At 47.4% G+C, this 70,114-nt stretch overlaps 3 protein-coding genes and 1 long non-coding RNA gene across 4 annotated transcripts; 2 read left to right on the forward strand and 2 right to left on the reverse strand.

Moving 5' to 3' along the window:
* Positions 1-4,839: 4,839 nt before the first annotated feature.
* On the reverse strand, positions 4,840-10,740 carry SPRTN (SprT-like N-terminal domain). Its single transcript, XM_068676790.1, has 5 exons — positions 10,427-10,740; positions 9,600-9,699; positions 8,714-8,842; positions 7,366-7,633; positions 4,840-7,096 (listed from the first exon to the last, which is right to left on the reverse strand). Exons 1-5 carry the CDS (start codon positions 10,696-10,698, stop codon positions 6,360-6,362), a joined length of 1,506 nt encoding a protein of 501 aa, XP_068532891.1. The 5' UTR covers positions 10,699-10,740; the 3' UTR covers positions 4,840-6,359.
* Positions 10,741-10,845: 105 nt separating this feature from the next.
* Positions 10,846-16,418, forward strand: EXOC8 (exocyst complex component 8). The gene is made up of 2 exons (XM_068676789.1): positions 10,846-12,409; positions 13,063-16,418. Exons 1-2 carry the CDS (start codon positions 10,898-10,900, stop codon positions 13,669-13,671), a joined length of 2,121 nt encoding a protein of 706 aa, XP_068532890.1. The 5' UTR covers positions 10,846-10,897; the 3' UTR covers positions 13,672-16,418.
* A 15,767-nt stretch (positions 16,419-32,185) lies between these two features.
* On the reverse strand, positions 32,186-34,070 carry LOC137853929 (uncharacterized). Its single transcript, XR_011094838.1, has 2 exons — positions 33,263-34,070; positions 32,186-32,642 (listed from the first exon to the last, which is right to left on the reverse strand). It is a non-coding gene; the product is annotated as an uncharacterized lncRNA (long non-coding RNA).
* Positions 34,071-34,129: 59 nt separating this feature from the next.
* Positions 34,130-40,696, forward strand: RHOU (ras homolog family member U). The gene is made up of 3 exons (XM_068676794.1): positions 34,130-34,679; positions 34,963-35,021; positions 37,695-40,696. Exons 1-3 carry the CDS (start codon positions 34,331-34,333, stop codon positions 38,148-38,150), a joined length of 864 nt encoding a protein of 287 aa, XP_068532895.1. The 5' UTR covers positions 34,130-34,330; the 3' UTR covers positions 38,151-40,696.
* The last annotated feature ends 29,418 nt before the right edge of the window (positions 40,697-70,114 follow it).

The raw sequence follows: 70,114 nt of genomic DNA on the forward strand, positions 1-70,114 counted from the left end.
CAACCCCCAGCCACGGGTTCCGAGCTCCTCTCCCCCCTTCTCCTGGAGCATCAGCCTCCCCAAACCCATGGCCAGCAGCACTCACTCGCCGCGCTCCCTTTCCTGTCACCGGTGCACGGGATGCACGCTCTAGATGAATTTGCGGAGGGGGCACACGAGGGCTGTTCTTTTCCCGTGCTTGTTTTGTGCCTTCTTCCTCCGACATGGCAGCCCAAGCTGTTGCAGGCGGAGCTGGTAGAGGTGCTTCAGGCACCTCACCATGATGGCAGCGTTGGCCTCCGTCCGTCCGAAAAAGGCGCCATCATCCAGAGCGTCCTTTCCCCGGCGGTCTGTCCAAAAGGAAGCTGAGGCCCGCCGGCCCGTGCCCTGGAAGCAACAAGAGAAGCAGCACAGTGAAGGGCAGGGACGAGGGCTCACGAGGTGGCGAATTGTCCTGCTGGGCTCGGCTTCCTCCAGAGCTTCCAGCCTCGTAGGACTGCTCCGGGCAGCCGTGGGGGCTCACAACAGCTGGCCCTTTCCTGCACGCGGCGTCTCCAGCACTCACCTGTCTGAGGCGTCTCTTTACTCTTCTCCAGAGGCTGTGGGCAAGCAGCCCCACGCCAAGGGAGCAGATGGTGTCCCAGTGAGTGCACAGCAGCCAGACTCTCCCGCCCAGGGCAAGGTATTCCCCGAAGTGGAGCAGGGGGTAGGGCAGGTCGGAGGGCTGGCGCTCGATGCCGACGGGACGTAGCTTTGGGCCCTCTGAAGGGTCCACGGAGTTCAGCCTGAGCCGGATTCGGCTGGGGCAGCTGGAAAGCCCGAGGCTGCAGGGCCAGTTGGAGACCTGGTGCTTGGCGCCTAGGCTCCGGCTGACCCTGACCCTTTCCCAGCAGTGGTGGCCGCAGAGGCCAAGGCCACATGCCTGGAACACAGCCACGGCCAGAGCCGTGACCAGGAGGAGAGCAAGGATGAACTTCATCCTGCTCTCTCCTGGTGAACACAAATCGACGCTGGGGTGGCTGTCACGCTGAGCAGAGCTCCAGCAGTGACCACCAGCGCTAGCGGCAGTGACCAACAGCACTAGCGGCAGTGACTACCAGCACTAGCGGCAGTGACCAACAGCACTAGCAGCGGTGCCCAGCCGCAGCCTGCTTTTATACCCAGGTCTGAGGTCACAGGGCCTGTTGCCAGGAGATGGGCAGGCAACAAAGGCGAGGCTGGGGAGGACGCGGGCAGCTGGGCTTCGAAGCCTGCTGCTGCCACTGCAGTCTGCAGAGGGGGTCTGTCTGACCAGCGGGGCGGTGGGCCTGAGCCCCCCGTGTTTGGGACTGTGCCCTGGATTTCGCAGTGAGAGGGAGCCGTGGCCAGAGCCACATCCAAGCAGGGCAGCCGTGGCATGGTTCTCCTCAAAACCCTCCTGGGGGCAGAGCAGAAGCCCCTATCAAGAGGAAAGACCCAAAATGGCTGTTGGTTGAATAAAATTGTGGAATCATTAAAGTCGGAAAATGTCTCCAAGATGATTTGCTCCAACGACCCCCTACTACCACTGTCACCCACTAAATCATGTCCTTAAGCACCACATCCAATTTTTCCTTAAAACCCCCCAGAGGGTTCGTGACACCACCACCTCTGTGGGCAACCTGTCCCAGTGCCTGACTGCTCTTTCTGAGCAGAAATGTCTCCTCACTTCCAACCTGAACCTCCCCTGGCACAGCTTGAGGCCATTCCCTCTAGTCCTGTCACTAGTTATCTGTGAGAAGAGGCCGGTCCCCAGCTCCTCACACCTTCCTTTCAGGCAGTTGCAGAGAGCAATGAGGTCTTCCCTGAGCCTCCTCTTCTCCAGACTAAACAACCCCAGTTCCCTCAGCTGCTCCTCACAGGCCTTGTGCTCCAGGCCCTTCACCAGCTTCGTAGCCCTTCTCTGGACATGCTCCAGGGCCTCAATGCCCTTCTTGTAGTGAGGGGCCCAAAGCTGAACAGAGCACTCGAGGTGCGGCCTCATCAGAGCAGAGCACAGGGGGACGATCACCTCCCTGCTCCTGCTGGCTACACCGTTCCTGATACAAGCCAGGATGCCATCTGCCTTCCTGGCCACCTGGGCACACAGCTGTCTTATGTTCAGGTGAGCTTTGACCAGCAGCTCAAGATCCTTTTCTTCTGCACATCTTTCCAGCACAAACACTCATTGCCTCGCAGTTTTTGAAATGACAGGTCTGAGACAAAAAAGAACGTGGATGAAATGATGCAAGCAATAGGGAATAGCTGGGACAGAGACAAGGCGAGATATTCAGGCCAAGCTGCTGCACCTTCTTAGAAACTTAATCTAGTCTTAAACGGGCTGGCAGAATCTAAAAGGGAAGTGAGGGATTAAGGGCATGACCTTCTTCCTTTTTTTTTTTTTTTTTTTTTAAAAGCTTTTACACACCTACAACACACTACCCTGTCCTGAGCCTGTCACACCCGTTTGGCTCCCAAGCTTAGCCAAGGAGCAGGAGGTAAGCTTTTTCATTTTGTGACCCTCTCTGGCTCCTTACAGCTCAGTCCCGCCTCTCTTGTAGAGCTGGATTGATACCAAATTCTGACAAAAAAAAAAAAAAAAAATCACAGCAAGAGGCATGGTGTACATGCTGCACAGAAGGATGCCTTTTGCATTATTCACTGAGCTGCTGAAAAGGAGCTCCTCTTTCATCTTCCAAGTCCCTCTCACAGAGAAGTTGAACGCTCAGAGGAAAGCCACATAGCTGTACACTTTGCTTCTCAGCTCCCAGCTGGCTGCAGACCTCCCTTCCCTTCCTCACCCTGCCTTTCCTTCTCCTCTACCTCAGCTGTGGTGCAGCCTGGGGCCCTGAGCCACCTTCAGCCTGGAGTGCCGGTATAGGTGGAACAAGAAGGTGCTAATTCCATACTTCCTGCTCTTCCTCTGTACAGGCTGGGAAGGAGAAATAGAGTCCGTAAGTGTAAGGAGTGCCATCTAATGGCCCACCGGAGAATCCCAAGGAGTCCTACACAGCCTGGCTTCTTGGTGTTTTTTAGTATATCAGAGTACACAACATACTGAAGTGCAAGACACTTCCACGGCTGTCTACCTGTAATTTACATTTTAACAGCAATTTAATGCAGAGTCTTCGAGTTCATATACAAACAAATTGTTTAATCAATCTTCAGACTTCAAAGCAGCTGTAATAGTTGAGACACAAGTCAGAACTTGAATATTTGAGAGCAAAAAATTAATAAGTGCTGGCTTGCATCCTCTGTGTGGATGGAAAAGTGCAACAGAACCAAGGTGCTTCAGAACACACAAGGAAAAAAATCCATGTAAGAATTTTACTCCAGAGTACATCTTGCTGCTGCGAGAAGAGAAGCTTGAAGTTTGAAAAGCCACTTTGCATTTCTGGGATTATTCACGAATTGCCCAGTTACAACTAAGCCCTCCCTGCCTCTTGTTTTTTTTAGATCACATCATCACACGGTACAGCAGCAGGTGGCACACGATAGCATAAGCCCTGCTGAAGGTTGTTCTACACAACCACTGAGCTCTCTTGAAAGGATTCCTAGAAGGAGGCTCAGGTACTTAATTCCTATGCAGGGCAAGCAGCAGTACCTCCCCTGAGAATCATAGTTCCACCTAAACATGAATAGCCTGCTCATCAGCTTACTCAGAGGAATTAGGGTTGAACTTGCTGTAAGATTATACTTCCTATAGCACCTAGATATCCCAAGTGAATACACACAGTGGCTGTACTATGGGATATAGTACAGAATGGCACATTATCACTTTTTAAACATGTTATAAAGCAGACTATTCCTGTTACACATCTGGCAAAACGCTCATCTATTAATCTGGAGAAAAATTCTACTTAGGTGGAAATAGGAGCTCCAACTTCCTAGATAATGTTTCCATTAAGATTAAAAAAAATATATATTTGAAAATACTTGACCTTCAGGATTTCTTGCTCAATAACCTATTTCAAGGCAACTTTAGAGCACAACGTGTTCAATATTCATTACTCTACCAGCCTGTTTTTATAGGCAGTTTCCAAACTCCTTCAGGACAAAGACAACTGATACACAAAGCAAAATTTCTTCCCTTTGACCCAAATTTACTAGCATATTCTAAAAAGCATGTGTGGTGCTCATTATGATAATGGTGGAATGGAAACTATTCAAGAACTACATCTTATTGAAATAGCATTCACAGTAACATACCCCAAAATGAGGCTATGAACTGTTAGCAACGGCTGAAAAAGCTGGGTGGATATGAAGACTGTTTTCTGACTCAAAATTGATTTATTTTTTTTTTTTTAAAGATATTTTAGGGCACCTTTAAGACATTTTGTATTTGAAATGGGACTTTACAATGGGTTAATACTATTTTTCCCCTTTATGGGCTATATTATTCACTGAGTACTACAGATCAATTCCCGCATTTGTTTTCTACTTGCTGTTTTTAAAAAAAAAAAAAAAAAAAAAACACAATAGTAATCCAAATACTTCTGAGTAATACTGTCCTTGTGAGTGTCAAGTTTCACTGGAAATATGAATAGACACTCTGGTTTTAAGAAGGATGTATGGAAAATGAACGTGCCAAATCAAGTTTTAGAAGCAGTTTGTGTAAAAATCAGCATTTTCCAATGAAATGCAACACAAGTTAAACTGGACTAAACATACAGGGGAGATGGCAGAGGTCAATCCAAATTAAAAATGGGTATTGGTGAATATACAGGGAAGTATAAAAAGGGAAAGTGTTGATATAGAAAGGATGTATTAAACCAGATAGCTACTGGATAGGCAATTGAGAGCACTGATGGGTAATGTAAGATGGCCAGGATTGTCATGTGAAGACCAGGATTAATGAAAATGTAAAATTAACAATTTATTCAGGATATGCAAGAACAAACTGATTCATATTAAACATCCATAGCATCAAAATTTTAAAATACACCACTATTTCAAAAGAGTAAAGATAATTTACCAAATTCTATTGCACATCAGTTTGTTTATTAGTCTATGAACTACAAGTATTGTATATAAAATCTGTATCTAAGGCTAATATAGCCATTTAAAGTTGTAGCAGCAATATCATATGAAACAGCATTTTTTTTTCTAACAAACATAATTATAACCAGTTTTACAAGTAAGGAATCGAGCTGTTAGTTATTTAACCAGTTAAGTACTTTCAGCAGCAAGAACGGTAAACATTTCAGCACGTTTATACAGAATACACATCTGCTCAGCATTCAGAACTTCACAGCACAATGGCTTTAGCATTCAACTGCCTGGCCTGATGAATACTAAACACCAAACTGGCTGACTTACTGAATCAGCAAAACAAAGACTGTCAGGTTATGTCGATTCAATGCCATTTTGGTCTGTAAAGCACTGAAAGCTTAACTGAAAAATGAGAAACTGTGAAGCCTGTTATGGCATGGCCAGAAACTGTCTTTACCAGTATTGCTACCAATATTCCTCACTTTCACTTACCAGAGCCAGCCCACGTGGGGCAGTTACTCATGTACATAATACCTGTGTGCTGAGAAGTAGTAAGGTTTCAAAAAGTTTGTGCAAAACATCAGAAAAAAAGTGGATGGAGAACCTAGCTGATCCTTGACCAAAAGATACACGGAAGATTGAAGTTCATTAGCTTGCATTTGACCACTGCAACTTCTAACAGAATAGCCAGCTTTCAAATCCTCTTGGAAACAAAGCCGCGTTATTTATTTAACTGAGCCCTTATAGCCTAGAGCCTCCTCCTAATCTACCAAGTATTCTGTGTTTGATTTCTTAGCATCTTTATTGCCCCTCTGGATTTCCTGTGAGTTTCTCATTCACATCTATCTTCTCTAAAAGGTCACAGGTGAGAAGGAGGTGAGAAAGACCACCTGAGAGTTTAGCAGTGGTTTAAGCAAAATACTTGCTGTTCTAAAACTATCTGGTGTTTAACTACGTTACAGTAAACATTATTATAAGTGGTTAACTTTAAGAACAGCCAAAAAGACATAAAAAAATGGTCCTAGGAACAAAGAAACTAGCAGGATTTAAAATGTCTTCATTTTAAAAACTGCCTTGAAAACTTGCAGTTCAGCAAGTATCCACCTCCTCTTGCAATACCCAGGCTGTGCAATACGAACGTTAGCACAAGCATCCACCTACTAAAATATGAGCATTAGTTTTTGGAGCACAGCTAGCAGCTAGTTTTCTAGTCACTGTTGATGTGCAGCTCCACAGAACTTACTCTTCAGCATGCTGACGGTAGTTCAAATTGCAGTTCAGGACAGGCACACAGAGAAACAACTACAGCTAAGCAAACCCTGAGTAAACTACTTTTCAAGCAGTGTTTTCAGCCTTGGTTTATTTTTTTCAAAGCAGCTGTCCGAGCAGCTTTATGCAAGACAAGAATCAAGGTGTTCATTTATTTTAGGCTCTAAAACCTCAGCCTGGCAAACTGGACAACTGACTGTTTTTTCCCTCCGTTCAGTAGCACTGGAACTTGCAGAGGAGGACACTGTAGATTCAGCTTTGGTTTTCATGGGTGTATTTATGCTTAAAGTAGTACCAGTACTCTCTTTTTTTATGAAATAGTTTTCAAAGGCAGTTTTGTCTTCCTTTTTTGGCCACTGCTGCACTCTGTTTTCCAAACCCTTCTTCTCAGATGCTACCTGACCCATTGTTGTCTGCTCAAAACAAGTTTGTTTTGGTGGCCTGTTATTATAGCATGGCAAAGCCCTCTTGCCTTTTGCAGAGCCTTGCTTTGATTGCTCTTCCACAACACGAGAAATTTTAACAGGTGACCCGCCAACATTCTTGTACGCTTTTGTATCAGCAACAGAGAGTTTAGGGAAATCACGCTTCGAAGCCAAGTTCACCTTCTTACTGGTATCATCAGTACAGAAAGGAAAAGAGATACCGTTACGGGGTGATTTTTCAAATTTTATCTCATTTTTAGGGATTGGTATTGTGCTTCCTGCTGGTCGATGCTGCCAATCGGATTTTTCACTGTTTTTAATACTGCTGATGAAATTTATGGTTTTTTCTGAGAGTCCACCTTCTCTTCCTCCAAGCCGATAGCCATTTCCACTAAAAGGAACCAGATCTTTCTTAGCATCCACGCGTTTCTTGTCTGCAAAAAAGAAAAGCTAGTAACTTTTTCATATACAAACCACGAGCTTAGAATTTTGTGCTTCACGTGAAACGTTCGCTGCTTGAAAACAGTGCAGCAAAATAAATCTTCTGCAAACACTTGAGAAAGAGCCTAGAAATACACATATAAAATAGGCTCTGTTCTTTGCTATGTAATAGTAACATAAAGCTCACTTAAGGGTGGACCTGTATGTATTCAAGGAACTTAGGACAGAAACAGTTTGGAAAAGAAAAGAGTATTTCAAATACCTTTGTTAGTTGACTTGGAATTTGGAGGTTCTGCTGGCTCGTTTTTTTCCTTGGATTTCTTAGAGAAGTTCTCTGGCTCCTTCACTTTTATGAATGTACCTCCACACTTCTCTTGATGCTCTGCCCACCAGAAGTCTCGCGCAGAGGGTGCTCTATTCATTGAACGTTTCACATACCCAAAATAAGGTTTTCTGTTTTGACAGGGGCCATTGCATCGCCACCAGTGCTGGCGGTATAAATCTACCTCATCATGAAAATTGTGATAGATCTAGGTTTAGAAAAACAAAAAGGAGCACCAGTCACACAAAAGTTTCTAATTTTATCAGTCATTATCTCTACAAACCTCACATATACACACACAAGCATTCCATTATTTCATAATACAGATCAAGGATAAAGTACTTCTGCACGTCAGTAATGTGTCCAGAAGGAAAAAGAGTTTATCTGCTAATGGAATAGACACAGTAGGAAGTCCTTCTCCAAGTGCCTTCTTTGCAAAATAAACATGATTTATTCTCCTAGGGGACCTGAACACTGACAAGTTCTCTGTGATTTGAAAAGCCCTTGCATTGTATCACTGAAGTTTACTGCCCCACTCTGAAAAAAAATTATTCTACCCACTACTGTGAGAAACAACTTTTCCCTGCTCCCCACATCTTGGTTTTACATTTTAATCCCCAAGATATATTACTGCCATGATTTTCACATTGCTGGTTAAAACAGCAGAACCTGGCTGGATCTTTAGATAATAAACAGTTTTAAAAACGACAAGACATGTAGAAATATGTCCTGGCTATCGAGCTTGAACTGCAATAAAACCACTTTAAAAGCATGTCTAGTATTACAACCTAAACAACATATTGTTTAGAATGGATTGTAAACAATACTAGCTTTGCATTCTCGCTCCAGCTATTATCTGAATTGATCTTACCAGGGACACAAATGTTAAGTATCATCCACTCATCAGCCTCTACTGATATAAATCCCAACTAAAACAGACTGCTTTTCCACAGATACTGTCCTGAACGTGGAGCTACTCTGTCTCTGAACTTCTAAGTTGTTTCAAGGTTAAAACAAACTTTAAAGGGAAATTTGTACAAAGGGCACGTATGGTAATTACATGACTCAAAACTCACTGCATCTTCCTCAACTTGTTCTCTCCATCACGCAACAACAAACAACAAAATAACCATGAAATTTTCAGACTTGAATGCAAATTTGTCATGGTGTCAACCGCAGAGTGTGAAGGAAAAACAACTAGATTACTCAAACCACATCCGGAATATCGAAAAATTTGTTACCAAATTCAGAAAAAAAAACTGTATTATATCAAGTGGGTTAGGCTTACTGTGACATTGGCTCCAGTCAAGCGATTAATGCGACGCATGTGTTTGCAGAACTCCGGCCCATGAGATTCACGGTCTCTGTCATTATTAGTTACAAAAAGCAGGGCGTGGATCATTTCATGTAACAGCGTCTGAAACGATGAAAATTATTAGTTGTTAACTGAAAAGCATTACATATAGCTTCAGAATTAAGCTGAAGTATTTTACTCTTTTATGTTTATATCAGTACTGATCTAATTTTCACGCATTTGTGTGTTAAGTTTGGGTCATAAAAACACAGTACGTAATATGATGGGCAGAAGAACTCAATTTCCATACAATACTTAATAAAAGACATTCCAAAAAGGAGAAGTAATCCTCAAGACCCAGTTAGATCATTGAAGGGGTCATCCCCTCCACAACCAAAGAAAGAGATGCTTGTAAAAAGGTTGAAATTCTATTTAATTTGGCAAATCTAAACGTCAAGCCAACTCAAATGAGCAGTCTGACAGATGCATAACAAGCAGCACAGAATTATACTTACAGTCATATTCTATATCTTTGCTTTCTGCTACTGGCCTAAAAGATGAAGCTACAGCCATTTTCCTCCTTGCACTTTCAGACTATTCTGCTTTCAATATTAGAGAATAATTTAGAAGCAAAGAAGTGTTTTTTTTTTTTCCCCATCAGTTTAAAAAAAGTGACTTTAGACTCCTACTCGGAGCTGCTGATTTAGGAGCATGCAACTAAAGTGATGTTGCCCACACAAGCAACACAATCACAGCAATAGTGACCACTGTTCTATGATCTGTAAGTCTTTGTATATAAAAATTACATTACAAAATGTAAAATGTGGGGCATGACGCGCACTACATTCTATGTGCATATTCATTAGCAATTTTCAAATACCTCAACAAGATCCTTCCTTGGTCTTAGCTTAAGGAGTGGCTCACTTAAACGAATAGAACACATTCCACCTTTTCCTTCATATCTGCACACTCCAGCACATCTGAAAAAGACACAGAAACAAGATATTGAAAGCCACGTGCTTTTCTACGATTTCTTTATTAATAAGGATTTTCTATGTGAAGCAAGTTGAGAACTGGGAGTTAAAATGATGGTCCTTTCCAACACATGCTAAGTAACTTTTAATATGAAACACACTTGTGGTAGTTACTCAAAGAACTTGACGTCATTAATCAAGGAATAAGGGCTCACAAGTTGTTCTTAATAAACTGTGATGGAACTACCAAGACAAAGTATAATTTATTAGATCTCTTGCAAACCCTTAATTAAAAGCTGGCAATCCTGAAAAAAATATACATATACACAAAGAATACTCCAAGCTAACATGTTGAGGAAGTAAAGCACTGCTTTCATTAAAACTCCAGATGGAGAGAAACATCTGAAGCAGGGGTTGTGGATTCGAACTCGGGGCTGCCGCGATTTCACCCTCCCTCTCCTTTTGACTCTCCCTGAACCTTTGCGTGGTGGATTGATCGCTCAGAAACCATTTCAAATTTTGGCGTCGGCACCGATTTATGCTCCTAGCAGCCCAACGCCCCAATTTAATGCGCAGAGGGGGCAGCACTCCGGCACCCTGCGCCGCACACCTGCTGCCCGCACCCGGGACCCCCCAAACCCTGCGGCAGGGACCGAGGGGTGCCCGGCACGGCCCCTGCCAGCAGGACACGGGTCTGCCCGCGGCTCCCACCCCACCCCCTCCCCGGCCGTACAGCGTCATGCGGGGGCTCCACGCCACCTCCACGGCGGCCAGGCGCCCCCAGAAGAGCGCCTCGTTCAGCTGCACGAACAGGCCGCGCACGTCGGGGCTGGGGTCCAGCAGCTCCCACGCCTCATCCACCACCGACAGCGGCCGCAGCGGCTCGGGGACGGCCGGGGGCTGAGCGGAGGCCACCCTCTCCCCGTCCTCAGCCTCCCACAGCTCCTGCAGCTGCAGCGCCAGCGCCAGGTCCCCGTCCTCCCCCTCCGCCACAGCCGCCGCCATCTTGGCGGCTCCCCCGCCCGCTGCGGCGCAGGCGGCGTGCGTGCGCAAAGAGCGTGCGCAAACAGCGTCCGCAGCGCTGCGCGCGTAGGCGGGGCTACGTAGGGGCTAGGGGCGGCCGCGGCGCTGCGCTGCGCAGGTGGCGTACGCGGCGCTGGTTGCGCAGGCGCAGCGGCGGAGGGGAGCGGAGGGGAGCGGGGCCATGGCGCTGGGGGAAGGCGGCGGCGGGGGGGGGGGCAGCCGGCTGAGGCGGCAGCTGGAGTCGGGCGGCTTCGTGGCGGGCGAGTACGTGAAGCAGCTGTCGCAGCAGTCGGACGGCGACCGGGACCTGCAGGAGCACCGGCAGCGCATCCAGGCGCTGAGCGAGGAGACGGCGCAGAGCCTGAAGCGCAACGTCTACCAGAACTACCGGCAGTTCATCGAGACGGCGCGGGAGATCAGCTACCTGGAGAGCGAGATGTACCAGCTCAGCCACATCCTCACCGAGCAGAAGGGCATCATGGAGGCCGTCACGCAGGCCCTGCTCCTCCAGGCAGACCGCGACGACCCCGCCCTGGCGCCCTCCGACCCGTTCCTGCCGCTGTCGGGCAAGGAGGCGGCGGGGGGCGGCGAGGAGGGGCGGCAGCGGACGCTCACCACCCTCCTGGAGAAGGTGGAGGGCTGCCGCGACCTGCTGCCCGAGAGCCCCGGCAAGTTCCTGGTGTACAACGGCGAGCTGCTGGAGTACGACGCCGACCACATGGCGCAGATCCAGCGGGTGCACGCCTTCCTGATGAACGACTGCTTGCTGGTGGCCACCGCCCTGCCCAACCGCCGCGGCGCCTACCGCTACGATGCCCTCTACCCGCTGGACGGGCTGGCGGTGGTCAACGTCAAGGACAACCCGCCCATGAAGGACATGTTCAAGCTGCTCATGTTCCCCGAGAGCCGCATCTTCCAGGCCGAGAACGCCAAGATCAAGAAGGAGTGGCTGGAGGTGCTGGAGGAGACCAAGCGCAACCGGGCCCTCAGCGAGAAGCGGCGGCTGGAGCAGGAGGCCATGCCCCGGCCCGCCCCGACGCCCCCCGAATCCACCAACCCCTTCGAGGAGGAGGATGAGGAAGAGGAGGAAGAGCCCTCTGCCGAGGAAGAGGCAGTCGACCTCTCGCTCGAGTGGATCCAGGAGCTGCCGGAGGACCTGGACGTCTGCATCGCTCAGCGGGACTTCGAGGGGGCGGTGGACCTGCTAGATAAACTCAACGAGTACCTGGCGGACAAGCCCGTGAGCCAGCCCGTGAAGGAGCTGCGGGCCAAGGTGGACGAGCGTGTCCGGCAGCTGACGGACGTGCTGGTGTTCGAGCTGTCCCCAGACCGCTCGCTGCGAGGAGGGCCGCGGGCCACCCGCCGAGCCGTGTCCCAGCTCATCCGCTTGGGCCAGTCCACCAAGGCGTGCGAGCTCTTCCTGAAGAACCGGGCGGCTGCGGTGCACACAGCCATCCGGCAGCTGCGCATCGAGGGCGCCACGCTGCTCTACATCCACAAACTCTGCCACGTCTTCTTCACCAGCCTTCTGGAGACGGCGAGGGAGTTCGAGACGGACTTCGCCGGCAACAACGGCTGCTACTCTGCCTTCGTTGTGTGGGCCCGCTCCTCCATGAGGATGTTCGTGGATGCCTTCAGTAAGCAGGTGTTTGACAGCAAAGAGAGCTTGTCGACTGCAGCAGAGTGCGTGAAGGTAGGTGTGACCACCGAGGGTGGTGTGACGAGCTGGCCTGAACGCAAGCTATAAGGTTTGCAAGCCTTCGTTTCTAACCCTAGAAATTGTTGACAGAGCGTTGCTGGAGAGTTTTCCTGCATTGAATAATCCGTAGGCATGTGGGGTTGGTTTGTGCCTTTTTCAGTTTATCAGAAGAAAATGTTACAATGAGAATGCACAGCAAGAAAACCCCTGCCCTTATCAGAAACACAGAACATGTTCTTTCTTAATTTGCCTTTGACCAGTAGGAGATCCTAAAATTTGTAAAAACACATCTGAATGATGAGTATTTTGAAGACTTTTTGTTTGTTTTCCTAAGCCTGCTCTGGACTATGCTTCCTTACTCTTACTGTGGGACCAGCTCTCTCAGGTTATGGCATCTTTACTTATAGTAGCTACTGATGGGGGAGGGAAGGAGTTGTAAAGTAATTGTCCAGAGTATTTTTGACATGCATGGCTTGTCTTTCATTTATCAATTTCTTTATTAATAAGGATGTTCGTAAGGCACAATAAGTAAATTAAAGATGACAAATGCTTCCCTGTTTTCTGAGAACAATAAAAAAGAAGTAAATGTTTAAAGTGTAAAGGGGGCATGCAAACTACTAATGCTTTGCTTTTCATTAATACCCAAGGTTGCCAAAGAGCACTGCAAGCAGCTCAGCGAGATTGGACTGGATCTCACCTTCATCATTCACGCCCTCCTGGTAAAGGATATCAAAGGTGCTTTACAGAGCTACAAGGATATCATCATCGAGGCCACGAAGCACCGCAACTCTGAGGAGATGTGGAGAAGGATGAACCTCATGACCCCGGAGGCTCTGGGGAAGCTCAGAGAGGAGATGAGGAGCTGCGGGGTGGGGAATTTCGACCAGTACACTGGTGATGACTGCTGGGTCAACCTTAGCTATACTGTGGTGGCTTTCACTAAGCAGACTATGGCCTTCTTGGAGGAAGCGTTAAAGCTTTACTTTCCAGAGCTACACATGGTTCTTTTGGAGAGTCTTGTGGAAATCATCCTCGTGGCTGTGCAGCACGTTGATTACAGTTTACGGTGTGAACAGGACCCTGAGAAGAAAGCATTCATTAGGCAGAATGCGTCCTTCCTTTATGAAACTGTCCTTCCTGTTGTGGAAAAAAGATTTGAGGAAGGAGTTGGAAAGCCAGCCAAGCAGCTCCAGGATCTGAGAAATGCTTCAAGGTTGATGCGTGTGAACCCAGAAAGTACCACCTCTGTGGTGTGAAGCGAACTAACTCTTCTTATTAACAGGGTGTGAAGGCACTTACTGAAAATGTTGTACAGTGAATAGATGAACTAAATGGTTTTTTGAGTCCCTGAGAAATGAAGAAGGCTAGCTGCAACTTCACAGAGGCGGCAAAATTACAGTCAAAGCCTTCAAGGGCTCAACACTTCTTTTGGGAGGGTGTGTGGGAGTGAGAGGTAGCACTGGGGTTGCTTGGACTGCATATCCTGTAAGAATGGTTGGTGTAGTGTTTGTGACTTGGGAAATACTATGGTGTACAATTTTTGGCCAAATGTTTGTGAAAGTCTTAAACGTATGTAAACTGTGCAGCAGGAAAAGATCACTTCTCGTCACATTGTCTGAGTTCTTTTTTTAATGCAGTGTTCTGGTGGAAGGGGAAGTGTTGAAACACTCCCAGGGTGTGGTATTTGGTAAGGCACATCCACCATCTAGATGTGACTCAGCACTACAGATAACGTGGATTTGCACATTGTGATTCCTTTGGTAGCAATGCAGACTCCAGTTCTCCCACATGCAAAACCTCTTCATTCATTCCAGAGACAGATCTAAATTAAAAATCTCATTTGGATAGATTTTTGTGTTTGGGTGAAGGGGTTTTTTCCTCTAATAAGCTTGCCTGTCAACTTAAATTACAGCTCTTTGAAAACAAACCCACTGTTGTCAGAAACATATGACCCATGCAGAGAACAAATGAGGATAGTTGTTTTCATTTCCCCTTTGTGTTCCCCTTGTTTTTCTTGTTTTTTTTCCATGGACCTCCTTGGTCCTCCCAGCTCCATGTGTTGAGGTAGGCACTCTTGCTCAAGGTGCTGTCATAAATGAATTTATGGGCCATTACCTGCTGATAGAAACCACAGCAAAGAGGCATAAATGCTCTTGATACGCTCAAAGCAAGGAGAGGATCATAAGGTACTGCTCTGTTTGGACGAAACAGGATTCTAGTTTTGCTGTACAGAAGCAGCAGAGGATAAAAAAAAAAAAAGGGGGTAAAAAAAACTGGGTTTAGGACTTTCTGTAAACCACATCGTCTTCAAAACACACACCCTAACTCTCCTGAAAATATTCCTGTTTCCTGTAATACAGCAATAACCAAGAACAATCCTTTTTACAGAAAACACAAGGACTATATCTGGCTGAGAGCTCAAGTGTAGGTGGAGGAAGTTTATGCGAATGCTTTCTTGTTGGGATTGAGTGGTGATGCCTGTCTTGTTCAGTATGTTGCAAATTATGAAATAAAATAAGCCAAGTCTTACGTAAAGCCTGCCTTTAGGAAGCTGTCAGCATCACCTTCTAAACTGCATAAACTTCTTCCCTTTTAATGCAGACCTTAACTGCAAGAAAATCACAGCAGTTTAACGTTGTATTAGACTCAATAAGCGATCTTAACTTGAATAATTGAGTACCCTATTCCTCTTGTTTTCAAATGAACACTTTTGCAATTTGTATCATGATAATGAATGCCTCATGACTGTGTGAGCAAACAAAAGAAACCACTAGTAAAACATTCTGCCTCCGTTATTGCTTATACTGGAGGTGTGTCATTTCGCCATGTCTTCACACTTCTGCTTTAATGCAGCATTTGCTTTGGTGACTAGTTTTAATTCTCTTGATCTTTGGATGCCTTTTGAGCTGTCAGATTTTGCGAAGTGTCTGCTTGCTTGCTCTACAGAGTTTTGAGTATTTTGATAGAAAATCAGAAAACAGTGTTTTTTAAAGTGTATCTCACTGCTCTGAGCTAAAACTGTTTGAAAACCACTGTAATAACTATAGTTTTGATTTAAAGTACAGGGCTGGGGAGAGCTAGCACTCGTGTGAATGTGAGCTTCAAGAGAGCACCAAACAGGTGTTTTTTTCTACTAGTGGACTCTGATACCAGAACCTAGTGAATTGTATTAAAGTAATACATTTTCCATCAACTGCTTCAAATAGGCAAAGGTAGCAATCTGGATTCACTTAATTTGAGAAATATTTTCAAGTGGATTTTGAGTGAGAGCTCTGCATGATGATGGGCATTTTGGAAGACAGGGAGAAGGGAGGGCATTAATCTATTTAAGGCATGCAGGTCTTCCTGATCTTGTATCTGCTGTTATCCATGGGGCAGTAGGCTTATGTGGATGTTGGCTTTAATGGATCAGGGGATCTGACCTTTCACTTTAGTGATCAAATGTCATTTTCACGTGCCTGTTAGAAATCCACACGTTTGAATTGTGTAAGCTGCTGTAAGGAGCACTGATAATTTTTAACTTGCAAATCTATTCAAGTCATGTGGAAAGAAAAACAATGGCTTAAGGAAAATGGTGTGTAAATTACATTAGCCCCACTCTGTGTGTTAATTCAGTTAACAGATAAAGCCAACACATGCTGAAAGTCATTGTTTAATAAATGCATTTCAGATTTGCAGACAATAATTTGGAATGGCACTTTTATTTTCCTGAGCTGCTCGCTTGTGGAGGTAGTGTGGCTCAAATTGGGATTTGCAGTAACTACTGAACAATACAATAGCAGTTCTGTTGATTTGGGGAAGAGCTAGCTGTAATTTTGCTAGTTACTGCTTCTTTTGAGAGAATTGCATATAAAATCTGGTTTCCTTTAGCTGCTGTGACAAAATTGTGATGTGTAATATGATTTATTTCTTTTTTAATTCAGATGAATTTATGTATTAGAATTTAATGCAATAACTTTTCTGAACAGTGAGGACCATATATTAAAACCTTTTGGACATACAACACCGGTGGTGTATTTCCGTTATTACTACATCATCATCAGAAGGAGAATGTTGATGGCCTTTTTCAAAGTCCAAGTCCATTAATAAATCTCCAGTGATGTTGAAGAGCTTCAGGTCAGTTAATATTTGTGAGGTGGATACATGAGGCAGCAAGGTGCTAAAAAGCCAAGAGGTGCTAGTTACACTGTCAGTTATGTTCTTACAAAGCCAGCACATAGCATAATAAAGTGAAATTTAAAAATAATGTTTCTCAAAATAGTATCTGATTAAAATTTGAGAAGGGGCTGCAGTCTACTATGATCTGGGCTCAATATATGAGGCCTTACCAACAACAGGACAGCGTAATGTCATAAAGTTTATTACCTTCCAGAGCTGACTTTGCCCTTAGATACATTCATACTTAACTGAATGTTCAATGTGCAGTGTGCCCCATCCTCTCGCTAGGTGGAGTTTTGTCAGTTGAATCCTCAGCAAGCCGGGGCAGGTATGGGCGTTAAATCTGTACTGCCTTGCAGCTTGCTTGGGGACGTTTTTGTAGTACCATTGGGAATGAAGGTGCTGCAACAAATGATTTGAATTTTAGCGTCAACATGTCACAACTCCTTGCTTGGTACTGCTTTTCTTATGTGCTTTCTGATCTTTGTACCATCAGTCTCATAATTCTTCATGTTTTCTTTTCCTGCAGTGTTTCTCCACCATCAGTAGGCATCCTGCGGAGGATCTTGGTTTCTCATCTGTCTACTTTTTTTAGAAGTGTGTACCAGGATGTGACTACTGCTCTGCCTCAGACTTTCTGCTAGACTGCAACCCCCTGCAGGGGTGTGGAAAGTTGCTTGTGCTAGCTTCAGCTATCTCATGGTTGATAATTCTTTACAGCTAAGTGAATGGTGTTCATTTTAGTGACTTCTCATCACCAAGCCTGCACGGCCTTTTGTCATTTTACTATAATATTGGACTGAAATTCCTAATGAGAGCTTAACCAGTCTCGTTCATAATGCAGCTTTGTACTCTTAACACAGTCATGCAGGACCCTAACACCAATCTTCATAACGTACACACTCCTTAAACTTCTCTTGCACAACTCGTATTTTAACTGGACTACCTTTTACTTAAAAATATTAGTAGTTCTGCAAGCTCATTCTATGAAGAAAGTCAAATCCAGCATGTAGCCTATCTGTCAAAAAGTTTTGTGAGCATAGCCTGCAGAAAAATCCTTTTCCTCGGAGATTCAAGTGTGGTGGTGTATGTTCAGTGCTTATAAACTCCGAAAGCCATTGGAGAGAAACACCACAAACTGTGGAAAGATTGTTTCCCAATCACGTGTAGTATACTGTTTTTATGAAAATAGATGTATGCCCTTTATTACTACAATGGACACTAACTAGTGTAATAGATCAGTTTTTGCTTGAGCCACCACAGGCACAGACAGAGTAATTACTTCCTGAGTATTTAGGAAACTTTGCTAAAGCAACTTTAATGACCTCAGTGTGCCCCATAATACAGACCTGGACTTCAGGGTTACAGGCTCTTCTCTGCTGCAGATGTCCTTGGTCTGACACAGCACAGACCAAGTACTAGCAACTCCCGTTCCCAGAGGTTTACATGACTGACAGGACAGCTTTAGGGCAATTTTAGATCACCCTTCTGTGACCCCGTGTTGTTTATGCTCTCTCCCTCCCCATGCTGTAGCTGGATCATGGTTGCATTTCTTTCGATGGGCTGAGCATCCCACTTCTCACCCAAGCAGATTATATGGGAGGATGGAGAGAGCCTGCTTCCCGAATTACTTGAAGGAGCTGTGATAGCACGCAGTTACCAGTGGGTGTCCCACAAGAGCTCTGCACTGGCGAGCTCTACCTCTGAAGGGAAAACAGACACCTCACCATAAATGCAAGCAGGTAGGATTGCGTTCAGCTTGCTCTCACAGGCCAGGACAAGAGCTAAAAGCGCATATGAAAGCTGAGATATGAATCCCTTTATGTAATGGCAGGAGCTGGATTCTGAGATTAGATTACCCAAAAGATAATTTGGCCCTGCATCTCTTTGGAACCTTGTTCCAAGGTGCTGATATGTTGCATGTGATTATTGGACCTACTGTGCTAGGAAACTGGACCAGGGAGGCAAGAGGGCAAATTAATTTCACTGGTGTTAGGGAAGTCCTTGAAGGTGCTTCAATTAATGATGATTTCCAATCATTAAAAAATTAAATAAATCACACAGCTGTTCCCCAGATGAGTCAAAATCAAAGTTCTCCTGAAGGTGAAAGCAAGTTAGCCAAATCCTTTGTTATATATAAGGTGTGCAGATCTAAACACCTGCACACTTGTGCAAAAGTGAGATCTGAACTTCAGGTGGCCCCCGGTCTGACTGTGGGCTGAGAGAAAACCTCGCCTCAGACTCTTCCAAACTTCGGTTCTCTGGTCTCGGAGTCATTCCTCCCCTTTCTAAAATGACAGTTCATACACAGCGCTCTGTGCCAGTCAGATTTGTTAAGCCCAAGTCTGTTTAATTACAGCTTCAAAGTCCTGCTGCAGTCCGGGGACCCCTGTTACGTCCACTTGCAGCTCTCCAGGCCCAGTTTTCACAAGAGGAAGGGGCCCAGCACCCTACCACAGCTCCTGCAGGACAGGGCTGTCAGATGGGTACTTGAAGCTCTGCAGGGCATCCTTCCTTCCTTCCTCAGGATTCAGGGAATTTTCCTCTCAAAATGTGGGTCTCTGATAAGCAGGTCCCATTCTCCTCTTTATTCTTTTTTCCACTAACAATTGGCAGGATTGTTTGTTTTCCCTCCCTACCACCTAACCTCTGTAGAGGCGAGAGATTGGTTTCGTGGAGGAGGCAGGCCTAATGGCATGTTAAATTGTGATCTGTGCATTAGCCTTCCATAATTCAGGCCATACACCTCCCTGCCTGCACTTACTGATGTCAATGTATGTGGGGAGGAGAAGGGCTAGGGGCTTACAAAGATCTGTCTGTAGTCTTTGTCCCCTCAGCAAGGTGCTTAAGCACATGCTTAAAGACCCATATTATGTTCCCCTGAGTCTGACAGGCCCACTCCTACACTCAGAGTTAATTAGATGATAAAATGCTTTTCTTGCCTGGAATATCAGCATATTTCTGTTGAATTTCACAAAACCAACTGGCGAAGAAGTGATAATGGGGCAATACTGGGGCAACAGCACCACACACTAGCAAACAAAGTGTGCGTTTCTGTGACACCCCCCCTGCAGCGTGACAATTTGTGGTGCTAAACAAAGCCCTTCTCCAGCAGGACCAGTACTGCCCATAAATCACCAGCACTGTGGCTTCCCAGGAGGCAGCGAGAACAGGGCTCTGTGTGCTCAAATACCCTTGTTTTGCCCTTCGTTCTTCCCCTGCTGGCTTCCCCGCAGAGCAGCAGGCCTCCAAGCCCAACAGCTCGGATCCCAAGCGCTGTCCCCCCTTCCCAAAGCGGGTCTCTGCTCTCCCCACGGGGCCAGGCCCCATCTTGTTTGCGTGGACCCGCGCAGGGTGTGCAGCGGGCAGCAGGCCTCCCCGCCGCCTGCGTCCTCACACAAAATAGCCCCTCTCCCGCTGTGCCTGCAATCAGTGGCCATTTTTTGTTTTGCCCTGAAGTTTATTACCATTTAAATAGCCTCCCAGCCTCCTGGGGGGTTTCTGCCTCTTCTGCTTCACAGCCCGGGAAATTAATTCCAGTAGGATCTTGGCCCTGCAGGAAAACTGTTCTGGTTTAACCAAACCGGCTTAGGAAATGCTTTAGTTAAACACACGCAAAACCTTTTGTTGGCCTTTAGTTTTGACTTTTTGCAGACTTGGCTTGGGGTATAATATGCTTAGACAGGGAAGTGTTTATTCACAATCAAAATTACAGCACCAAACTCTGCTGTCTGGGGCAATGTTTTCTGACTACTGTGGGCAAATTCCAGATTTACCTCAGCGTGTGATTTTAGGCCTTGAAGATGCAAGGGCCAGACTGCAAACGCCTTTAATCAGGAAGCAATTAATTGCACAAATTTCCTCCTTGCAGCCTGTGTAGCACTCATCCAGGTAATACTCCCTGGGAGGCAATGGCTCATGCCTGCACACTACTTTTATTACTGTATATCTCTGCTAATTAGTTCCTGTCGGATGGGAGGCCAGATTGCTACAGGGGGTTCAGATAAAAGGTACAACCAGTTAAGAGAATCTAAAGATAGCTTTAAGAAGAAGAAGAAGGAGGAAAAAAAAAAAAGGCAAAAAAAAGCTTTGTTTTCCTACTTAACTCTTTTTTATAGTATTATATCTGACAAAAGCTCCTAGCACAGCTCATACTTTTGCTGGAAGTCAGGACAGGGTTTGTGAAGGTTGTTCCTGTGTGTCAATGTCGATCATGCTCAACTTCTTTTCCAGAGCACCCTGGTGCTTGCCCAAAACCGATCCCAAGTAGGAAACACCTTATTTGTCTCTTTTGCAATTGGTCTTCCATGCAAAGTGATCCCAGTCCTGGCTCTCCCTCAAAAAAAGATGCTCAGCTTCGATATGAGCATGGTGCATATGCACCAGTAAAGGGATGGCTGGAGGAGGTGGAGCTCCTCGCTGACAGTCCCTGGGACAGCACGTATGCCATGTCCCACCAAACGTGATGGAGGGGATTTGGTTGCCCTTCTGCCCTGCACTCGGGTCAGGGACACTTCCAGCCCTGCTAGCACTGACGCCAACCTTGCTCACTGTTTCAAACGCAAGCCCCACATCCTTCCTGTCCTGCATGCTAGCTATAAACAGCAAACTCACTCGTTATGCTATTATTATAATTTACTAGCAGAAACCTTCCTCTCTGTACACCAAACACACAGCTCTTCATGCCTGACTATTATAATTGTATTTCCAATGTTATAAATAACACATTAGCCTGGTTTATGTGTTCATGCAAGTCAAGCTATAAACTGGCAGATGAGGGAAATTAACTGTCTCCAGAATTCACATTCCTGTCACTTATTCAATTATTTGATCAACATAATTGCTCAGAGCAAGAGCTAATTGGAAAATGACATGCATTTACCCTCTGTAGAGGAGGAGAGGCTTATCGGGTATTTTACTGCGGGCAGTTTCATTACTTCCAATATTCTGGAAGAAACAAGGTTTATAATAGAGCCAGGCCCAAGCACACAAAGCTTGTTTGCTAGCCAGACACTTTCTCATCCTTAAAATAGGCCCAGTATTTTGTGGTGCAAGGGTTTGAACACGTCTATACTTCAAGTACCTTGGCACATAGGTGTGGGAGCTATAAGCCAAGTTTGCCTCCAGGATCCTACAGCACTAGATGTGTCCCTGCTTCTGTACTTCTGTATTCATGCTGGTGCTGCAACTATACGTGCCTGGTTCTGTCCAAGGCCAGATCCCATTCCTGAGAGCTGATACGGATGGGAGAGTATTGGTCAGCTGAAGTAAAAGAGTCTGCCAATTGTAGGAATGGCATACAGTGATTATTTGTTGTTGTTACTGTAGTGGAAAAGACTGTAATTCCCCACCTTGCCAGCTCAAATCCTGCATCAACACCACAGATTGAAACAGTAGTACCTTTGGAATGATGTTTTTATTCCTCACTACACATGCACAGACACTTTACTATTAAATGAAATGCAATCTAAGAAGCTGGTGCCAGAGCAGAGGGTGGGGATGGAAAGGACCAGGAGTCAGGAGACTCAAACCCTAAATCAGTCCCTGTTTCCATTATTAGCTCTAGCATTGTTTGGGGTTGGAACATTTGATTTGTTTAAGCAACAGACGAGCAAGCACTTTTCCAGGCTGAGCAGAGGGGGAGGAAGCCCATCTATCAATGCCAACAGTTTGCAACCTATTGTCTGCAGGCCCTGAGGGGACCTCCGGGTTATCTGTAGGGGAAAGGGAGCTAAGAAAATCAACCCTGTTGTCAGTTGCCTTAAATTCATGACAGATGGTCTGCATGTCCAGTGGAAAATATCAGGCAAATTAAAACTGGATAAAAACTAAAGATCTGTGGAACAATATATATATATTTCTCAATTTGATGCCTGAACAGTCTGCCAGCGCAGGCAGGACTGCAGGGGCAGCTTCCCCACCTCTGCCCTGCCCTGGGATGGGCACTGCCATGCTTTCCTCCTGCTCTTTGCTAGCAGTTCAAGCACCAGTTTTTGGGTACATGAAGAGCCCTCAGAAGTGGTTCACAGAGTGACATGAAGGCTTTGAGACACGCTGTCCTGGATCTCGTCCCCTGAGCATCAGCTGTGCTGCTAGCACAGCCTAAGTGGCACAGAACAGTCCTGGGAAACAAACTGTACTGCATGCAGTGTCCTAGAGCGTGGTGCTGCCTATATTTGATGAAAACTAATTAACTACGTGAGTAATTTTTTAGTTCATCTGAGAGGAGATAAAGAAATGCATGCAGCACAGCCTGTTTGTACTTACACCAGGACATTTCTGATAATAGTGGAAGAGCGGTGTTCCTTATTATTATTACTATTATATTGAAAGAGAATGCAAAAGTAGAAAATAACAGCCTAAAAAAGTAGCCCCACCATGGGTAGCTAGGGTATGTGCAGTGCCTGTGCAGGTGTCCCACCGGTCCCTGGGGAAAGGAAAGCTGGAGCCATTGAACTACCTGGAAGCACAGGTTTGTTGTGCTGCTCTACGCGGATGCTCTGAGGTTTTGAAAATTCCTGCTCACAGCCCAGGTTCACACACAGCCACGGTGAGCTAAAAATGAGGCTGATGCCAGGGTTTTGTATCCTGCGAGTGACTCTGGCTAGCGGACAAATAGCCCCTGAATGTGCTACTGTGACCTCCAAGCTGTGACTAATGGGATAAATCAGTAACCTGATGGCACCGCAGGACATCTTGCATGGAAAATGCAGGGCCCTTTGCCGCCAACACCAGGCACAAAGGGAAAAAATAAAGAAAGAAAAACCGCAACGATCCTTCAGGATCTTGTAAAATCGGGGGTGGGCACCCTGCTACGGCTAGAGCAGGTAGAAGGGGGGGAGTCCCCACAGATGCGGGACCCCGGCCCCGAAGCACCGCGGCGGCACCGACAGCAGGGGGCGGCCGCCGCCGCCGCAACCCGCATCCTGCAGCCCCGCAGCCCCACATCCCGACATCCCGGCATCGCGACATCCCTGCATCCTGCATCCCGACATCCCGGCATCGCGACATCCCTGCATCCTGCATCCCGACATCCCGGCATCGCGATATCCCTGCATCCTGCACCCTGCAGCCCCCCAGCCCTGCAGCAGCCTGGAAGAATTGTGTGCATCCCTACGGCTCAGCATCCCTATGGCTCAGCATCCCAGCAGCTTGCAGCCCAAATTTATCCACGTCCCAGCACAGGGCATGGGGCAGGCGCTGCTGGCACAGTGCTGCTGCTGCTCAGGGGTCCGGGTTTTGTTGTGGTGTCTGCCCTGACAGGCAAGGACAACTCTGGGACCACCGAGGTGGTTGGAGTTATACTGGGGCTTCTTGCCTGAGGCCCTGTTATAAAACATACTGGCAGAGGTGTTATTTCCTTGCTGGGAGCTGGAAAAATCTTTCTAGTGTGGGCTTGGTGCAGCCTGAGGAGACAGCTCTACAAATGTGCATGATGCAGCAGGAGTTACTGGTGTGCTCCCGGTCCCATCACTGCACAGGGCTGAGACAGGGAGGGTCAACAGCAGCTGCCTCTGCACCTTTTTGGTGCTGCAGCCTGGCACTTCACTGTGAGCTTTGTCCCTGTCAGGAACTGTCCCTCCCTATGCATGGTAACAGATTTTTCTGCAGGATTTTAGCACTAGAAATGACCACGGGAAAGCCGGTGCTTTTGTTACAGCGGGACATTCTTCTTGCCGACTGTGAATTGACTTGATTGCATTTCCGCAACCGGAAAATTCAATAAACACAGGCAGAAAAAAATGTTTGTCCCTCCAGTTTTTGGCCTGTTGCTATCCACTTTCTTGTCCTGCTGAGCCTCGTGCTGGCAACTGCTTGCAGGAGGCCGGTGGGGTGCTTGGTCTGACAGATCCCCTCCTGCCTGGCTCACAGCAGAGCCCTGCTGCACACCTGAAGCCATGGCACAGGTGTGCTGCTCCACTGCAAATATATTCCCAGTGCTCCTGTGGACTGCCTTAGCTGGAACTTCATCCATTTTTCTACTCAGGCACAACTCTCTGCTTATTATTTGCTGTGGACAGTAGGTACTTGAAATGGAAAAAAAAAAAAAAAAAAAAAGTCACAAAACGGAACAGAAAATCAAACCATGGAAAATATTTGCAGGCAAATAACAAAAATGCAGTTTGAGTCAATTGAAACATTTCATTTCAATAATTTCAAGCTTTTGTTGTTGTTGTTGTTCACTTGAAAGTAAAATTATTTAAATGATAGAAGGCATTCGAATAAAGCAAACACTATTATAAATGCCAACAACATAAAAACATGATGCTTTGACATTCATAATTTTTTCTTCATTGCTTTGAGAAATTCAGCAGGCATGTTTTCTTCTGCAACTCTCACAAGAAAAACAATAGTTTTAAGGAATCAGTAATCCTCAATTAAAAAAATATTTTGCTGAGAATGCTTATCCAGAAAAAGCTGGAAGCACTTAGCATTTAAAGTCTATCAGGAAGCTTTTAGTTCCAGATCGTGTTATACTTCCACTGGCATGACAGAGGTGCTTACAAATTAAGTTCAAAGATGCAGCAGTGGTGGAACTAAATGCATATTTCCTGATGCCTGTGCCTATCAGCACAGGGGTGTTTAGACTGATATTTCCAAATACAAGCTTAATTCTTTCTCATACCAAAGGGAGCAATCAAAACCCCAGTGATTCCCAAAGAGAAATCAGAGCCAGTATACTGGAGGCTTTTTCCCATCTCACTTCTGCCTGTGTTGTGTGCGGAAGAAAGATGCTTGTTGTGGATACAGCCCAGTCCCTGCCCTCCTTCAGTGAGTCAGAGTCAGCTTCTTAGGTTTTACAGATCTTAAGTCAGAATGGAAGGATGGTCTTGTGGCTTAGTATGAGGACTGTGAGTCAGAAGAGTTTATTTATAGGGAAAAAAAATTGCTCCTTCTATTTATTAGTAGATCTCTCTTACCGTCCTAAACAAGTTGCCACTAGAAAATTTAAGTTGTCAGCATTTTAAAGCTGGAGAGGGCAAGAAAAACAACCAAACAAAAAGAAGTCCAACTGACATTTGATCATTTCTGCAGCAACATTACATTCATAACCAGTTGTATGATATAAAAAAATAAAACACCAAGGTAAATACCAGCAAAATCCTGATTTGGGTTTCAGGCCAACCCAACTCCTGCTGATTTAACAGGGAATGTTGATTAAAGACCTCAAGCTGTGACCCACAACAATTCAGCCAGGTTACTCCCGCCACTTAGGAAGGCTTGAGTTAAATTGGAAAGTGGGATACAGCCCCAGTGAGTTTATCAGCTCTGAGCAGTATGTTTGTAGGCAGATAACCTGCAAGTACCTCCCTGCTTAGCCTCAGACTCATACAGGGGATTCAATAGGTCATGTGTGTGCTGGTGGGAGATATTAAAGTCATTCAGCAAAAAATGAAAAAAAAACACAACCCAGCGTTGGAACAATTATTTGGAAATCAGTCATTCATTACATGCAGTTAATGATCAGTTCGAGGGTTAACAGCCAAACATGAAGTTAAGGATGATTAAAGCTTAAAACAAATTAACTGTTGGGTGACTGCAGCCGAGACAATATTCTGTTAATTTTTGATGGTTTTTCTGGATAGCCTCCCATGGAGGCTGAAGAGGGATATTTTAACTTGTCAAGGCAATAGCACCATAGCAACAAATCCTCAAGAAGCCTGTCAATTTGGTGCACAAAATCTGTTTTGCATAACACAGCTTTGATCTTTAAGTGTATTTAGCACTGCCTTTTTTTTTTTTTTTTTTTTTTTTTTTTTAATGAGTGTAGTGAAGAGGTGAAATAGGTTCCTTGTACAAGTAGGAAAACTCATTACTGTCCTTTAATTTTTGAAGGACAAGCTAGGAAGAAGCATACCTCTTTTAATGTGGAGGTCCGGTCAGGGGAAATAGGCCTTGAGCATGAGGTCATTTACCCTTGGGTTAACAGTGAAGCAAGCCGCATGAGGGTTTGCAGAATCCAGCCCTTATTTTATTAAAACAAAACAAAACATATTTTTATTTGTTTATTTTCAATTCCTGTTTCCCCAGGTGGGTTCCCAGGAGGACACCTCGTCCTCTTGTTTTCAAGCTGTGCTTCAGGGGCACGCTGGTGATTTTCATGGGGAGAAGTAGTCAGGGAAGTGGCTGGAGAAAATGCAGGTCACGCAGGCACACCTACTTCCATGCAAACAAATACCACAGTGAGGGAGCAGGAGTACTGAAATGTGTTGTAGGCACATCCAGTTTCCTTTCTGGTGTCTGCGAAAATTGCCATGGTGCCATTGCACTTGATGGGCCTTGGATTGTTTTCCGAAAGTGTAGTTGGAAGAGAAACTGTCAGGAAACACCAGCACATCCACACTGCCTAGAAATACAAGCAGCTGTACCTAACCATCCCTGACAGCCCCATGCCTCTCACCTTGGTGGAGATGCCATGGCCCCAGTAGGCAACTGCAAAGTGCAGCTGTCCTTCCCACTAGGCAGTTTCTCCTGACATCTGTATTGAGCCTCCCTTGCTGCAATTTAAGCTCGTTATTTCTTGCCTTATTTGCCTCCATATGCTGTGGAAAATGGATTATCTTCCTTCTCTTCAGCTTGGCAAAGCCAAATTGTATTCAGCCCCCTGTTGCTCACACAGCCCCCGGGAGGGGCAACCCATCCTTCCTTCCTTCCCCGTGCTGCCTGAAAGTGAGTCACTGACAGCCAGTCTGCCCCGAGCAGCACAGAACAGCACCCTCCACATCTGTCCTTCCCTGCTGCATATCTTTTATTCAGTACTGTCTTTCCGTCCTTAACCACTTGCTGGAGTTGTTTCTAGCTTTGAGTCCTTCTCAAGCTCTCAGCCCTATCCCTTAGACGTATCTCACGGGATCAGCCAAAGCACATTCCTCTTTGCACTGCACCCACTTTGCTCTTTTGCTTCCCTTCAGACTGCTGGGGGTGCAGGCTTCACAAAAGCCAGCTCCCAGAGCTGCAAACCTCCACCATGCACATGTAAACATTCTCCGGCTCCACATTAACTGGGAAATAAGATAACCCAAAGCACGAAAGGAGAAAGAGCTCTGTGAATAGTCAGTACCTGGAGCTAAACAGAGGGATTTTATCCTTCATGTTTTTGTGGGGATTTGTTTTGTAGAGTTGTTTTCTTTTTTCTTTCTTTCTTCTTCTTTTCTTTTTTGTTAATTGTTGCTCTGGACATTTTTGTTTTATCAGATGGAGAATGACACTTAAGACCTAACTAATTTGTCCCTCTTGTCAATGGCTCTTTGTTTTCTTTTAGTTTTCTTTTCCTTATTTTTTTCCCCAAACCTATAATCATTTCTTTGTTCCCTCTGGCAAGCTGGCTACTAGGATCATTATATTCTTGCAAGGCAGCCTGCCTTAGACCTGGTCACCCCATTATTTGTGGCAGCAGCAGCAGCCAGGCTGGCAGCAAGGCACGCAGCCTGGGCTATCCGCATGAGGCCCTGCACAGAAAACAGCCATGCTCTGCAAATTCAACCCCCCAAAAGCAGCAGGAAGATGCCAAGGACAGGCTGGGCAGGCTGGGGGGAGCAAGGAGATGACCCTGGTCAGGAAAAGGAGGTGGCAGCCAGAGCTCAGCAGCTCTGCGTGGAACAATTTCACAGGGGGAGGCAAGGGAGGCCTGCGTGGCTGCGAGGCCTCGGTGGCAGAGATGTGCTAATTAACAACGCAGAGCAGCCCTGCCTGTGCTGCTAAATGTCTGGCATGGTCCCTGGGGGAGTTTGTCCCAGAGCAAAGCAGTGCTCATGCAGCCAGCACCCGGGCACGTTTTGGGAGCTGGGGTGGCACAGGATGGTTCACGGTGGTTTGGGTGCAGCTCCTGCTCTGTGGGGACGAGAGCTCGTCCCTGTGGTGGTGGCAGGTCACAGGGAGGGGTTCGGGGGCAGAAAACCTTCCCTGGGCTGTCTGGCGTGATGATCAGTCTTTTAGCTGCTGGTTCATCGTCCGCCTCTGCTCTTGTATCATGCTCATCACCATGGGGTCAGGGACAGTGAGTACGGAACATCTGCGTTCATACATTGAGGCTTGAGCCAAGAGTTTCATGTGAAAATGCACCCTTTTATCTACAACCCTATTTTGAGATTTTCATAAGCAATACCATTATTTTGTTAATTGAAAAGTCACAATGGGACCTTTTTCCAGAGCTCCTTAGCATTGCCCAGGGCAAGCTCCTAGGCACGTTTGGAAGAGCCCCCTGCGCACCTCGGGTGTGGGTTTGCCGCTGCCTTGCCCCAAGCAGCGCAGCTGCAGAGAGCTGGTGGCTGGATTAGGGCTGAGCCCACCCTGGGCTATAACCCAGGGGTAAGGGCTGGGCCATATGGATGCAGGCTGTAAGCCTTCAGCTGCGTTTACACCAGCCTTTTGTTCTCCCCGTCTCACCTCTGGCTGACACCTGCACGCCTCCTACGTGGAAGCAATATCCGCGCCTTGCAGCCAGGGCCCACTGCACACACAGGGTGGGGAGGCAAAATTGGATCCCACCGAGGAGGTGAAACCTGCTTGTGGCCTTTCCCTAATTGCTGTTATCCTTGCTGAGTCTTCTCCTTGCTCGGCACCGCCTCTGGTAGCAAAGATGTTTTTCAGCCATTATCAAAACAGTTTAAAAGCAGAAAGGAAACTTGGCAAAATGAAAATTACTGACAACAACAACAACAAAAAATCCTCCCAAGAAATCTGGGCCTCATCCACTCTTCTGTTAATTAGCCTTAATGAAAACAGTAAAGCCAGAAAGCAAAGCAAAAGTCAATGGAGGTAATTGGGACAGGCTGCTGGAAAAGCAGGAGCTCTGGGAAATGGGGAGATGGCTGCAGCATCACCTTGCAGACAGCCCCAGATTCCTGGGTTCTGCCTCTCCCCGAGTCCTATTTCACACCAGATCAGACCAGGTGGGGTAATTGTCGCAGCTGTGTTTTGTGCTGTTTAATAGGTTGCTCTTCCTCAGCTGCTTTTGGGACGTGGCAGTACTGGCAGGGAGTGTTCCTGCAGGCACGATGGGGTTAAACTCACCCAAGGAAGCAAACAGCCTTGTGGAAGAACTTGCTCAGTGCTTCTGCCTGTTCATTTTCATTGAAAAATTTCTGAGGACAACAGTAGCATTTTATAAATCACAAGTACAGATAAAAAGGCTTTGGGACTTCTTCCTCCTCCTCTCTACTAAATACTTTGCTGCCTCTTTTGCGTTGCCATTCCTATTGACGTAAGCTAAAGATAAGAAACATTTGCCCATGGTGCCTCGCTCAGCTTTCCGTGTGTGGCTTCTGTGCTGATTTGCCCTGTGTCTCTGCTGAGGTTTCAACCCACTTTCAACCAAAAGCATCGGGGTCCTTGCCTGGCTTATCATACCGACACAGCTGGCAACCTATTAATCTCCCACTCCCAGTGCCTTCACTGCAGTGGGAAAGCTCCGGTGCACGTTAGTGGTTTGCATTTATAGCTAACAGAATCGGGCACTCAACGCTCCCCTCCTTCACTCTTAGAGCAGGGGAGCTGCAGCCTTTCTGTCCCTCTTGCTCTGATACTCTCTTTCAAAAGCATGGAGAGCCTTAAAGCTGAAGGAGAAGTAGCCTTGCATTGTAGTGGCCTACTGGTCGCACCGTCCTGGCAACCCTTTTGAAGCCCAGCTGAATGCTGAGGCATGGGGAGGTCTGTTGGCTCTGCACAGAGTGAATCCTGCCTGGCCTTTACTTTCCTGTCTTAGTTTTGCCATGCAGCACAGAGGAGCCGTGGCTCTCTTCTCCTCTGCTTGGCTGTGGAAGCTGTCCCGCAGTGCACCTCTGGGCTGTAAGTAGGGCAGCAATCGGGGAAGCACAGTCTGCTCACTTTCAATAAAACTGACGCTTGTGCTGGATTGTTCCGAGTCTTTTAATCCCCACCAACAAGATCCTAGCAACTGCTTTCGGGAAAGATCATTAAAAGTGGAAAGGGAGAGGTTTTTCAGCAGTTGGCATGGGATTCGTCCAAGTCTGACACTGAGAGGAAGCAGCCAGCTCCAAAGGAGATAGCACAAGGAGCAACCATTGTTTTTCAGACTCAGTAAAGTCTGAAAAAGTAAAGTAGAAGGAACCAACTAAAAATGCCTGGGCCAAATCACCCGTACAGGCATGGCCACACGGCCCTGCTGGCTGGGGCAAGCTTCATGTGGGAGGGTGGGCGCAGAGGTGAGAGCAGGAGCATCCCTCAGAGCGCAGGGGTCTCTGTGCCCCCTCACCTCCCAGCACTGGTGGCAGAGGTCAAGCCAGCTAGGAAGCTGGTGTCACCCCCTGTGAGATGTGGGCACCCGCAAGGACGTGTATGGCCCACCCAAATTTGCCCTCAGAGGTACCCCATGGTGGTGAGCAGGGGAAGAGCTCTCCAGGGAGCACTGATCTCTGTTCACACTGGCTGGTGACTATTTCAGCCTCACCCGGGCATATTTTATAAGCACCCTAAGATGGCAGTCAGCTTTATATTATTATTATTAGGGGACAGGAGCATGGTGGGCTAGGAGCTGTTTTGGGAGTCCACATAGGGAACTAGTAAGGTTGTGGCAGCTAAAAAAAAAACACTAGTAAAGGGCTTCACATACAGGCCCATGGGCAGTGTGGCAAAAAGCATCTGTGCTGCAGATACAGTGCCTGCTTTCAGTGCTAGCTGCTCTGCCACAGCTCCTCAGGGATGTGTGTCCAACCCGGGTGTCATTTCCCCCTCAGCTCTCTCCTCTGCCACTCTCGCCATCCCCAGCGATGTGCAGCACACTGCCAAAGTATGCTTTCTTCTCTGCTTCTCTCTCATCTGAACTGTCTGGCTTGGTGCTGGGATTTACCTCCCTCTCTCCAGATTGTGTCTGCAACCTGGGGCTCCTGGGGCAGAAATAGCACGGCGTGTTATAAGTCCTCGTGAGTCGAAGCACAGCAAAATGTCACAGGGCAGTCAGAAGCAAGGCAGGCTCAGTTCCTGCATTCAGATGTGTGGCAAAAGTGAAATCTTACGTTATTTTCTTACCAGGACATTTCTCTGCCACTGCCAAGATCTTACCCAGCCTGTCCCCATCAGTGCCCAGATGCTCAGGGGCCACTGCTCTGTCCCTGCTCAGCCCATGGCCAGCGTGCCCAGAGGGGTGTGGGACAGCCCTGGGGTGACGAGGGGCTTCAGGACAAGCAAACTAAAGGGTGACCATCACACCACATACAGGACATGGAGCACCTTCTCTCAGCAGTGGTCTGAGATGGGCTGGAAAGGACGTCAAAAGTGAGATAAAGGGATCACCTCCCACGGCGATGCCCCTGCAGAGGCACTGCAGATAGGAGGCTAGGGTTAATTTGTTTTCTGAATTAATTAGGAATTTGGGAGGCTCGAAGCAATTGTGCTTTGTTTTGTTTTGTATTATTTTGTTTTCAGGTTTATCTCAACAAGCCTTTTTGCCTTTGAGCTTGCGTTAGCGTCTCCTCAGTCAGAGTTTAGCTTGAGGGGTGGGGAGAGATTATTGTGTTAATAATGTCTGCTGCTTACTGATCCCTTTCCCCAGGTAGTGAAAACTTGCCTGAGATCGATATCTTGGGTGATGAAAATGTTCTTTAAAAAAGCCCTGGCAAAAAAAAAAAATATATATGTATATATATATATATATATATTTACAGTTTTTAATTACAAATGAAATACATAATGAAAACAGTAACATCTTGTACTTCCCTAGCCCTGTTCACTCCTAGTTTTCAAAAGGCAGCCTCAAAAGCACTTCTCTGGAGTCAGAGCAGGTCAGACCCGTCCTTTATACAAGCTCCTTTTTCTTTCCCAGCTGGTTGCCCTCTCTTTGCTCCCTCGTGCTTCCCCTTTCTCTCCTTCCCATCTCCCCAGCCACCGGCCAGCTCAGCAACGTCACCACGATCCCACTCTTTGGAAAAAGAAGGGGTGCGTTGCAGATGGCTTTTTTCCAGGTTGCTCCTCTCACAAAGAACAGGATCTCGGTGACGGCCCCGCCGAGCAGGCTGTACCCTTCCCTTGCACAAGCAGCAGTGCATCACGTCATGCTTGGAGCGCGCCGCCTCACTCCCGCGCCTCTCTCCGTGTCAGGCTTTTCAAGTTTCTACAGAAAAAAAAAAAGAAAAAAAAAAAGCAAGCTTTCATTCTACAAGGCCAGCACCCAGTTTGTATTTTATGTATCGCAGGGAAAATGATAAGCCGGGATATAACAATGACCTACTTCACGTCTTGATAACATAATTTCCTCTGTCTGTCATTTTTCTCGAAGAATAATATTTGACTAACACGAGCACGGAAGATAGGGCAGGAGCTTTTCTGTGAACTGATAATGGACCAGATTCAGCCCCGAGACAGACAGCGGCCCCCCTGTTGACCTACGTGGAGCTAAGCCTGTTTATCCCGCGGCTCAGAGCTCGGAAAACAACCGCGTTAAAACCTGCGAGATGTGCGCGTGCGATAGGGCCGTGGCCGAAGGCTTCGGCGACAGCGGCTATCGGCGGCAGCATCCCTTCGGGACCAGCCCTCAGCCCACCGCCAGCACCGGGGGCTGCTCCGACCCGACCCGCTGCACCCCCCTGCCAAACAATGGGTTAGATCATCCTCTTGCACAAAAGCCTTCTGTGCTCCGGAGGGCACATTACGGTATGGCACAACCATGCAGCTCCGAGCCCGCTCCCGCCCCCCGGCCCCGAAACAAAGCGGACAGTTGTAGTCATCTCCCACCTACGGGAGTCCTCCTCGTCTTCGCGCATCTTTGCGCTGAACAAGGGCTCGTTGCAGGGCTGATACGGGGTGGGGACGTGCTGCTTGCTGCTGCAGGTAAGGGGTGGTAAGGTAGGGGAGGCTCAGCCAGCCTCGTGCCCGCAGCTGGGGTGTGTTTGATGCCGGTGTTGGGGGTGGCAGCGCGTCTGCTCACCATCGGCTGGCACATCGGGCAGGACGGACAGAAACCTGTCGTGGCTTCAGCGTGCCCGGACACACTGGTGGCTGAAGCTGGGATATTTGCTGTGTGCCAGCTTCCAGCACCAGTGCATTAGGAAGGCACACGGAACATTGCCCTTGTTAGCCTGGCCTCGCCTCGTGCAGCACCGTGCCCCAGCCGACGCTCAGACCCACAAAAACCAAACCGCACAGAGCGGGGCCCCCGGGCTGCAAATGGGGGCTCAGCCCAGCCCCGCGACCACCACCACGCCCTGCCCGCTCGGTGCTGCCACCAGCACACCCCAGCCGGGGCGTTACGGGCACACGGTGCCCGCAGCACCCGGGCCCCTCCCGCCACACGTGCCCCGCGCAGCCCCCGCCCCGCGACCCCCTCCCCACGGCGAGCGGGGCTGGGCGGGGCTGGGCGGGGCCTCCCCACCGCGCCCCCCGCGCCTTAACCAATAGCAGCGCGCGGCGGGCGCGGGCTGACCAATGAGCGCGCGGCGGCGGCGAGCCGGGCAGGTTGCGCGGCAGCGCCCCCTAGGGCTCCGCGCCGCGCCGCGCCGCGCTGCGCCGCGCCGGGCGGTGCCGGTGGCGGCGGCCCCTCCCCGCCCCGGCCATGTCACGCGGCGCCGCGGGGCCGCCGGCCGCGACTCGGTAGCGCGGGGCGAGGCGGGCGCAGCGCAGCGCAGCCGGGCTCGCTGCTCCCTCCCTGCTCCGGGGCTGGCTTCGCGGCGGCAGCGCCGCTCCTGCCGCCCCGCCGGGGCTGCGCACCGCCTGCCCGCCGCCGCCGCCTCCTCCTCCTTCTCTTCGTCCTCGTCCTCGTCCCGCCGCTCCCCCGGTGGCGGGGCCGGGCCGGCCGCCCCCCGGATGCCGCCGCAGCAGGAGGGCGATGCGGGCTACATCGGCAAGCCGGGGGCACAAGCAGGCTGCGAGGTGCCGCCGGTGCCCCCCCGCAGGGTGCGCAGCGGCCGGGCGGCGGCGGCGCTGGGGGCGGCGCTGGGCGGCCGCTGCCGGGGGGCGGCGGGGAGCGGGGCCGGCGGCGGGGCCGGGGGCGGCGGCGGCGGAGCCGGGGCCGGGGGCGGCAGCGAGCCGAGGCGCAGCATCAAGTGCGTGCTGGTGGGGGACGGCGCCGTGGGCAAGACCAGCCTGGTGGTGAGCTACACCACCAACGGGTACCCCACCGAGTACATCCCCACCGCCTTCGACAACTTCTCCGGTAAGGGCATGGGGCGCCGGGGGGGGTTGGGAGCCGGGAGGAAAGTTGGAGCCTGCCCCGGGGTTGTGTCCCTGCCAACCTGTGAGGCTTTGCTGCTGCTTCTGCCCCGCAGCCGCTCCGGTTTTGGGGTTGGGGGCGTCCCGAGGACAGATAAGGGGATAAGGAGCTCAGTCCCGGGCAGCGGGGTCCTTCCCCTCTCTTATTTTTTTTCTTCATTAATGGAAAATTGGACTCACCACGAAGTTGGACTCACCACGCTTTCCCCTCTCCTCTCTCCCCCAAGCTGTTGTGTCTGTGGACGGCAAGCCGGTGAGACTGCAGCTCTGCGACACGGCCGGCCAGGTCAGTGCAGCCGCCTCCTCGGGGCAGGTGGCAGCGGGAGGGGACGGCCGGGGAGTCCTGCCAGGGGCTTGGTGGCTTTGAGCACCCCGTGAAGCCGCTGCCCTTCTCCCTCGTTCCCTGCCCGCTGCTTTGCCTGGGGTCTGCTGCGGGGTGGGGGACGCGCGTGCTGCGACTCCGCACCGGGACGGGGCACGGCTGCCGCTCTGCTTTGCCTGGCAGGAGAGCTGAAAGCTCTGGGGTTTCAGGGCTGTCAGCCTCTGAATAGGCTGAAAACCTCAAGGTTTTCTCCTCGAGAGGTTGTCACTGGGTTTGTTTTTAGCCAAATAGCTACAGATTTTAAAATGAAGGTGTTTGGGACAAAGCGTTCACCGCTGTAGGTGTGCACAGACGGACACTGCACTTTGAAAGGGACAGAAGCTTAAGGGAGAAAAAAATCCCATTTGGTGTTATCTGTACAGACTTCACATTTGCCGTTTCCCCCCCGTAAGACGTGCTGCTGCCCCTAACCTGACTAACTCCTGTGGGTCTGGGGGTGGCTAGTGCCTCTCAGCTCCTAGTTTGCCTGCTGGGAGAACCCATTTCTTGTATTTCTGCACCCCGCTGGCTCGTAACACCCTAAGCCGTGTGCAGCACAGCTTGGGAGGGGCTGAGCCTGGACAGCTAAAAATGTTTTGCTGCCGATCTCACATTTGAAGGTGATGGGAGCTGGGTTCGTGAACAGCTTTGTGGGTCCAGGTCTATGCCTTCACCGAAACCCCATGGAGAAATCTCAGTGGCTTTAATGTACAAACTTATATATATGGGTTTTGACTGGGTGCCCCGCTTAGTAAAGGAGCTTGAAGGGCTGCGCAGCCCTGGCAGCGCTGTGGGACTGTTTGATCTGCCCTGCACACCACAGTTAAAAGCCTGCGAGCAGCCTTCTGCAGGTGATGATACGAAATGAGATAACAGAAGCGAGCAATGACGCGGTGGCTGGGTGTGCTCACCGCGGGAATGAGGCAGCTGAAGGCACGGTGGTGGCAGGGTGACAGCCCCTGGGAGGGCAGTGCCCAGGGCAGGGCAGCCCCTGGTGGCAGGAGGGAGCGACAGGGCTGGTGGCCTCTTGCCTTTGCTGCCCTAAGCAGTTGAGGTGTTTGCTCTGTCCCAGAGCAGCCGGAACAGGGGAGTTGCCCCCTTAGAAATGGGGTTACTACAGCAATCGAAGTTGTCTTGAATAAAACGTACCTGGCTGGCTGCTTTGCAAGACCGTACTGCAATGAGATTGGTGCTGAAATCTGCACCTGAAAAATTGTAGATATTTCGGTGTCAGCAGCCTAAAAAGGTGTAGAGTCCCTGCAGTTCGTGCACTACCATCGAAACCGTAGGAGTGCACTTGGAATATAAAGGGTATTATTTCATCTGGGTTAGAAGCCCTTAAGATCTGGGTTTGGCTTTCCAGCCTATTGAATCGAGCCTCGTTGAGGTTTCTCATGTTGTGAGGAGAGGCAATTCCGTGGCGAGGTGCCTTTCCGCAAATGGTCCTGTCCTTCAGTGCTGCAGCTCACTAAACGCCGAGTTTCTCTCAAGCCAAATGGTGACAGCCCGGTTTCCTGTGAGGCTTAATCTGGGAATCAAGAGAGCTAATGAAGCTTGCTTTCTTGACTCGTGTTTTATAAATTGCTGTCTCTCCGAGAGTTACTGCTGGAAGAAATTCATTCGAGTGGAACGAGACTTCAGAGGCTTCCAGTGGGCTTTAAACTGCATATCCTGGGCCTTCAGAGGCTGTAGAGCAAAATTTCACATCTTGAAAATTAACATGTGACTCACAATTCAGCAGTAAAACGCCGGTACCGGAGAGATGTTTTCAGCTGTGTTTGTTCTTTGCGCTTTAAATTCAGAGCTTTTGAGAACACGGTCCGTTTTAATTAAAATGTCACCGCCGCTGAGGCAAATCCTACCTGTTCAGGCTGCTAGTGTTACCCTGCTTTTATCCTGCTGTCAGCATAAAGGCAGGCTGCGTGGAGTTAACCCTTGCTTGTTGCTGCATTCTTCGCTAGCTGCTGCCTGTGGCAGAGTCCTTTGTTACCTTTAGGCTTCCTTGTGGCTACCTCCTGAAGCTGAAAAAGGGCTTTGCTTTGCTGGAGTTTGCTCTGAAAGGAGGAGGGAAGGAGGGGAAAAAAAAAAAAAAAAGAACAGGTAGCACTGGGAGGCCTGTTTGCAGTTTGTTTGATGTGGCATGGTTGGGAGGGAAAGGTAAAGCTCTTATTCCATGCCATTGGCATGTTAAGCCTGCGCATTGTGATTCCCTATTGCTGCCATCAGATTTAAATCCCTGGGCACAATGGCAGGGAAATTATTCCCATCTCCTGGAGGATGTTGTTAAGTAGGCACCGGGTTTAAAAATGTTTCCGGCTGGGAAATCTCAGCCAGGTGGGGAAACCAGCACCTTCCTTCCATGTGCCTGATAGTGGCAGGGTGTCCACATGCTGGCAGCAGTGCAGAGCCAGACCTCAGGCTTAGCACACGTGGCTGCTGCTACCGATGCACCTTGTCCTGTGGCCTGGGTGCTAAGGTCTCTTAGGCTGCAGGAGGTGACCCTCAGCTTCTCCAAGCATCAGCAGCAGGCTTGATGCTTCTCAGGGTATCCTCCAGCGCTGTTTCTGCCGGGTGCTAACACGATGTTGTTCTGTGCAGGATGAATTCGACAAGCTCAGGCCCCTGTGCTACACCAACACGGACATCTTCCTGCTGTGCTTCAGCGTCGTCAGCCCCTCGTCCTTCCAGAACGTGAGTGAGAAGTGGGTTCCCGAAATCCGGTGCCACTGCCCCAAGGCGCCCATCATCCTGGTGGGGACGCAGTCGGACCTGCGGGAGGACGTCAAAGTTCTCATCGAGCTGGACAAGTGCAAAGAGAAGCCCGTCTCAGAGGAGGCTGCGAAGCTCTGTGCCGAGGAAATAAAAGCCGCGTCCTACATCGAGTGCTCGGCTTTGACTCAGAAAAACCTCAAGGAGGTCTTTGATGCGGCCATCGTGGCTGGGATTCAGTACTCGGATACCCAGCAGCAACCAAAGAAATCCAAGTGTAGGACTCCAGACAAAATGAAAAACCTCTCCAAATCCTGGTGGAAAAAATACTGCTGTTTTGTATAGGAATCGCGAGGACCCGAGTGCTGCTCTGAGGACATCAAATAGAGGCTATATTAGCTCAACTCTCATTCTGTGTCGTCCCGGGTGTATAGTGTAGATCTGTATGTATGTGTATATGTTGCTACTGGGTATCTCGGTTGCCCTTGCGAGGGCAGCAGAAGGATTTGTAGTTAAATGATCGCTATGAACCAGGTCCGGCGTCGAGTTTCATGACTAAATAATCTTTCATTACGGAAGAAGCACACACCGTGTGTCTGTGAGGCTGGAAGGATTTGCCCGAAGGATCTGACTCGTGTCACCATCTGTACGTTACGGGGAGGAGCGAACCGGAGCCCTCTGCTGCAAGGGCTGTGCAGCAGAAACGTGTGAGTGACTGTGGAAGCGTGGAGCCCAGACGGTCGAAGGGAAAAATAACACTGTGCCTCCTAATGGATGTTTTCTAGCTTTAAAAACCCACTCCTCTCTTCTCCGTGTCTTCCCAAACCAACGCTCTTAGGGATCGCTTTAAAAAGGGTATGCAAGAGGTGTCATCTACACGCAAATGCCACGGCTGGAAAGGTCACGAATACACCTTCAGCGTGCTGCGAGGGAACCCGATACGTTACGGCACTGACATCTCATTTGTCACCTCCTGACTCGAAAGTCATTTCTGTCCTTGTCCCCCTCTCCTTCCCAGGAAGTCAGGCGGGAGCGTTACCGAGCCTCAGCCACCGCTCTGGGTAGTAGCAGGCTCCTCTATTTCTGCAGACATGGTGGCAGTTCATCTGTTTCAGCTGAAAGGAATGTAAATGCTGTTGTGTTGTGCTTTCATTTTTATTTTATTTTAAAGAGAAGTAACAAATACCCGTGCAGCACCACCGCCAACTGCGTCTGTTTTCAAGTCTACAGCCAAGAATTTCCTAGTGCCCCTCCTTACCTTTAAGGCTGATAAACAAATAACAGATCAGGCAAATCGAGATGATAACAAACTGGAATCTAGAAACTGAGGCTGCTGTGTCCTCTTCACCATGCTGCTTTCAACCCGGTTAATGTTTCCCTTCTAAAGGCAACAGTTGCTTGTGGTTGAATTTTGTCCAAGCTCACGCTGGGGAAATTGGCTGAGGCCACCCTGGAAATTTAGCTGATAACGTTTTCCCACATCGGTCCAACAAGTTAAAGTGAAACTTGCCTAAAATGTAGCTGGGTGATCAACGTAATGGAGAACTGAGTATGATCTGCCCTCTGACTAGATCCGATTCCTACTAGACTAAGCCTAATTCCAGCTCCTGTGGGTTTGAGAGACTGGAGGAGTAACGTGACTCTCTGCAAGAATTGGTATTTTAACTTATTCTGCAGAGGACATTTAGTCTGTGCTGTCTGTCTGTCTTTTTATGGCCCTGGCTACTTTTTTTTTTTCTTTCCTAGGTATTTCAAGATCAGATTATATTCTAGTTTTTTTTTTTTTTTTCCTTTGGCCGTAGCCTTAAAGTGACCTTTTCATAGTCTTAAACTAAACTGCAGTTGCAGAAGGCCGGAACCTTTTTTCATTGTAAATGAATCAATGCACGATATAAAGGGGAGCTGTGGAAGCCATCTGAATTGATAAAGCTGACCACAGTTTACCTCCTGGCCCATTAAATAAAATGACACTATGTAAATGGATTCTGGGGTGTATTGGCATAAGCTCCACAGACAGTATTTTTTTCCTGCACTACAGCAAAACGAGAGCAGAATGAAACGTTCCATGGCTGAAAACTTGAAAATGGAATGGAAATCTTTACATAGGGCCTGATTCAATAAAAACGTGTTGGCTTCTGCACTGGAACAGCCTGCAAAAGCAGTTTCCATAGCACAGAAGCTGGATGCATTTAACTTTGTTGCATCTGGTTCGTAATGGTTTAATGTTTACTGGTCATGAAGTTAACATCTGAGCCTTTATATTTCTTATTCTAATGCATTGACAGGATTTCAGATACACAGTCATACCGTCATCCTGGAGAAAAATGCAAAGCCAGACTTCTCTTGGGTGCTTTACTTCTCTGTAAAATGGTCTCAGTTGATCAAAAATGTGGGGTTTGGAAGGAGACAGGCTAAAATCTGAACAACTCCCATTTGCAAAAATAACACAATCTCTTCTGCAAGGTCATACTGCTTTGTATCATGCCGTACTGGAAGCAGTAGGTTATATTTTATAAGCAGCCTGTTTCATAGTCTGGAGTAGCATTACTTTTAAATGTAGCCAGCTGTGACTGTTTCTGAAAATGTGATGTATATACAACTTGTTATAGCCCTTTACTAGGTGTATGTAAACTGAGGTCTAATAACTTTACGAATACTGCTCTACACGGGGCTACACAGGGTCTAGGTTTTAGAAATATTCCTTTTAAAATTGCCTGTGTTTTACAAGCGCAAGTGAGGGGGAGATGTCTCTATGTAGTCTATAATCTGATGTGCCTTATAAAAAAAAAAATCTGTCTTCTGTTTTCTATATGTAGGCTATATTCTGAAAGAAATATTTCATGTGAGAGTGATATAAATGAGGTATTTGGAAATAAATGCTCATCTGTGTATGCGTCTGCCTCTGGTGCGCACTGCGATGAGGCTGGGAGGGTGCGGGCGGGTTCCTTGCTCCTGGACCCCAAAACTTGGGGTGCGGAGCAGGAGGAGCAGCGTGATGTACACCCTGGGGAGCTGGAGAGGGCATTTTGGAAGAGCCTGTTCCCTCTTCTTGGCACCAAGTATCCTCTCTGCCCCTATCCCACCAAGCACCCGGGGCCCACCCCTGCCACATCCCCATGCCAAACCACCTTTGCAACCTGTGCCACATTGCTCTTCTGCTACGTGGGCTGCTGTCCTACCTGTCCCTGCGTCTGGACGAGGCTAAGCCAGCTCAGCTCATCCTTGCCGCCAGGGTAACGTTGTACATGTGCAGGCTGCTGTGATCAAAAGGCTGCTTTGGCTGCCTGGCTTGAGCTACTGGATGCGGTGGCAGCTGTGGCTGATAAGAGCGCACTGAAGTAAGCCCGCTGTACGAGAGCTTTTCCAGAAATACCGAAATCGCTGCCACTTTCTGATGGATGGAAGCTCCCAAGAGAGGATTTCGTGTTCTTCCTTATCAAATCAAAGTGCTGTAGAAAAAAAAAATGATTTGTTCTTTATGGAAAAATAAATGCCACCTTTATCATTTTTTTCCCATGTATTTTGTGGATTGGACATCTTTAAGGTATGACTGGGGGTTGCCTAGCTGGGACAGTGACAAATGGGTATTCAGACTCAGCTGGAGGAGAGGATCTCCAAAGAAATCTGACCGTGCTCTTACCTTGCTTTCTATTTTCTTCCTAGACACCAGTTACTGACCACAGAGAAGGGGGGATTGATGCTGGAGGTGGCCTTGTATGACCACGTGCAGCTGACCCGATATTGTCATATGCGTTATGCCTAAATGTTGGACCTTAAGCACACAAGTGCCCCTACAACTGAGCCCTGGGAGGCAACCCATGTGCTTCCATCGGCTCCTGCCTTTAGTGTTGGTTGCCCTTTTATACAGCAGGGTGGGGAGAGCAAGGAAAACAGCTATTTAGGAGAGAGTAAGACATTACAAAGCTCGGAAGAACTGGCAAAGGGACTCCTGGGCAACGTGGAGTGAGAGAAACTGCTTTTACCTACTTCAGGCATAAGGAGATCAAAAAACCAATTAGACAAAACCCACGAGGAAGCGAACAGCCCTGGTGAGGGCTGTTAGGTACAAAAATACAGCCTTTCTTTAGGAAGTCCCAAAGCCGGAGATAGCTGGAAGCTGGGAGGAAATATCACTGCACACTACAGGGAAAAATCACTCTGCTTTTGCTCAGTTCCTCCAGTCTTTCCCCAAGCATCTGTGCGGGTTAGGGACAGGATATGGGATGAGGTGGACTTTTGGCATCATCCAGCACTGTCGTCGTAATGTATTTAATGTTTTCGCATTTGCTCTCGCAGGATGGGTTTTCAGCCAAGAGCAGGGCCCCGGGACCCAACAGGACCTTCTGAAGATTAAGCTCCCACCATTGCTGGCAGCTAGAGGGAAGATGTAATGTGGTTAGGGTTGGTCATTACCCATGTAGTACAGCCCTCTATGGTATAAACCGGGGAGCAAACACTTGTGTAATTCAATGAATTTTACCATCTGAGGCAGAGTATTCTTCAGGGCTGCTGATTTATTTTCCCACTCTGTTTTAACAGGAAGAATAAATCAGTGAGGTGTATGAAAAATAAAAGGCGTAAAGTTCCAGCTTGGCCGCTATGCTTTGGCCTTTACAAAGGCCAAATGGCTTTTTAAAATCCGTCTCTTTGGGATGGTAGTTTTAGTACCAGTGGCCTAGTGGGGTTGGTACAGAGGGTGGTGTGGGGTAGAGCAGCATGCCCAGACAGCTGCCAGTTTTCCTATTGCTGTGGGATGTCCCCAGTGTCTTGCGGGTCCTCTGGGGCCACCTCACCGGTGTCCCTGATGCCAGCCCCTGCAGCAGTGCTACTTGTTAGCAATGGCAGGAAAAGAAACAATTTCTGGTAGAAATGAGATTTTTATGGTTTGTGTTTCCCTGTTCCAGTTGCTGATGGAGTGAGAGCTACGTACTTGGAGATCTGCATTACCTGGTCTTTGACGGTTCAGCAGAGGGACCAGCACCACGAGCCAGCTGCACTGCTTTCCTTGCAGCCTTTCGGTGGAGGAGCTCTGACCAGGATTTGTCTGAAGGCAGTGCTTGAACAATAGCTCCCCACTCATCCTCCCCTTCCACGGCTGCCTCTCCCCCTGCATTCCCCTCTCCATAGGCAATCTTCTCGTTTATTTTCAATTCAAAACGGCACTTTGCCCAAAGCCTGGTACTCAGCATTTTTATGCTCCCTGTATCACATTCTTGCATCTTTTGAGCTATGTCGTGGCCTTTCCACATTTTAATTATAAGCTCAGCAGGCTTCAAGCTTTGCTATTCCTCCGAGCTAAGAAAAAAAAAAAAAAAACCTCCTTTTCCTTTCTCCTCATTTTCATAATCTACAAGAATCAAAGTGGATGAATTTGGGGAAAAAAAATGGAAAAATGGGCAGAATATTGCAGAGCAAAGCCTGAAGATTGGGCAGTGATAGCAAGGGGGTAAAGTCTCTGCTGGTGCTCGCTGCAGTTGCCCAAAGGGGCGATAAGACGGCACCGCGTGCCTGCACGCACAGCGGCTGCTGACATCTCGGGGCGAGGGCCCTGCATCTGCTCTGCTGCAGGCAGGGCCCTGGCCATCTTCAAAGGGCTTTGAAGTATCCCCTGACAATCTCCTCTGGAAGATAAGAGATTACAGAGGGAGGAAGGAGTTCCTGAAAACAGCTCCAGCAGCACGTATGTTTATCTAGTCTGGGTAATGCAGAAGGAGGCCAAAACCTGGGCTGGTGACACCCGAGAAGGTAGACAGGGATTCAAGCAGAAAATGCAAAGTAATGGGAAAAACCTTTTTCTTTTTCTTTTTCTTTTTCTTTTTCTTTTTCTTTTTCTTTTTCTTTTTCTTTTTCTTTTTCTTTTTCTTTCTCTTTCTCTTTCTCTTTCTCTTTCTCTTTCTCTTTCTCTTTCTCTTTCTCTTTCTCTTTTTCCTTTTCCTTTTCCTTTTCCTTTTCCTTTTCCTTTTCCTTTTCCTTTTCCTTTTCCTTTTCCTTTTCCTTTTCCTTTTCCTTTTCCTTTTCCTTTTCTTTTTCCTTTTCCTTTTCCTTTTCCTTTTCCTTTTAAATAGATTATTTTTCAAGTATCTGATTCGATCCAGCAGCTGTAGGAGGGATATTAGTGGGTACATCCCTACCTAGTCCTTTCAGTATCTGCTTTCGAATCTGTTACTATGTTTTTGTCTAATTCCTTGCCGACAATGCAGCCAACCTGAACAGCCTGTCCCAGAGGTTCAAAATCCACTGCATAAAGAAATACTTTATTTTCCTTGTTTTAAATTGTGCTCCTATTCATTTCTATATGACCCCTAGATATATTGTGGCACTGTAGGTTATGGAGAATAGCAGTTTATAGAAAAATAGGTGGCTAGGTGACCAGAAAAGTGACAGTGAGACTTGATCAGCTGCCTTCTCTGTTTTGTAAACCACAGTTGTGTTTGCATTTTCCCTCCTTGGCTGAAAAGCCCCAGCCTTTTCCAGTCTCTCCTGTTAGGCAGTCCCTCCATCCCCTCCTCCATTTCAGTTGCCATCCCTTAGGGTCCCCCCTAACTCCGTTATCCCCTTCTTAAGGTATGCAGAGCAGAACCATGGGCAAAAATTCAGCCCTGTGTTTTGTTTTTCAGCGATCTTCATGGTCATGCCCAGCAATTTGTGGGTGTTGTTTCAACAGGCTTTGGTGTGGAACTTTGTCAAAAGCTTTCTGGAAACCCATCTGTATTATTTCCCTGGGACCCTCATTGCCCACGAGCTTGCCTTCACCCCTTCCAACAGCAGCACGTTTCTAGTAGGATTTCCCTTCAGAGAAGCCAGGCTGGTAGTTTCCCAACAGACAATATTGTTTGTGTGGTCAATAATCTCACTCTTATTGTAGCATTTACCTCCCAAATGAATATGTGAGGAATTGTCCGTGTTGTAAGCAGTATATAGCTCTGGGAAGGAGAAGTTGCTCAGGGATCCCTCTGATTGAAACTTGTCTATGATGAATCTATGATCTTTGCAAGGATGAAAGTGAAGTGACTGCTTTCTGCATCTCCTCCTCCATCTAGAGGACAAGGACAGTGAAAACGTCCTATCACACCAGGGTACTATAAAGGCTCCAGTATGCCAGGTCAAGATTTCCAGCCATGACACAAGTTTTTGGCCACTTTGGTGGATAGCTAACCAGGGATTCTTCAACAGGTTTGCTTATCACGTACCCAGCGGAAAGCAGGTATTCTCATAATTATTCTAAGTCTGATTGCACAGATCTTCAGTCACATTTGAAACATTTGACCTTAGAAGGGCAAAAATACTTGAGCTGCCTGAAGTGGGAGACAGAGCAGCAGTGGGAAATGCTATCCTACTGCCAAAGCGCTTTGAGAAATGGTTCTCCATGTCCTGCTTTAAAGCATAGCCTCTGATTTTAACTCGTTAGACCAAGATTTTGTGTGGAATATATTGTTTGCCCAGTTAGAATGGAAACATAGTGAATTTTGTCAAAATGATGTGGAATGTGTTCCTATAATAAATGTGGATGTGAAAAAAATGTGGATGTGTGCAAATCTAGCACTTGTAATAGAGTTGCAGAGAGCAAATTTGGCCAAGTAATTTATATAGTATTTTATAATGTTTATATAAAATTATATACAAATATTTAATTACTATATAATATTTATATAATTATATATAACATTTATATAATATTATGAAATATTAAAATATTATTTACATAACATTTTATAATATTTATAATATTCCTAGTGTTCTGGGAGGTTGTGATCCCAGGCTTTCAACAATATATGTCTGTTAACGGCTTGCTTTAGGCAGAGGGGACACTCAATATGCTGTTACTCCAGGCTAGGAAGAAATGGAGTATGATATTATTATTACTGCTACCTTTAGCAGGAAAAGTGCAAAAGAAGAAAGCAGTTGGACTCTAACCTCATTTTTACTTAGGCAAAACTCCCCCTTGTCACATCAGGGGCTTACCATAAGAATGCGAGGTGCAATCTGTAGAGATTATCAGGCATTTTATGCTCCTGAATCCAAAGAAGCAACTTTTACATTTAGTGCTTCTGGGAGCAGCAGCAGCAAAATAATGATGAGAGATGGACGGGAGGCATTTGGCAAGCCTGATGACAGAAGGATGCCTTGATAAGCATTGTTATTTTTTGGGATCCAGTCCAGATTTTTGGAGCTCTTCATCTGAAGGGTTAGTTAAAACAGTCACTAAAGCCCTTTAAAGTGCAACAGATCAGCCCTAATTAGGACCAGGTTGCTCTGACTGGAGGCCACTTTAGCTGGTAAAACTTTTTGGTGTGAACCAGGCCTGTCAGACCAGGAAGCAGCCACGGATCCTCATTGATCTGTGACAGTTCAAAGCAAATCGACATATCATGGCAGCTTTCTTATGGGTCCCTTGCATCCCTTTAGTGTGCAGTCGAGAGTCTTAACGTTTATGAGGCTTGAAATCTGACCTACGCTTTGGACCCAGAAGGCCATGGAGGAGAGAGGGACGCAGCAAAAGGAACTGCAGTGGTGGTGGGCAGGGGCAGGGCTGCAACCCAACTGTGTCCCGCAGCTCTTTGCAGTGTTGAGAGTTGTCATTTCTGAAATGAACAGGATGAAAAGGTGTTTGGGATTCAGGAATGCTAGATCCTAGAGTCCTGTTTGAACACAAGCCCCCATGTGCTTTGCAGTGAAATCTAAGGACTTCAGAGGGGTGTTTCCGTACTGGGGACAGCAGTTGTTGGGCAGGTTCCCATTCATTTTCCCCTGACACTTTGTATTTCTCACCCAGACGCTTCTGTTTCTGATTAATTAGCAATCGGGGTGGCAAAAAGATAGCACAATCTAGTGTTTACAAATAGCTTTGTCTCGGTGGGTGGACCAGAGTGGAGGTTCTCAGGACACTTAACCCATAAAATCTCCATAGTGGAGGGACTTGGGATTGTTGGATTTTTTTCCCCCTTCTCCTTTTCTCATGCTGGTTGGCAGTGTTATTCCCAAGAGCGGTGTTTTGGACTGATAATTTCTCCTGGTGCTGCCATCAGGCTGGAATTTTTGCTTCAAAGAATATTCCATTGATTTGCCCAGGTCTTGGCAGACAACACACGTCGCCTTTCAAAAGTGAACACTCGAAGGGGTGAGTGGGAAAATGTGTAATAAATGAAATAGCAGCATTGATGGCGCTCATTTGGAAAAGCAGATAATCTCCTTTGTTTGTGCTACCACATGTTAACGAGTGAAGCATCTGTGACGATTTCTCAATAAAGCTGGTGCTGGATTTGTCTCCATTGCCTAGAAAATCCCCTTTAATCTTGTGAAATGCTATCTCTGTAATAAGAAGTATATCATGGTTTGAATCACCTTGCTCGTTCCCCCTCTATTGTCTCGATCACATGTGGTGCCAGTTTACAAATATTTAGCCAGATTAAGGCATTAGGCTGGTGTGAGGGGGAGAAGTATCGTGTAATGGGAAGAGAAAGAGAAGAGACAGAATTTATTATCTAAATGTGCTTCCAGACAACATTTACTTGGCACTTGCTCTATTTCTTTTATTTCTCTTCCAGTAAGATTTGCACCCAGGCAATTCAAGCCTTTTCCCTCCACCTTTTATAGCTGTTGATAAAAAATAGATGTTGTTTGGTCCTTTTGGGCTGTGCTTGAAGGGGGGATTGCTCTGGCTGTGCAGATTAGGAAGGCCTTAGTTGTGTGTGCTTTTCTAAGCAGGCAGATGGACCTGCTTATTTGAAGAGCCTGGGAGTTTGAGTGAAATGGAGGAGGACAGAGGTGGGATTTTCTCCTTGCAGTCTGGTTCTTCGGCCTGCAGACTCGGGTCCCAAATCTGCTCCCAGTTATGCTGTGTAACTCTAAAGTAACTTGATTTACAACAGCCCGCTCTGGATTTAACTCCACGTAATTGATGGCAGAGTCTGCTCCTTATTATTCATTCTGCACCTAAACAGTTTAAAGGGTCAGGGAAAATATCTGAGGAATAGAGCTCTCTTTGATCTCTGCTTTAATATTTCTGCTACATTTTACATACACAAAGAGCTATCGTGGCCTTTCACTAAGAATTGTTCAGTCTGGAGAGGCACAAGAAGTGTTCTTCATGATGGTAAGGAAGCTTCTGGGATGTGTGAATTGCTAAGAAGAGATGAGTTAAGAGTAAAGATGGCTTTCTATCTCTGTTATTCCCAATAACAAGGCTATGATTGGGTAGAGGGAAATAAAATAATTAATCACCACATGCCCTCTTTAGAAATTTTTCTTTTGAAATTATTGTCTTACTTTGTTGCATAAAATGGCATTATATACACCATTGTCCTTGTTATACACAGTGTGTTGGTTGCTCCCAAGAATTCACATTCTTCTATGTAGACCATACACCTGTGCTACCTATTATTTATCCCAAAAAATAGAAGTTAAAAAATATAGAAAAAAAAGATGGGCATTTCAGTTCAGTGTTCTCACATGATGGTGTTTTTAACAGCAGTGCTAATATTTAATTTCATCACTGTTCCAGTATGTAACAGGAAGTGTCAAGAGAGTTTCAGAGAGGTGAGACACTTATCTGCAACATCTGCTCTGGATACTCACCGGAGCCCAGTTAACGGGAACAAGTTGTTTGACGCTATCTGAGCATAACTTCTTTGTGTTGCAACTCACCTGTAGCAAAACAAACGGAAGGAAACTTGAGAGATGCTTTTCAACACTGCTTATTACGAGCAGCAATACACTGTGGTGGCTTCCATAGCATGCAGAGAGCTTGGGTTTTCATTTGGAGACCCATCCTCTCCAAATCAAATCATCAGCCTTGCAGCTCAAGGTCAGGACTAGCCCACAGGGCCATTTCTGTTGGTTTACAGGCATACAAGCAGATCTCTAAGGCAGCCAAACGGTGCTGACTGCCATGTGTGTTTTGGGGGGTCAAAGAGAAATGAAGACCTCTGTTAGAGCTATTGGCATTTGTTAAGTCAGGTGCAGGTTGTGCGAATTAATTTCCAATGCTTCGGGGCCTCAACCCTTGAACAGCAAGGTGGAAATGAACACAAAGTGGGAGGGAAGACATAAGCACACCAAATCTACTACAGGGAGAAAAAGCCTTAGGTAGTGGAAGAGATAGTCCTGGGTTTCAGAAATGTCTTATTTTAACTTATTTTAACTCTCTACCCACGGTTAGAGGAAAATCATTTCCATTATATGTTATCTGTGAAGGACCTATCTGCAAAATGGTAGTGTCTAGAAAAGAACATCACACAGGCATACATTCTCAGCAAATTCCTTGTATTAAGATACTGATCAGAGACTGTCATTATAGGCTGTTTCATACTTTCAGCTGAATACATAAAGGGAATGAAGAGCACTCCAGATATCTATTGACATTTTTATCCAGCGGCATAAGAAGCACTGCCCCATAAAAATTCAGTAGATTTGCTGTCTGTGTGCAAATTTCATCTGCTTTTTGCATATTGCTTCCATGACTTGCTGATGTTCAAGCTGACACTGTGGAAAATTGGCTGTTTTCATTTCACACAGGGAATTAATTATACTTTTGCCATTCTGACTTGCAGAACTCATGCCAGAAAAATTTCACATGAGATTAGGGGACTGAGCAAGCCTATGAAACGCCAAATAGCAACAGCCCCAAGCCCCACACCATATTGAGGGACAGGCAATAAAAAGCCAATTAATGTCCCCGGGAAGGTTTATACATTTTGGATTACATCCAAGTGCATACATGATAATGACTTAAAAATCACATTCATCCGCAGCCTGTGCCAGATTTTTAACTGGAAGTCCATTAATTATTCCATAGGAAGATAGGATGGGTAGAACATCCCCATGGACAGACCCATGGGCTTCAGTGGCAGCAGCCCTGCCAAGTGAGTGAGATGCCTGCAACCCTTCTGTCCACTTATGTCCTGGATGCTCCTCCAAAAAGACCTCCTGGATGTTCCTGGCATCCCATGCACTGGTGGTATTCCTGTTACCACTGCATCTCCTGTGTCTCTTCTTCTTGCTGCAATTAGGTGAAGGTGGCCACTGCCCTGGCCACCACAAGAGGGTTACTTGTCCATGCAGTTTTGCAGGGAAGTCCTGACCTTTCCCGGGGTGTCTGGGTGGCCAGGAGGCTGTCACAGTCCTGTTTCAGTGATGCAGCACCCCACGCCTCTGTGTCCTTCAAGGCACCACTTTGGGTTTGGGCTCAGGAAGGCAAGTTGCATCTGGATGAGGTGAGGAAAGAAGCAATGGGACCCAACTGTGTCCCCATAGTGGCTTTGTATAGAGGCAGGGCTGTGGGACACTGGTGTTCCCCAGCTTGGTCCAGCTTCGAGGCATGTAGCTGAGGACAGACAATGCTCCCAAAGCCTCACTGCTTGGGGCACACCAGTCTCCTGGAGAGCAATGGCACAGTGAGTGTGGAGACCTTACAGCACTTTTCTCTCTGTAGCTGTGTAACTGTGTGATGGTTCAGACCCTGCATCACCTTAACAGTGTTCATAGCCCTTATAGAGCCAAGTACTCAAACAATAAACAGACATCCCCAGGCACTTTGGCCTTTGTTTTACTGAACAAGGAGAAAACAGAAAAAGCTGAAGTCTCCATGGGCAAGCATGGGCAAATGCACAAAAGAGAGTGGCCTGTGTAGAAAAATCTGTCCTGGACCTTGAGGCAGAAGTGGCCAGCACTGATTTAAAGCCGCTGTCTATGAAAAACAAGGGGACGATGGCTCCATTGCTCGGCACACAGCAGGGAGCAAGGGAACAGATATCAGGCTCGAGCAGGCCTTGCTTTGTGTCAGCAATAACCACAGGGTCACAGGAGGATTCAGTTATTAAAGAAAATAAATTTGGGTAAGTTGGGCAGTTATTCTCCAGTGGGCTGTTTGAGGCTGATTGATTGGACCACAACTGGTACCAGGAACACGAGGGCTCTCTGACCAACTGCTGCTTTTACAGCCGTATTTCTCCTTCTCTCTCCTCTCCACTTTGTTTTCTTTAATAGATGAGGAGACTAAAATGCAGGTGAACTCTGTGAACTGCAAACAATGGGAGCTCAAAGCTTCCTGAATCGAGACATTCAGGGGCAGCACAGTATGTACTTTGTGCTGGGGGGGCGTTAGTTCCTCTGGAGGAAAGTCACTTGTTTGGAGACTTAGAGGTTGTGCAAAAGAGAACAAAGCACTTGAATTTGAAAGGAAAGGAGAAAGAGAGAAAGAGAGAAAGAGAGAAAAAGAGAGAGAGAGACAAAGGGAGAAAGAGAGAGAGAGAGAGAGAGAGAGAGAGAGAGAAAGAAAAAGAAAGAAAAAGAAAGAAAAAGAAAGAAAGAAAGAAAGAAAGAAAGAAAGAAAGAAAGAAAGAAAGAAAGAAAGAAAGAAAGAAAGAAAGAAAGAAAGAAAGAAAGAAAGAAAGAAAGAAAGAAAAGGAAGATAAAAGAGAGAAAAAGAGACAGGGAAAGAGGGGGGGGAGAGAGGGGAAGGGACAAGACAAAAGTGAAGATCTCTAGAACAAGTATGCACATGTTCCCTGGGCTTCTCAGTGTGAATACAAGGGCAAAAGTCATGCCAGTGGTAAGCTGGGAAACAGGGAAGTGGTGCCTTTCTGTACCTAGACCACAAGTATATAATCTAGAAAAGAGACTCAGTAGTGTGTGTAAGTGGGGAGGTGCACCGTGCTGCCCATGCAATAGGCAGCTTGGAAAGCCTGGGGAGACAGAGAGATTCAGCAACACCGTTCTGCATTAGAGCAAAAAGGAATAAAATGAAACAAGGTGCTTAGCAATTTGTGTTCTACCTACCTGGCCAAGAGAGCAAGGGGGATGCAAAACAAATGAGAAAAAAATGCAAATAGGAGGGAGGAACCCCCATGAGGCCTAGGGCACAGGTGAACAGCAGTCTAGTATAAAGAAGAGCTCAGATGATGTCCTGGCGCCTGGCACTCTTTATGTACAAAATGTCAATGAGGAGAAGGAAGTTTATTCTATCCATTGTTCCCCTGACTTAGAAAGGACATTTTAATGGGGCTGGAGATTGCCTGGAGTCTGTGGAAACGTGGGGAAAGGCACAGTCACTTCTGTTTCCCCAGGGCAAGGGGGGATTTCTTCTCCAGCAAGAGCCACGGGGTCTGCTCTGCCCAGGCATGGGACTGCAGAAAGCATCGATCCCTGTGGCTCTGGTCCCTTAACAGTAACCAGCCATAGTTGGTGAAAACCTATTTTACTATTGCACCCCCCCAGAAAGCATTTCACAGAAAACAGATATATGTTCACATTACCTTGGGTATTACCACAGGATGGGACTTTTTGGTGATGCACAGAGAGATCTGATTCATGCAAGACAAAGGTCTAGTCTCCAGTAAAAAAAGAAAAGGGAGGCAATCTGTTGTGTGTTTAGTGGATAACATTTATTGCCTTCTACGGGAGTGGCGTGAGATGAGCATCCAGCTTCCAGCAGAAACCCACTGGTGAGGTGGAGGAGAAAAATCCTCAGCCACACAGCAGGTGTGGCAGACAGCAGTCACTGCAAAGCCACTTTCATTCAATCACTTGTGATTGAACGAAAGACAAAAACGGAAAGTGGGAGAATGATGATTCATTTTAGGCAAACAAAGTGGAGGAAACACTGGTAAAATCTAGTAGTGCGTGTCACCTAGGAAAGAGTTAATTCCTCTAAGACTACTCTCTGCACAGAAGCTGGGAATACTGACATCCCCCTCGGGCTATGATCACCACTGAGATTTTTTCCTGATGATGTAACACTTGTAACGTGACATCTTGCATACATTTCCTGGTTGGGGTAGTTATCTGCAGAACCTGAATGATATCCCCGTGCTTTTACTCTGGCAGTTTCCATGGAACTCCCTTGATTTATTTGCTTTTTAATAAACTCAGCTATTTGTTGTGCAGCACTGTGGCCCAGATTATCTGTTTTCAGCTATAGCAGCGCAGACCATTGTGATACGGGATATACACTCAGGTATGATGGAAGGGAATTATTCCAGCTACCCCAAAAGCAGCAACTGCCTTCCTGTTGGTAACAGGACGGGGAACTCAGGACTTCCCTGGCTAGGCGAGTTAGTGGGAATTTTACCAGCAGTGGTCATGGGATGGCATCTCACAGCCCTTTGATGGGATCAGAAGAGGAGTATGTCTGCTGCAGCTGAGGCTCAAATGTTCATACAATGCCCACTGAGCAACCAGTGCACAGATGCAACAGGACCTACTGAAAAAAATGGCAGGAACAACTTGTGTGTCTGAACAAGGAAGAGCAAAGAGAGGTATGTGAGTGGGAGGGGGTGCGCAGCTTTAGGGAACAGACTGCCAGAGACCTGGGGAGATTACAAAACGAAGACTGGAGTGTTTTGTTTTGTTTCTTTTCCCAAACCTGCTCAAGAAAGTCGTGATGAAAAATGAAAGGAAAATTATCCAGGAGCATAAAGATGCCAAACTAGGGCTTTTCCATGTGCTTCTGTAGGGTTGGAATCCCCTGAGAAAATACAGACAATGTGTGAGAGGGAACGCAGTTGTCTAAAAATGGTGCTTTTTGAGCACTTTGGGAGTCTTTGCTTGGTGTCCAGGTGACCTGTCAGAAGGGCATTTATCTCCTGTACATACATGTATATACCTACCAGTCTGTGTGAATGTCTAAAATAAGGTAGTTCAAAAAGCAGCAGGCAACTGAATCCTTCAATACATGTCAGAGGTTGAGCTGCTTTTCTAGATTAAATTTATGGAGGAAAGCAGTCATTTTGTGATTGCTCTGGGCTATTGGGCTATCCTATCTACCATAGGATAAGATGAATTGTTTCCTGTAAATGCCTGTTTATCTCTGTAAACTGAGCCCAGGGTGTCTGGCTCACATGTAGATGTCACTCACATGTAAAGACATTTCAGATGAATCCACTGCAAAGTCTGGGAAGAGACTGCAGGCAAATTTCCCAAGAGCACCCAAGTCCCATTTTACAAAGAGCTTAGTGAATAGGTTCTTAAATTTCAGGTAAACCACTGCAAATGGGAAATACTTCCTTTAAGTTAATTAGAGGCTCACGGAGTTCTTCATCTCCCTCTTGCTTTTGGGGAGCGAAGTGTTGGTAATTGAGTTATGAGGGTGGCACTGCCAGCAGCACCAGCACTGCTGAGCACTGAGCCTGTCTGCTGGGCATCTGCCATGCAGCTCCAAGAGGTGTTTAGACAGTGAAGAGCTAAGTATTCCCCCAAATTTCTGAAAGTAAGCCTAACAGCATGAGTGCTGCGCGTAGGGCAGGGGAGTGGGATGCTGCACTGCCTGCGGGCTGGCTGAGGGTGCGTTTGGAGTCTGTGTGTGGAGCTGGATGTTACAGAAAGGAGGCAGCTGAAATGGAAAAAAATATAGTGGAGCACAGCCAAAGTGCTACAGGGGATGGAGGAAACATAACTATGCAGGAAGTTTGGTAATGCTAGACCTGTCCTCTCGAGGGAAGAGGAGGTGAAGAGATGGGGCTGTTACAGCGCACAGAATACTTTGCACTTCTCTTGTACCTTCCAGTGGAGCTGATGCAAATATTTGGATTCTCACATCCCTGTAGGCTGTTGCAAATAAGCAACAGCCTACAGCCACTTTCAGCCACTTTCTACTGAGCTGAGACTGATGTAAGTGAGCACACACAAAGCAAGACAGTACCAATATTGGGAACTGAGCCTATGGCTTCCCAGCCCTCAGCCCTCTATGTGGCTTGCAGGTTGTGCCATGTACACTGGAAGACTGAGGCGTTCAGACTCCCTGCATAGTATCATGCACAGCAAGATAAATATAACTGAAGACAGACATATGGGTCAAAAAAAATATAAATATCTTAAATCATTTCTTGTCCAGGGCAGCAAGAAGATTCCCAAGGTGATCAGCAATTTTGAGGACATGTGCACCAGTCTTTGTGGTCATACTGTGAAAGCATTCCTTTGATCAGAAATCTCTGTTTGACATGATTGAAACACGGCAAAGGCCTCCCTCACTACTGATTAAACTACACAGTCATTCTGAGCCACCCATCCTTATTTTCCTTGCAAAAATCCATCGATTTTGATTTTTTCTACTTCCTCAACCGTCCTGTCTGTGTCTTAGTTCTGTTTGTAAGACAGCAAGATCAATACTGCCTGCCTGTGACAAAATGAGGTGGTAGGGTGGAAAAAAAACAACTTGGTTTTGGTGTATTCATGCCTTTAGTTCAAGATACTGAGGTAGAAAATGCTCAGAGTATGAAGCCTTGTAGTTGTTACTGGGACCGAGCCCTTCAAGAAGAGGAGCATCTTTGGGCTGGGACTGAGGGTTCACAGGACAATTCAGTCTGGAAGGGAACTCAGGAGGCTTTAGACATACTCCTGCTCAAAGCAGGGCTAGCTTTGAGGTCAGACCAGCTTGCTCAGGGCTTGATCTAGTTGGGGCTTGAACACCTCTTGGAATGGAGACAGCACAGCCACTGCTTGCCTGGGTTGACTGGCGGATGTGGAGGCAGAGAGACAGCAGACATGGCTCCATTTCAGAAAGGCATTAATGACCTGTGTGGCTAAGAAATTTCCCCTAGACCAACTGCCATGCCTAGTAAAGCCAGCTGGTCCCTATTTTCACTGCAAGGCCTGTGGTGCAGCACAGAGCAAGGCCTCAAGGCCTGCAAGGTATTCCCAGTGGTTGCTACAGGCTGCCCTAACCTCATGCTGTAACTGCTGGACCTCGGTTTTATTAGCCTGATATTAGATCCTGGATATGTTGGATGTATTAGATCAAAAGTAAGGCAAGTATGCCTACAACACAAATTAGTGTGGTGACTGCAGTGCAGACATGCCCTTAGAAAGAAAGAAAGTAGGTAAATATTTAGAGAAGATATGCCCCTGGCTTCTGAGAGAAAATAAATGGTACGTGGTGGTGTATGATGAAAGCAATGAAATCAGATATTCTTCTTGGCTTCTTCTCTGCTTGGATTTCTTTTTTTTTTTTCTTTCCTCTTCCTAAGCAAAAGCCCAAATATTAAGGATTTATTCTGCAGGAGACTGACATTCTCTACTTAAAGCCCTGCAGGCTTAGAAAAGTTCAAACCCAGACATTTGTCAAGTGAAGCATTACGATCAGTTTGAAACTCCGTTTAAATGCTGTCTGCGATATCCCGTTAGCGAAGCTCCTCCAAATCCCATTTGCACATCAGAGCTGCACACTGCCTTACAGATCATTATGGTTACTTACAGTGCCTGCTGACAGTGCCCCTTGCTTTAACTGAGAGCATCTATTTCCTCGGATGCTTTTCCACAGGATCAGGGGAAGGAAAAGGAAGGGTGGCAGTGGCACCACTTTGGGCCATAAAACCACCGTGCAGAGAAGCAGGAGCGCAGCACCAGCCTCTGAGTGCCCACCCCAGCCAGCCCCTGCCTTCTCCACTGTGCTGGCTCACTCTCCCTTTCTGTGACCTAAAATTGGCATTAGACACAGGTTTGAACCTATGATCTCTGTGTCCAAACAGCCCCAGGCTTTTGAACAGTGGGGCTCTGGGTAGGTGGAAACCAGCCTTTGCAGTTTGCTTCCTGCTCTCTAAAACATGCAGGGATGAGGCTGTCTTGTGCATTTCCAGTGCAAGCAGGATGAGCGGTCTGCAGGCGAGTCAGCAGGCAAAGTTTATTCCCATAATCTTGCAGTGTGTGGTTTTGCACAAGCAAACACCTGGCAGCAGGGGACTCAGCCAAACACGTGCAGCCCCATACACACGGAGGAGCTTTTCCCACCCCAAACACAGCTCCACGGGGGATGTGAGGAGGACAACCCCGGGCCTGGGAGTCACGGTGAGGAGTGATGGGGTGTTTACGCTGTAGCACAGCAAGGATCCTGGCTTTATGAGCAACATGGGGCCGGGAGTGCTTGTGATTGCAGAGAGCCTGTCAGGGCAGGGGTTGTCACTGATCTCCCTCCTGTGATATTCAGATTGACAGCTTTCAGCCCACCCCAGTTAAGGATGGAGTACGCCTCAGCAGGCATTTAACAGCCTTTAAATTTGGTTGGTTGGTTGGTTGAGCTTTTTTTTTTTCCTTTTTTTTTTTTTTTTTTTTTCTGTTGTTCTTTTTTGAGGAGGGAAAGTAAAAGGGAGGAAAGTGTTTAAAGTGTTTAAACTTATGTTTAATCTTGTCTTTGTGGCTTTTGAGCCTTTTGCTCCATTTTGTCCTTGCACCAAAAAGGCACTGGCCTGGCCCCTCGTGGTGCCCAAGTTCACAGCTGGCATTTCCCTTGTAGCAAACCCACTGCTGTGAGCACAGAGCTCCCTAAATCTTTGTACAAGCTTGCCTTGGTCCCAAAGTCAAAGCAACAACATTTTCATAGCTACAACAACATTGAAATGAAGGCAGAGTTTGGTCTAAAGGTTCAAATTCCTAGCCCAGGTGATCTGACCTACCAATTCTCCTGTATAGCTCAATGTTTAAGCAATACCAGTCCCTTAGATCATACCCTTATGATCTTAAACTCCAAGCTTCTTCCACATCACATCTAGCTTTGTCTCCCTTCTGGATAGATGCTTGGAGAGGAACCAGGGGACTGTCAGAGGGACCAGGGCAGGAAATGGTTTCATGAGCCAAAGGGAAATTGGAGAAGGTTAAAAATTAGCTGTCTGAATTCTCTGCTGATATCAGTTGGCCTAACATAATGGAGCCGCATTAATTTATTCTAGGAAACCATCTGACACCACTTCTCATACCGGACGATGCTGACAGAATAGCAGCCTGTCTGGGAGCAGCGGGGAGGGTGTCTGTGTCCTGCTCAGCACTGACCCGCTGGTGCAGGTTGTTGGATACACGTTTGTTGCCACACAAGTACCACGGCATCAGACAGCGAGCTTGGCGTATGTGAAAAATATTAAGTCTGGATGTAGAACAGATTTTGGAGGAGGTAAGTTGCAGCAAGTTTTCTCTAGTCTCCTCTGAATCTGGCCCGGTGTTACTGAATAGCTTAATGCTCTGTAGATTTACAGTGTTTAGTGAAAACAGTTTGTATGAAACCTGACCAGCTGAAATAGAGTCTGAGAATATCTCCAGCTTGCAGAGCTGTCATTAAACATTAACAGCGAGCAGCTGGGTCTCCTATGGATAACACAGGCTTGCACTCCTGTCACTGCTCATGGGAGCGAGCTTCATAAGGAAAAGGGAGAAAATACACCCTGGCATGTACATCCCAAACCATGAGTTAGAGGAACAGAGGAACAATGGGTTTAAGCTGAGACGATCTGTCTTTGCCTCTGAGGCTGAAATAGGAGGAAGTTGTCCTGAAGATGACATACTGTCATGAACAAGGATGGAGCTGCCTCAACACAGCCGTTCACACAGTTTTACTTAGGTGTTCCCAGTGTTTTCCATTCAGCTCAGCACTGCAGCATCGTTAGGTGAAGCAGAGAGGGGCCCAGGGCTGACATCAGGCAGCAGGAAGCGCAATAAAAGAGGGGTTTTGCTGATGACACTTGTGATGGGAGCCACATGGTGTCCCTGTGCTGTGCCAGCTGCTCCAAGCAGGTGCGAGCTGGTGCAGATGACTTATTGTGGCCGGCACCTCCCAGGGCTGCCTTTCACGAAGGCAGACCACCACTCGCAGCAACTAACATTGCCTTGTCTGTTTAAAGAAACTCCAGCCCTTGCTTAGACCAAAAATTGTGTGGTTTTTAGTGCTGCATTTAAGAGCACTCTGCTCCCTTGAGAGTACTGCAGGAATATTTTGTAGCACAAAATATGAGGGTGATAAGATGCCTCAGAAGCAGGTGTCCTGAGGCAAGTGGGGGTTTTATCCCCTTGCTCTGTAGACCCCCATTGCTGTGGCACAGAGGGGTGATGCCATTTGCCCATAGTCACCCAGGACCAGCAGTGGCTCTCCTGCAACCTTCCCCACGTGGCACTGCATAAGCGCAGGGTGCAGGCTATGGCCGGGATTTCATCCACATCTGGTTACAGTGGAGACCGTGCCCCAGGCCTCAGAGGAGGACAGAGCTGCAGATCACCTAGATGTCTTCTGATTATCCCCTGTTCAACATCTCTCCTATCTGAGGTGGAGCCCAATGGTCCAGTGAAGACTGACGAATGAGTGTTTATGTGAGGCTCAGCCACAAGGAAGTGACCCCTGGGTTTGGATTAATAGATCCATTTAACCTGAATTCTCCTTTCTTATTGGGATCTGTTAAATGCTTGCATCACATCTTTATTCATTAAAAGTGTAAATGAGTTGCCTATGTACATGCAGGAGTCAATTGGGGTAGCACCACCCAACTCAACAGAGTCAAAATGAGCAAAGCTCAGGATACATCAGCTCTGAACCAACCCCATCCTGCATATCTACACAGGAATTTGGCAGTGCTGTTTCCAAAACACACCCCTTTCAGTGGTGATTTTCAAAGGTGGTGCCCAGGGAAGATGGCCAATTCCAGCTAAAGTTAATGGGAGACATGGAGCTAAGCATCACCACCCCCACAACCTGGCACTACTCTAAAAATGTGTCCCCAAACTTTTTTCTTTTAATTTACTGGAAGTTTCTTGGAATGTGAAACACATTTTTTGTGGATTAATGTCGTTTCACGGGTAACAGGAGTGGTGTGCTTCCAACCAGCAGCGGTTGGCATTGGAGCATACAGGAGAAGACAGTGCAGTAACACTCAGGAAGTCTCCAAAACACAACACAAGAGCACTTGGGCTGATGAAATAATAATTGGGAGCTGTATTCAGTGGGGCATTTAAGTGCCTGCCTGACTCTGCCCGGGAACAGCTCCACTCACTTTAGCAGCATTAATCACGAGACTACAAGTGAATACTTTAAAACATCCTGCAGAATCGTGGGCCTAAGCAAACAAACCACAGATTTTTTATTTATTTTTTAATGTACTTGTTTCAGCCCTGTTCAGGGCCCTTACGTTGCTTGCTGGAGACTCTTGCAAGAGCTTGTTTTACTGGCAAAGCTGTAGTGCATTTCAAAAACCTGTGCAAGGAGTCATGGAAAATAGATTTTAAATACCCATCCTTGGGCAGTCATGCCAAGAGAGCTGGTGCCGGTAGGGGAAGGGACCCAATGTCAGGTGATTTATTCACCTATACAACGTGCCTTGGATTTCATGTATTTGCAATCCAATATTTCATGGGATAAATATCCAAACTGAGGTCTGTTTTAGATACCTGATATGTACTAGATGCTTGAATAACGAATAAATCTGAAGAATTCACAGTATTCTCCAGGCTATTCCACCCACAGGGAAAAAGAAGTGAAATGGTCCCCTGCCTTGTGAGCCATTCACTCTATTCCAGTAATAATACTTCAGTTTTCCAACTGCATCTTCCATTTCAAAGCAACTTTTCAAATGCTAATTAACTCTGACCATAGCCTTGCCAGAAAGGGAAATATTATCCCATACTACACAGGTGAGGAAGACAAAGACATAAAGAAGTAACCCAAAATCTCATAGGAATCAGAGGCAGACAGAGCTGGGACTAGAACAGAGCTCTTTTTTTTTTTTTTTTTTTCAGTGTCTGGTCTTGTGCTTTAACTATGTGCATAATCTGTGTCTAGACCCTGCTTCTTTGTCCGAGCAGGGTCCTGCGGGGGCTACCAGCCTTTGTGTGAGGATGAGGAGCAGGGGAACCTCCACAGCACCAGCTTCCCCCTGAGGTTTTCCTGTGGGTGAGTAATGGAGGCTGCAGCAGGTCAGGCTTCCTTCCCAGGCTGGGCAGTTTCCAAGCACCCCCGAAGAGCATCCCTTGAAGATAGGAGCAGCGAGAGCTGGCCAACTGTAAAAAAAGAGAGTCTTTAACCTCAGACTGGGCGCTTTGTGCTGGAAATGGTTCACATCCCCCTTCTTTCCCATCCCGCTCCCCACAGTATAGCCTCACTCACAGAAAGGGTGAGTGTATGTGTGAAGTCTGTTCACCATCACGAGGTGAGAGCCAGTGGCTTGCCTGCTTGTCTGTGGTGAAAAGGGTTTGTGGGGACTGAAAATGCAGTCCCATCCTGACAAATCAAATCCAAATTGTCCTGCTGGTATAATATAAACCTATTCCCTGATTGGAATAAGCTGTATCAACGGCAGCATGTAGTTGCCTGCATAGCTAGACTGACACTGTGAACAGTGCTGTTCAGCGAGGCGATGTATTTATCTCGAGTTCCCATAATATTTTTCTCAAGTTCCCATAACCGATGTAGCTTTACTGACCTACCCCTGAATTACAGTGCTAGCACTGCCATGTTGCAATGTAGGTTATGTTTTCCCATTTCTCTGCCCTGCAGGTTGTGAGCCATTTAAGATGCGGTTAAACTGTCTCAAGGTTTTCCACTGAGGTTATTATGGAAGGCATTTAGCTGGTGCCACTTAAATCCCCAGAGATGGGCTTCCACCGACCCTGAGCTGGCCCTCAGTACAGCACGAGCTCACCCAGGGGAAGGGGCCAAGAGGATGCTCCTAGGAGAGACAGTCCCTGCTTCATGGATGAGTGAACCCAAGCCCCAAAAGATTAAGGGGTCTGATCCCCTCTAGCCACCTCCAGAGTGGTGGTCACTTGGTTGTGATTAATGATGCAGGTGGAATGAGCTAACAGGGATTATACAAGGGGAAAGAGCCTCTACCCACCACATTAAGGCAAAGGAAGCTCTGCCAGGAGCTGCCAGTAGGTTGTTGGAGGTGGACATCTGCCTGCTTACAGCCCTAGACTTCAGGGCTGCAATGCTCCCGTGAATAAGGATACAGTTCTGGAAAAAGGAGCCAACAGGGTAAGATCATTAGGAGTAGAACATGCACCAAGGTGGTGATGTGAGAGGCTCATGCAGGAGCCTCGTTGGGATGGAGTCACCAGCACTGTGAGGGGATGGAGCCCTCCTGTAGCCAGCTGCCCCTCTCAGCAGCTCTTGCTTCTTCTTTGTTGCAGGACATGTTGGGAAACGGATGAGGTGTGTATGTGTGAATAAGCCACCAGGCCTGATGGTCTTGCCCCAGAAGGTAAAGTAAATCCAACATATCTCCCAGAGCAAGGTTGCTCTTTGTGGTGGGCCATGGATGACACAAGCAGGCCAAAACATGGAGAAATTAGAGGAGGAAAGTCTGTGTGTGCATCTGCTTTAACTCTCATTCATGCAAGAGAACGAGAGACTGCAAAAAAAAAAAAAAAAAAAAAAAAAATGATAGCGTGTGTATGTGTTTCATTTTCCTGTAATTCATGCTTTACATAGCTAAGTAAATGACAGTGAGTTTATAGGAGAGCGCAAAGATGAAAGTCTGTGCTCATCACAAACCAAGACAGAGCGAGCGAATCCACCAGACCCACCCACAAAATGAGGATCTTCCTGAATTTTTCCCCTCGACATTTACACAGTGTTTGTTCTCACTGGATAACTCCAGAACTATTTGGCAGGTGGGTCCTGAAATGTTTATGGCCGTGCTCGTGACTCCACATCTGCAAAACGCTGTCTGGGCCGGAGCCTGGGGGGACAACTGCAGTGATCTTTCCTGGCCGCTCCTCTGCAGGCCTCTCCGCAGATTTTGGCACCTCCAGTTTTTACATGAAAAAGCAGATGGGAGAGAGCACTTCTGAGACGGCCTAACACCTTCTTAACCCAGAGATATTTCCAGCACGAATCTGCTACGAGGCCTCCAAACCCTCCCCAGGCAGCAGAGGCAGGAAGGAGGTCCAGGGGCAGCGGGACCCCTCCAGCCACAGCAGATCGCAGCGGATGGAGCCGACGTGGAGATTCACCGAGCAGGGAGGATGAGCCAAATCCTTTACGCCAAAGTACCAAGTTGTCTTGAACCAATAACACTTTCACCAGTACAGAAACAGACAGACAAGTCCGTGTGGCTGGCCTGAACAAAAGTGACGAGCATGTCAGGGAAAGCAATCATGGGACAGCGCTGGGTTTGGGGCTGAATGTGTGCCTCTGCCCTCACATGGCCTTGTCTCGGTGCCAGTGGGAGAAGGGTGACCTGGGGCTGTGGGGAAGGGCTTCTGGGGTGGAGGAGATGGGGTGCTGCTTGGCCCGTGTCCCTCAAGGCTGGCACCATCCACTGATGGTCCCCCCAGAGCTCTGTGTGCCACCACTCCCCATGCCTCTGCCATGCAAAAAACGATGGTCTTGTGCCTGCTGCTGTTACCTCATACACTAAATGCTTAAGCAGCCCTTAATAGCAAGGCGAGGTTGTTTTTAAACTTCACGTGTCTCCGCAGTCTGCAGCGCAGTGCCTCTCCTCCCCATCTTCAGGCTTTCCCTGTGCTGCCAGCAGCACCATCCCAGCACGACTGCTGCTTCCCGCTCCCATTGCTGACAGTAATTAATGGCTGCTAAAGGAAGGTTGGGCCTGCCTTTTCCATCCATTCCCCCGCCCAGCACTCCCTCCAGCTCTGCGTTACTCCGCTGGAGCTGCACTGATTTATTAGCGCTCAGGCAGACCTGTAGTCATAACAGGCTGGGGAATACTTTCTGTACAGGCTCAAGATTAAGACAGGGGTTCGGACCTTACTCAGAGAAGGGATTACAGTGTAAATAAGTGCAACCCTGCTAGATTTATCTAACGAGCCCAGGTAGCAGTGGCTGGAGAGGTGACAGGGGTTTCCAGGCAGAGACCAGCCCTTAGGGCCACTGCTGCCGGAGCTGCAAGCTGCTTTCTGTGTGTGCTCTGTGCTACCCTCCCTTCTCTTCGTTCCTCATCCACCAAACCCCAAACTGTCACTTCAGGAGGGAGAAAATAGAAATGTACCATTTCACAGGGGCATTTTCTGCCCTGTAGAAGAGCACATTCATCTGCCCCTATGATCCCATGGATTCATCCATGTCATGAACAGCTCTGGGCAAACCGGTGACACTGCCAAAGAAGCAAGGTGCCATCCAGGAGGGGTGGCCCACGCTTTGCTGCCCTGGGTTCTTGCTGCTAACTGCCTTCAAAAAACACCACCCTGTGCCTGGTTACGTCATATCAGAGTGCAATGCCTTTAAATCATTAATCTGCCTCACTTCTGGACCTGTGCCAGGAAAACTGATGAAGGCCAGGCCGAGTTCAAATCAAACCAGAGGACATTGTGGTTACATTTATGGTTTTCCAGAGGATCTCTCACCTGCAGCCACAAATCTGCCTTTATTTGGCTTGAGCGAGATCCAAAATTACCTCAGAGGTCAGCAGTGCATGTCTTACGGATTAGTGAAAACTACTGAGTAACCTGATGTAATGCATTATTATTATTATTCCGAGAAAAAAGGGTGGCTGTAGTCTGTTGTTTTGTAATAAAAGCCTAACATGGATTTTTCCCTTTTGCAAAAATAAATACATAAATAAATACATACATACATACATAAAAGGGATGAGTCCTGCACCCTGCATTTTGCTGAAAGCTGATGCTCTTGCTACAAGTAGAGGTTGGACTCGATGATCTTGAGGTCTCTTCCAACCTAGAAATTCTGTGATTTTGGGCCATGCTGCAAATCTGCTTTGCAAATGCTCCTTCAAGAACCTTGCCAGCATCTCCCCAAGGTGGGTTGGGGCTCTGAAGTCAGCCCCTGAGGGAGCCCCGTTGGGGAGTGAAACCATTGTGGGAGGCTGTGGAGACCCAGCCTCCCTTGGTGGAAGGAAACTGGGTGACACGGGCAGCCTGGGGCAGCTGTTTACTCTGTCTGCTCCTGGCCAAAGTCCCTCAGACACGGTGGTAAAAGCACCGCCGGCTTTCCCCAGCTCAACAGTAAGTCACCTTTGCCCTACTTGTGTGTCTGTCAAATTGGGGTAAAAATGCTTCTCTGCCGCCCAGAGGCTGGGGGAGGATGTGTCCCTTGTTCCTGTGTGTGAGAAGGGTGTGGAAAAGGGAAAGGAAAATAAATATTTGCCCAGGATCAGATACAGATAAATCCAGGAATCCATCTGTGCCGTTGTCCCCTCCTTTTCCCAGCACTCCCTTCCTCCAAGGAGGGAAACTCCAGCCTCTATTTGGTTAAGTCATTTACGTGTATTAACAAACAATTAGGGAGGGGAGAGGGGGGCACCAGCCCAGAAAACCTTCCACAAAAGAGCTGCCCTCAGTTGGGCTTGTCTGATTTAGGAGAGGAGGGGAGCAACCTGACTGTGATAGATGAGGACTCTGCCGTGACCCTGAGCATCTGTAAAATCAAGTCTGGGTGGGAGATTTAAGACAAAGGGCCAGACATGGTGTTGATTTAAACGATTGTAGTTTCTCTGGAGTCACTGGGTGATGAGAGCCCTATCGGGAAGCAGAAGGGCAGGACTGGAGCAGCCCTGCACTCTTGGCAGGGTTGTGGCTGTGTTGGAACAGTTGAGGGCTCTGCTCTTGGTTATTTAATTCATGCAGCTCAGCGTTGCGATGGTCCCCAGGGCCCAGCCACTATTGAAAGCTTTCAGCTTTTCACATGAGCTGTATTGAATGTGACAAGGTACACATGAGTCATATGCTGCTCTCTAAGTAATCCACATCTAAGTGCAGCATCACAGTCAGGGCAGTAAAAACCCCAAACCTTTCCTTTCCACCTCAGCACAAACCACCCCATATTCCAGCTTTGCTTTTGGACTATTTTCTGTGAGCTGTGCAAGAGGTCTCTCCACTCATCCTCTGCACATCCTGGAAGTCTCTCCATGCACAGAAAGCTTTAAGAGGAGAGCAAGGAGTGAGCAAGTTGGCATGCTCCCCTGGCACAGACTGGCAGAGGAGCCTAAAGCCCAGAAGGCACTTCCCTGTTCTACGATCATTTGAGCTGAGTAAACAGATCTTCTGCAAACTCAAGCTTTGGTTGCTAATTCTGTCTGAAGTTCATCAGAGATGGAGAGGTGGGGGTGTAGAGCATGGAATAAAATAAATTGGCTTTGTGTTGAAGCAGAGAAATCTAGACCAAACAAATGCAAATTTGGGGAGAAACTTTGTACCTTGGAATTATTTCTTTAAAAACACGTATTTTCCTCTCAAAAACAAAAGCAGTAAAGAAGTAAAGAAAATGAACCCTGGAATCCCCAAGTCCTTTCTTCTCTGAGCAGCACCACTTAGCACTTTGTGGACTTTCCTGTGCTAACTCCTACCTTGGACGGTGCATCTCCCTCACCCTGCTGGCCACGCTGCTTTTGATGAAGCCTAGGATACAGTTGGCTTTCTGGGCTGCATGCACACACTGCCAGCTCATGCGGGGCTTTTCATCAACCAGTACCCCCTGCTCCTTCACAGGACTGTTCTCTATCCACTCATTGCCCAGCCTGTATGTGTGTTTGGGATTGCCTTAACCCCCGTGCAGGACCTTGCACTGGCCCTTGTTGAACTTCATGAGGTTTGCACAGATCCTCATCTCAAGCCTGTCAAGCTTTTCATTTCAAACAATGGCCTCTTCCAGCTAGAAAAAAAAACGATAGTTTGAAAAACGATTAGAAAATTAGAAAAAATATCTGAAATTAGAAAAAATGATCTGCCCCTTTCCAACATGCTGGAGTCAACTCACTTGCACTCTCCTTGTCACAGCACCCTTGGGCCACTCAGCCGCTCTTTGGGGCAGGACTGTAAGGTCACTGGGAACACGGTGCCCTCTGCAAGTCAGGTGGGGATGGCTACTGAGACCGCCAGCCTGTCTGAAGCCTGCTCAGTTGTGTCCTTTGACGTGGCAAATGCCACAGCAGATCAGAGCTTACTCAAATCCCAGCGGGTGTTTGAAGTTAAATCTCCAGAGGTTCAAATATTAGCCTACTCCACCACCTGTCCATCAAACATTAACTCACTCCACCAAGAGCACACTTACCAGTCCCTCAGCTCGCTGCTTCCTGTGCCGGTAATTTTTTCCTGGGATGAATGCAATGCACTGCACCCTGGATGCTGCTGTTCCTGCAGAAGGAGATAAGCTCCAGCCCAATTAGGGCAGGACATTAAGTACAATTGATTCAGGGCTGGGGATTTATATCTGACTGGGGACTGAGAGTCAAGTTAAAGAAGAATAGTTTCAGTGCGTCTGTGAGTTAATTTCTACATTAATTTTGCCTTCGTTTTGGTAATGAAAGCTGGATTGCCAATGCGGTGCATTTAAAAAACCATGAATCATGCTCCTAAACAATCACAAGGCCAGCTTAAAAATCGTACAGTGAGGTATTTGGTGTCCTTTTAATTGGCTTTCTGGTCATGGAGATATTTGGAGCTTGTGTTTTCCACGCTTCTTATTTTGCAGGGTGAGTTAGGTCTGTGCTGCTGCTTTTGGGAGTGGGAAGAATTGTGGTTAAGGAGCTTCACTCTCTCCCAAAACTTGGCTGGTGTCTGAAGGGTTACACAAGCAGGAACTTTTCCCTCAGTCTCCCAAGATACACAGCTTTTGTCGTATTTCTTTTGAGAGGTGGGAAGCACTGAGGCTGCAGGAAGGTGTGCAGCTCTTGTTCTAACACTGGTTCTTTGTCTGGTGTCTGAACGAGATTATTTCTGTGTGTATTATCAAGACCGTGCATTATATTCATATAATGTTATTTTTAGTCTTTATATATCATGTACTCCAAACTCATTAATGATTAACTGAGAGGATGTGTTCCTGGCCCTACTTCTCAGCTGCAATAGGAGGCTTAATTGAAGTGCTTTGAAATGCTGGAATGAAAAATACTGCCAAGTGCAATGTATTACAATTATTACATAGTTAGGAGACAAGAGATGACCATACAGTTAATCTGATGAATGAGCGAGGACTTCATTTGCTGTTTCCTCAATCATAAACATTCCCAATGAACAGAGATTGCAGTCTGAGCACCTGTTTAATACCACGCACTTTGACGTAAACGCATAAAGCTGTGCTGCTGTTCACACTTGTCATCTGGCTGTAGGAATCCTGCTTTTGCCAGCCTTCAGCCACCTTGTACAAAGATTTAGCACCCACAACTTCCATTTTCTGGGAGATTAAACCTCGCTCCCAATGTTATCAGGCTGTAATATTTGAAATGGCTTTGCACAAGGACCTCACAAGGCAGCTCTGGCTGAGGCAATCAAGGCAAAGTTGTCTATCTGCCAACCAGGGGGAATATTTTCCTTTCTCAGGCAAATTGCTCGGTGATATTTTTAGCAGCAAATGCACTGTCTGATGCTTTTAGCATTCAGCTTCCAGGGCTGCAGGACACATCACCGCAGCCCCTGATAGGAAAAGTGACAGACGTGTATAGGGTGCCTGCCAAGTGTGAGGTCCCCACTCTGGTGGCTGGCCGGGAGCCGACGAGGAGCCCGGCATTGCCAGAAGCACCAGCCCCCATGTGTGTTTTACAGGACGAGCTGTTAGTTCCCTTGCTGCTAATAGCATAATCATGAAACTAGTGTCAGCCACTGCTAATGACAGAATGAAACTTTCCATCCCCAAAGCAAACACAGGAGTGGGTCAGGCTACTCACAGGGCTGGGTTGCCACAGCCACCAGTGACAGTGAAGGTATAAAACCCATCCCCACGCCACAGAGTCTCTGGGCTAACAGCATGACTTCAGGTACAGTGATGGGACATGCAGTAGTGGGCTGGAATGGCTCTTTGGTGGGAGCTTACAGGAGCCTGTCTCTGCCCCTCCCTATATCCCTGTCTCCCCTCCTATAAATGACTGTGGAGAGAAGGGGACATCTTTTCTAAGGAAGTGTTTATGGGTGGTGGTGATGTCTTGCACTCAGCCGTCAGGCAGCCTGCAGCTTCCCTCCCAGCAGGAACAAGCTCATCGCAGGAGGTGACAGCACGTGTGAACAAGATTTTGAATACATTTCAAATAGATCATGACATTTCTTGCACCTTTAACACAGCAGGTGGCTGGAAAGCAGGTGCTGATAGACCAGGTGACAAGATACCGACACCTGAATTACTCCTCGCAGTGTTTCTAGTGCATTACAGCAACAGATTTGACTCTCACAGCCCAGGAGGGACTATTACCATGCTCTGGCCAGTCCATCTGCATAGCACAGACCAGCAGTTTCACTTCAGGTTTTACTTGACCAGCTTGAGCAACGTGTGGCTGAATTTGAGCGACGATTTGGAAGGATCTGCTCTTGAATTAAAGGCTCCAAATTGACAGCAACTTCCCCCTACCCTTCTGTAAGCACTTTCAGCAGTCACTTATCCTGGCTGTTAAAAACCTCTACTTTGCTTCTTGTTTGTACTTAGTTATTCAGCTTGCAGCTTCTGGCTCACGACACCCTGCCCCATTCCCTCTAACCTGGGACCCAGCAGCCCCAGGGAATCGGGGCTGCTCCGGGTGTGAGTTGGTGCAGCTCGGGTCTCCTGCAGGAAAATAAAGCTGTTTAAATAACGTGACCAACTCAATAAAGATTTCTGTGATCCTCAGCAAATATTTCAGAGCTGAGGCAGCAGATTGCTTCTTACTGCTACACACAGACATACGCACATAAATGTATATACATGAGATGTAGTCTTTCTGCCACTCCTTTAAGAGATTTAAAAATCCTTTCCCCAGGGTGTGCGTGGATGCTGTCATATTTCTAATACGTTGTAAATCTGCATTTCCTATTGATCTTATCTCCTTTGCGCTCGCTGCAGCAGGCTCTGTTTCACATCGTAGCCCCAGGGCCTCCATCCTCATTAGAAAGCCTCTCCCAGGAGACCCGGGATGCACCAGCTGATCGCAGATCCAGCAGTAACAGCCGGCAAACAAACTCCCCGAGCTCCTGAAATAAAAGCAAGGAGCAGTACGTGAAACACATGGTACCTCATAGCCAGCCTCCTAAAATGCTGGTCCCATTTTTCGGCAGCCACGACAGTCCTCAGCACTCCCACACACCCTGTGAGCACTGACACCGCTGAAGAAAACTGCACACATCCCTCACTAAGAAAAACAGATTTGGGGATTCATTGGTCAGATGTCTCCTTGTAGAGCTGTGCTGACCCCAGACGCTGTTAAAGCACTCGGTTAATGCAGGCGATACCCAAGGATGGGCAATAGCTGTGGACAGACTGGGGCTCAGCAGCTTTCTTTGACATGCCACCTCCTGAAAATGTGGTGGAAAACAGCTCCCAGTATGGCTTTCCCATCTACAAGTCTTAAATGTGCTTTGTAGTGAAGTAGTGAAGCCCGTGCTGACATCAGAGTGGTTCCCCCTTCATTTGCTCTTCTTGCAGTCTCGGTAAGCTTTTTAGTCCTGTGTTTGTGCAGTGCCTAACACAGCAGGACCCTGGCTGAAGGCTGGGAATCCTCTGTGTCCAATAAAAATAATAAATAAAATTTTCATTTTCTATCAGGGACAAGAAAGCACCAAACTTGTATCCTCTTTAACACACAACATATGTGAAAATCAGTTACAGGAGCAGAAAAAGCTTTCCTCTTTTTTTCTGTGGGCCTTCCTAGGCACAGTTGCTGCCTACCCCTCTTCTCCCAGCAGGCCGG

Source organism: Anas acuta, chromosome 3 (genome assembly GCF_963932015.1).
Source record: "Anas acuta chromosome 3, bAnaAcu1.1, whole genome shotgun sequence".
NCBI lineage: Eukaryota > Metazoa > Chordata > Aves > Anseriformes > Anatidae > Anas > Anas acuta.

Excerpts from the sequence above, each read along its gene's own strand:
- SPRTN (XM_068676790.1), bottom strand. The coding sequence starts at position 10,698 with ATGGCGGCGGCTGTGGCGGAGGGGGAGGACGGGGACCTGGCGCTGGCG. Across the intron at positions 9,700-10,426 it reads TGGAGCCCCCGCATGACGCT|ATGTGCTGGAGTGTGCAGAT; the intron begins GTACGGCCGGGG and ends TGTCTTTTTCAG. Across the intron at positions 7,097-7,365 it reads TTCCAAGTCAACTAACAAAG|ACAAGAAACGCGTGGATGCT; the intron begins GTATTTGAAATA and ends TCTTTTTTGCAG.
- EXOC8 (XM_068676789.1), top strand. The coding sequence starts at position 10,898 with ATGGCGCTGGGGGAAGGCGGCGGCGGGGGGGGGGGCAGCCGGCTGAGG. Across the intron at positions 12,410-13,062 it reads CTGCAGCAGAGTGCGTGAAG|GTTGCCAAAGAGCACTGCAA; the intron begins GTAGGTGTGACC and ends TTAATACCCAAG.
- RHOU (XM_068676794.1), top strand. The coding sequence starts at position 34,331 with ATGCCGCCGCAGCAGGAGGGCGATGCGGGCTACATCGGCAAGCCGGGG. Across the intron at positions 34,680-34,962 it reads CGCCTTCGACAACTTCTCCG|CTGTTGTGTCTGTGGACGGC; the intron begins GTAAGGGCATGG and ends CTCTCCCCCAAG. Across the intron at positions 35,022-37,694 it reads TCTGCGACACGGCCGGCCAG|GATGAATTCGACAAGCTCAG; the intron begins GTCAGTGCAGCC and ends TGTTCTGTGCAG.